General features: G+C 42.9%; 1 protein-coding gene across 6 annotated transcripts; it reads left to right on the top strand.

Annotated features, from left to right (window-relative positions):
- The first annotated feature begins 24,007 nt into the window (after positions 1 to 24,007).
- LOC137545811 (inhibin beta B chain-like) lies at positions 24,008 to 43,683 on the top strand. Of its 6 annotated transcripts, none has more exons than XM_068267460.1 (3): positions 24,008 to 24,106; positions 37,014 to 37,367; positions 42,466 to 43,683. In XM_068267460.1, the coding sequence occupies exons 2-3, from the start codon at positions 37,022 to 37,024 to the stop codon at positions 43,197 to 43,199; spliced, it is 1,080 nt and encodes a 359-aa protein (XP_068123561.1). In that variant the 5' UTR covers positions 24,008 to 24,106; positions 37,014 to 37,021; the 3' UTR covers positions 43,200 to 43,683. The 6 variants fall into 6 exon arrangements, with proteins under 6 accessions (XP_068123561.1, XP_068123563.1, XP_068123562.1 ...); XM_068267462.1 differs by lacking the exon at positions 24,008 to 24,106 and adding an exon at positions 24,327 to 24,589; XM_068267461.1 differs by lacking the exon at positions 24,008 to 24,106 and adding an exon at positions 24,327 to 24,603.
- The last annotated feature ends 28,406 nt before the right edge of the window (positions 43,684 to 72,089 follow it).

The following is a 72,089-nucleotide window of genomic DNA, read 5'->3' as shown; positions in this document are numbered from 1 at the left end:
TGGTCCCCAAGAAGGACCAGACAACTCGGTTCTGCGTGGACTACAGGAAGTTAAACGCCATCACCACTACAGACGCCTACCCCATGCCTCGCATCGATGAGTTGTTGGATACGCTGGCGTCCGCCAGGTACCTATCAATCATGGATCTGAGCCGGGGGTACTGGCAGATACCACTTGCACCTGACGCGAGGCAGAAGTCGGCCTTCATCACCCCTTTTGGCCTCTTCGAGTTCACGATGATGCCCTTTGGGATGAAGAACGCTCCTGCCACGTTTCAGCGGGCCGTAAACGACCTGCTGGAGGGGCTGCAAGGGTTCGCTGTAGCGTACTTGGATGACATTGCGGTGTTCAGCCCCACCTGGGAGGAACACCTCAAACACCTGTCCCAGGTACTAGAGAGGCTGGCCGCAGCCAATCTGACAGTTAAGCCGAGTAAGTGTCAGATTGGTATGACCGAGGTGCAGTACTTAGGTCACCGGGTGGGGGGTAACACCCTGAAACCTGACATGGGAAAGGTTGACGCCATCCTGGCATGGCCTCGGCCTATCACGAAAAAGCAGGTCCAGGCGTTCCTGGGGACCGCCGGCTACTATAGGAAATTTGTTCCAGCCTATAGTACCTTAGCGAAACCCCTGACCGATGCCACTAGCAAGAAACACCCCAAGGTTGTTAGCTGGACCCCCGCTTGCGAGAACGCCTTCCAAGCCTTGAAGCAGGTACTCGCAAGCGCCCCGGTGCTTCAAGCCCCAGACTTCAGTCGTCGGTTTGTTGTACAAACCGATGCCTCTGACTACGGTCTCGGCGCAGTCCTCAGCCAGGTGGATGGAAAAGGAGATGAACACCCTATCCTCTACCTGAGCCGGAAGCTCCTGCCCCGAGAGGTAGCCTACTCCACAACTGAAAAGGAGTGCCTAGCGATCGTGTGGGCCCTACAGAAACTACAATCGTATCTGTACGGCCGCTCCTTCACGATCATTACCGACCATAATCCCCTGAGTTGGCTGAACCGCACTGCTGGGACCAATGGCAAGCTCTTACGTTGGAGCCTGTCATTACAGCAGTATGACTTCACGATTCAACACAAGGCAGGCAGCCGACACCAGAACGCCGACGGGCTATCCCGTTGCAACGGGGAACTAGATCAGATCTCGCAGGTTAGCGGCAACGACACACATCTTGCTGATGAATGTCTATCTGCCTTCTCCCCAGGGAGGGCTGTCACGGACGGTTGCGGGGCCGCAGGCGCGTCCTGTAACCGCCCATGAAGAAAAAGCGATCGCACTCGATTCCCTGCATCGATTGCGCTTCAAATCGATACAATCTGGGTTGAGTGTGTAGGGGCAGCTGAAGTCCTTTTCTTAGCAGAGAGAGCACCATCCTAAAGGCTGGATGGCTCTTTTGATATGCTAATGAGCCTGGGCCCAGAGAGCCCCTGGCTTCAAGCTGTGCGGATGGCCCATCCATCAGGTATAAGGTGACACCTAGCTGATCTCATGTAGATGTTAATTAACCAAGGGGTGATCAGGATGCCTAGGTGCAGCCAGGCAGGCTACAAATCTCCGGGAGGTCTTGACACCTTGCTCACTGGTAAAGATCAAAGGGAAGTTAGCAGCTAGAACACATCCTGAATAAACCTGAGTCTCATAGCATAATCCATAACTTCCCAGATCTGTCATATTTCTGGGGTTCCTGAGATGGCAGCTTCGCCAAACGTGGGGGAAGTGTAGCATGAGCCCCGGTGCTGGTTCTGAGGAAGTTTCAGAACATTCTGAGGTAAGGACTGCCAGTTAGGCAGTTTGAAAATGCCCTGATGATACCACAGGGGTCCCACCCCTCATGTCTGGTATCAGGGCGCTGGGTAAATCGAGACAGACCTGAAAATAATAAATCTGCCCTGACCTGTACGGTTCGGTGAGATAGAGCCCATATATGGGTAGATATGATTTCTAGCCCCCAGGATAAGGGGAGGGCTCATCTCATCTTCTAAGGGGGTGTATGGCTCCCCGCCCTCACTCCCTCCTACTGAAGCAGGGGCATAAGAATGGCTGAGGACCCAAACTCAGTGTCCTCCACACTGAAACATCTTGAACTCATCAGATGCCAGCTTGAGGATATGCTGGCATCCACCTGGTCTGAACTCTGAACTCAAATTGAAACCCAGAACTCTGTTTTCCCACAAAAAGGACATCTTTCCCGGAACTAAGTATTTTTCTCCCTTCTTTTATTTTTTATACTGGCTATTACTGTCTTAATAATTGTGATTTTAATAATTGTCTGTATATATTAATTATTTATATTGCGTGAATAAACGACTTTCTCCAAGTCATTCACTGTCCGCTACCCTGCTTATCAGCACACACACAGAACTGATCCCGGGTCTCTGAAGATACGCTACTGTTTGTTTGTTGTTGGCTAGACAGAATACCGTGTGTTTAACCATTGTATTCGCAGGACTAGTCAGTCAGTTAGTGGGCTCCACGGTCCCATGGTAACCGCGGTGGTGGCAGTTTACTTTGAACCAGTAGGTGACGTTGTAATTACCCGTGTCTCACAGGCTCCCTTCTGAGTTGTCTGCGGCTAATTCTTAACGGTTCCTGCGCATTGACTGCGACCAGAGTTCGCACGATCTGTGCGCTGGCACCGTTTAGAAGGCTAAGTGCGGTCAGCCACTAGGGCTCCTGTGACACCCTTCTTAAAAAAAACCCTTCCATGGATCCAGATGCAATGAGCAGCTACAGACCTCCAACCCCCCCCCCCCCCTCTTCTTAGGTAAAGTTATTGAAAAGGCTGTCTATCTGCAACTTGAAGTCAGGCTCTCAGCAAACAACATCCTGGACCCTCTACAATCTGGCTTTAATAAACACCACAGCTGTGAAACAGTCCTCATCCGAGTCTGCAATGATCTGCTCATTGCAAGGGACAGAGGGGAATGCTCCATCCTAATCCTGTTGGATCTCTCAGCGGCTTTTGATATAGCTGACCATGAAATCCTGCTCAACAGACTGCAGGAGTACTGTGGTATCAATGGCTTAGTCCTCCACTGGTTCAGATCATTCTTGACTGACAGAACACAGAGAGTGTCCCTAGGACCTATCATGTCCAACCCTGCACTAAAATTTGGAGTGCCACAAGGATTAATCCTATCCCCTCTGCTGTTTGCAATCCACATTTTACCATGTACCTCGGTACAATTATCCAACAACATGGCCTGACATACCACTGCTATGCCGATCACATGCAGCTATACCTGCCCTTCAAATCTGGTGGAACAGACCCTACTCCAAAAATAAATTCTTGCTTAGCTCATTAGCTGAGCTAATGGCGTGGATGAATTACAACTGGTTGAAACTAAATGCTGACAAAACTGAGCTCCAACTTTGTGCGCAGCCTTGGTGTGCTAATCGATAGGGAATTTAGTTTCAGAAGCCAAATTTTGGCCGTAGTCAAATCTTCCTACTTTCATCTGAAGAACACTGCAAAAATTAAACATCTGATTCCCCCAGAGGATCTTCCAAACCTAGTTCACGCCTTCATCACATTACGGCTGGACTACTGCAATGCCCTTTATGCTGGCCTCCCGAACAAGGACCTGCACTGCCTGCAATTAGTGCAGAATGCCGCTGCCAGATTGCTAACAAACCAGCCTCGCCACTGTCACATTACACCAATCCTTCGCTCACTAGCTGGCTACCAGTAAAATGGAGAATACTCTTCAAGACATTCAAATCACTGCACAATTTGGGCACTAGATACATGAAGGACTTGCTGAAGCTGCACCACACCTCTCACAACCTCATATCAGCAGGTTCCATAAACGTGGTCACTCTCAGAGTGCACCTCAAAACCTTTGGAGACAGAGCTTTCTGTCATGCTGCCCCTACTCTATGGAACTCCCTACCATACCCAGTAAAGACAGCCCCTTCCCTGGAGTTATTCAAATCCAGACTAATCTAAATTGCCTGGAGCTTGCTCATTACAGAAGTTGGCTGTCAGCACCTGTACCACTGGCTTCTGCAACAGCAGACTGCCCTGCATTATTGATTGATTACTCTGATCAGGATAAATAATCAATTCTTTAGGGCACTCTGGTATTACAGCAGCCAGTGCACATGACTACTTATGACATGCAACCTCTGAAGCACTAAACACATCCTGCCACCTCTCCCTGCTAATGTCCCAGCTGCAGCACAGTAATCATTATCTCTATTCACCCTGCTGCTCTGCACATTCACTCACTGTAGGCTGTGTGTAGAGAGCGAGGAGAGACATTGCTCATTGGACAGGAAGGGGGAGGGTGCTACATCTAGTGCATGAAGTAGTACAGTCCCCTGAACAGCCTGCTATTTTCCCGAATGTTGCCCAAACTAAGAAAAAAGGTCCCAGGTGGAAGAACACAGTGACTGAGCACCACAGCGGTACCCCTAGCCATGGCTACACTCGGTGCTCTGAGCACCTGCAGCCTTATGGTAGGTATGCCACTGCACTGTGCTTGGAACTAAAGAAGCCGCTCTGTCACCTGACCTGCATTGGGACACGTGACATGCCAACTTGGCTGCAGAAGCTGCTAGGAGCCCGCTAGGAGCAAGAGGAAGGCTGCTGCACGTCACTGGAGGCTTAGTTAGTATTTTAAATGCAGTGAACACCCACAAAACCCTGGAAACCGGTGGACTCTTCAGTTCTGGATTACGGGGACTCTGGTGTATTGGGTTGAATTTATCAGACTCTTGACTTTAACAAGGGCCCCAGTCTCTGAGCTAGCTACACAGCCCCACAGTAGGATAGAATCTCCATCAAATGTGACACTAGGTAGCAGGTGCTTTTCTTGAAATGTGTACTTCCTCCACCATGCAAAGCGCTTTTTGTTATGACCAAATAGCTCAATCATTGTCTCATCAGCCCAAAGCACTTGTTCCAAAATGAATCTGGCTTGTTTAAATTAGCTTCTGCATACAACTAGCAACTCTGCTTGTGGCGTAAGTGCTGACGGGGCTTCTTTCTCGTCACCTTGCCATACAGATGCGCTGAATTGAAGAATGATGTACAGATAGACCATCTGCTGAATGGTGTTCTTGCGGGTCTTTGGAGATTGTGCTCCTGTTGCCAAAAGCATTCTATGCATGCACAGTCTTAACTAAATGCGCAGGCGCAGAATGCTCCCAGTCACAGGAGTGCAATTAAGGAGGTGCACAGCAGAGACTGCGCATGTGTAGAAGACTTCTAGTTAAAGAAATTGTAGCTATAACCTTTTCACCTCCCCTAGCACGAGTATCTACCTCCCTGTATTTACACAAATATAAACAAATACAAACACTTGGTTCTGTTTCTATTTTTAGAACACACTCACTCTGTATCTCGATCTTGTGGCCAAAAAGTAAAACCACATCCAAATACCCTATTATACACCTTCCCATAGAAAAATGAAATATATTTTCATTATTTTTAAAAACCCTTCGAGGTGAAATGGACATGTGACATAGGTAGGACCAACTTTTGGGGGGACTATACAGCTTTTGTTAGCTGTAAATTTTGATCAATGGATATGTAATGCCTGGTACACTTCATGCAATTTCCTCTCAGATTGATGGGTTGAATAGATCATTTCTGACTGGTCCAATCTGATTTTCGATCCTTTTTCTGGTCAATTTTCTGATTACTCCTGTAGAAATTTGATCAGGAAAACTATCGGAAATCAGATTGGACCTGTCAGAAATGATGGATTTGACCCATCAATCTGGCGACAAATTGCATTGTGCATACCAGGCATAAGACAATAATTAGCTTGATAAACAATATTTACAGTTCAGCCATCTAATTATAACTAGTTAGTACCCTTGCTCTTTCCAAAAATAACTCCAAACACAAAGCTGCCATGACTTTATTTACACAACCTTTGATACAATAAACAAAAATCAGTTACATTTCAATGGAAGTACAAAGTTCACAATGATGCTATATTTAATTTTAACTGTTTATAATTCTTGCTCTGAGCATTACGAGGCTAATTTATAAATGGGTGAAGAAATGATCCAATATTTATGAAGGGTTCACTTTTTTGTTGGCAAAAAGCATGCAATTTCTTGCCTTCATAATTTCACATTTGTGATTTTTCTGTTCTTTTTTTTTTTTTGTACGGCATTTTAACCACTTGAGGACTGCAGTGTTAAACCCCGCCTAAAGACCAGGGCAATTTTCACTAAATTGGCCACTGCAGCTTTAAGGCCAAGCTGCAGGGCCGCACAACACAGCACACAAGTGATTCCCCCACCCCCCCTTTTCTCCCCACTAACAGAGCTCTCTACTGGTGGGGTCTGATCGCCCCCCCTGTGTTTATTTTTGTTTATGTAAATTTTTTTATTTTTTTTAATAAAATGTTCTGTTTATTTATTTATAACCCCCCTGCTCCCTCCCTCCCCCCAGCCAGCCAATGATGCGATTGGTTGTCATAGGCTTCAGCCTATGAGAGCCGATCGCTCTCCTGTGTGGCAGGGGGACAGCCGTGTCACGCGGCTTTCCCCAGTACAGCGCTGCTGCGGATCGCAGCACTGTACTTAGTGAAAAGATGGCGGTTTCGCCGTCTAACAGTCTCCCGAGCGGCGATAGCTGCTCGGAGACTGAAGAGGGGGCGGAGCTGTCCATCTAATCTGACTGAGCTGGAGCTGTTTTGCAAAGAAGAATGGGCAAGGATTTCACTCTCAAGATGTGCAAAGCTGGTAGAGACATACCCTAAAAGTCTGGCAGCTGTAATTGCAGAAAAAGGTGGTTCTACATCTTATATGCCTGTCCACGCGCAAGAATCAGGGTCAACTCATATATTTCAGAACCCTTCGAGATCCACAGGGGAACTAGACAGGGTTGCCCCTTATCCCCATTATTATTCGCATTAGCAATGCATCCTCTCGCTGAATATATTAGGTCATCCTCAGTTATCCGTGGGCTTAAGGTTCACAAACTGGAAGAACGCATTTCATTGTATGCGAATGACGTCCTTTTATATTTGGCAGACCCCGGTCTATCGTTGGTCGAAGTTTTTAAAATGTACAAATTATTCGAAAAGGCATCAGGTCTAAAAGTGAACTGGTCTAAGTTGGTTCTATTCCCACTTGATCCTGCTTCAGTGGGGGCAATAGATTCCTCCTCTCAACTTATGGTGGTTGAGTCCTTTAGATACCTTGGGGTAAATATAACACGGGGGATAGAGGACTACATAAAATTTAATCTTATGCCTCTATTAGCTGCACAGGAGAACAAATTTAAAACTTGGAGTAAGCTTCCACTCAATCTTGTGGGTAAAGCCCACAATAATCAAAATGATTTTTACTCCCAAATTGTTATACGCTTTACAGGCTTCTCCAATCTACATTCCTAAAAGGCTTTTTAATAAAATAGACTCCATGGTAACTGGCTTCCTTTGGGGTAATTCCACTCCACATTTAGCATTATCCACCTTACGCCTTCCAACAGCTTTTGGTGGTCTGGCGCTCCCAAACTTTCGTTTATATTACCTTGCCTCCCAACTAGGAGTCATTCAAAAATGGATGAGTGCTGATAGACTGGACGTATCCATGAACCTGGAAGCTGATATTGCTACCTCATACGAGGCATTATCTAATATAATATGTAGTGGTGTAATTCCAGGTATAGTGGGAACTTCCCTTCTTAACTCTTCATTAAAAATATACACCTCAGCAGAGAAGTTATTTACTAACGCAGAAAATATAATTTCTCCTAGCTCCCCACTATGGTCAAATCCTCGCCTACCTGAACTCATGAAAATGGAAGATAGTCAATTCTGGATTAAATTTGGGATTTAATACACTAATCATATATTTGCTGATGGGGAATTTAAAACTTTTGCTAGATTTAGATCTGAGTTTGGTCTTCCTCGACAGTCGTTGTTCCACTACTTTCAGCTCAAAGATGCTATCAGGTCTCAGATGGGTACTTCTGGGATATGTATTGGGCCTTCCGAGCTGGAACTGCTGGTTCTCAACAAGGACGCCTCTAAACAAATTTCTAGATTTTATCTGGCTCTGTCATTAAAACTAGGCTTTTACGGGTTTGAAATAGCTAAATCTAAATGGCAAACTGAGCACTGTGAATTTAGTGCAGCAGATTGGTCAGAATTAGAAAATTTCTATATGCCTAGTGTGATAAGCGGAAATGATAAACTAATCCAAATTAAGTGGCTTCATCAAATATATTATACTCCACTCAAATGATCAAAAATGGGCCGTGGTATCAGTTCGGAATGCAACAAGTGTGGTCAACCTGACGCGGGGTTCATTCACTGCGTATGGGAATGTGCACCAGTTCAAGGTTTTTGGGGGCAAGTCACTCAGTTACTTGCCCAGATATTGCATAGACCAGTGGATCTCTCCTTTAAAGCCTCGATGCTAAGCATCATAGATAATATTTCTTGTGGCAAACATAAACAATTATTCCTTAGGCTAGCTTTTTTCTATGGGAGGAAATGTCTATTATTCAAATGGAAATCTTCTAATGTACCAACTCTAAATGATTATAAAATGTTAATTAATCAAAATCTACCTTTGTACTGCCTTACTTACCAGACTCGTGGACATCCTACTAAGTTTGATAAGGTATGGTGGTCTTGGGTCGAAAACGCCAATTCTGTAATTCCTAATCTGGACATCACAGTCCATATCTCAGATTTACACCTGTAAATGTATTACATACTCTGGGTGATTTCAATGATCAGGTGATGTACTCAAATTGCATGCTGGTGTTTATTTGGTCTGTACTTAATAATTGGAAAATCGTAGTTGGTATTTTCACTGTATATCTGTCTATAGGGTCCTCTGGGGGTTTGGGACTATGGGTGATAGGATGGGGGAGGGGGTTTGTTGGGATTGTTCGTATTTTTCTTGTATAAAATTTCAATAAAAATCCCCTTTAAAAAAAAAAAAGGTGGTTCTACAAAGTATTGACTCAGGGGGCCGAATAATTACGCACACTCCACTTTGCAGTTATTTATTTGTAAAAAATGTTTGGAATGATGTATGATTTTCGATCCACTTCTCACATGTACACCACTTTGTATTGGTCTTTCACGTGGAATTCCAATAAAATTGATGCATGTTTGTGGCAGTAATGTGACAAAATGGGGAAAACTTCAAGGGGGCCGAATACTTTTGCAACCCACTGTGTGTATATATATATATATATATATATATATATATATACACACACACACACACACACACACACACACACACACAAACATCACTTCCTGGTTAGCCGCCATGTTTTTTTGTTTGTAAACACTGCCTAAAACTGGCGATTCAAAGCCAGGATCACACCAGGGAACTTGCGGAAACGGCAAAGAAGGATCCAGGTGATCACAGTGACTCGATTGGTATGTTTTTTATTGTACAAATCGGACAGTACAGATTACTGTAAAGTACTCTTTAAATATGTATGCCATGAGGGTATATTACTATTATTTTTGCATCGATAGTGTACAATGAGAAAGCAAAAAACACAATAGTGTTACCATACATTGTACTATGAACATAATCTAAATGTTGTAATAACCAGGATGGATAAACAAATATAATGTGTGGGTTTAACTTATGGTTAGCACTGTTCCAAAGCTATAATGGATGTACATTGAAAATAGTGTTTTTAATGTCTTCCCCCTAGTTTTCCTTTAAAATGCATAGAAAATAAGGTGCTTACTAAACAAAAATATCACCCACTTAAAGTCTTATTTGTCCTAAAGAACAAACAAAAAACAATATAAAGATTTAATTTAGGTGTGATAAAGTTATTGGCGAATGATTGGGAGCAGAACTGATATGTGCAAAAATTGCTCGGGGCTGAAGTGGTTAAATACCCAGGAAAATAAATTATGTGGCATTTACAAAGATTCCAAATATTATTTTTTCTCTGTGATTTCATTTTTTAAAATATTTAGACTGACTATTAGGTTATTGAATATCCTAGGAGGACTTTGAAATCAGCAAATATTTTTGTGCATTTGCTTCATCCTGCAAATCAGTTTCAAAGGTCATTTTCAGGCAGAATAGACGGGAGCAAATGCTGTTATTACACAGACCAGGACAGTCAAGTGGAACTTTACTGAATATAACGGCATGCATGATATTGTTTATTTTTTATAATATTGCTTTACAAATTATTTATTTAGTGTTTGTCTGTTGTTTTCTGATTTACATTCAGAAATTCATCTCAGGTTGCAATATCTTTACTGCTGGCAGGTGCATCACTGTGGAATGTTTGGTTACTGTGTGTTCTGTCAGTCAGTAGAAATAATACCTTGTCTCCCACAATGCCCAGAGAGGAGAATTCCATATAGCTAAACAGCCTAGGCTAAACATCACTGAGGGGTTACATGCTAATATACAGAAATATATAGCTTTTGGAAGTTTTTCTGATGCTCAATCTGAAATCAGGATAAATAATGTAAAAGTTGGTCTCCTGGATAATTTTTTTTATATTCTACTGTATGGCAGTGGGGTTCCTCTTTAAGAAAAAAAATGACAACATTAGAAAATTCAATTAAAGGAACCCTGATGTAAGAAAAACATGAAAGGTCCTATTGCTGACTTTCTTTTAAAAATACACTATTTCCCTGGTTGTTCTGCTGATCTTCTGCCTTTAATGATCCTAAATCACTAATCCATAACATGTATGCAGAATAGTTGTTCTAATTCCAGCTATGGTATTCTTGTTTCAGGTCAGTAACTCAAACTACTAAAACCACTGAATAAAGGCAAGCAGAACATTTTTACAAAGGGAAGTAATGACAGCCTTTAAATTATTCTCACCCGTGGTGTAGCTAGATATCACGCAGCCCCATAGCAACATTTCAGTGGGGCCCCTACACCAAGCTACAGTTGAGAAATGTTAACTCTATTGTAATGTGTAGACTAACTTGCAATGTACTGTGCCTGCAGCACAGAGACCCAGAGTTGCAAAGTCAAGGGATAAGGGATAATAATAGGAAACCCATTCAAGTTGGCCTGAACTCTTGCGCAGGATAGAAGGAAAACAGAGAAATGAAGCCTGTATGTATTTAGAGAGTTTAGCCTGTCTTATTCCCCCTCATTTGTGACTAAAATAATCACGAGTGCAATTTGATGTCTCACCTGTGTCAGCTCTGGAGATTCTACAATCGTGGCAGAGAAGTTAATTTGTGAACACAGGATATTAACGCTATGTCTGCTTCCATGAAAGCAGAAAGCAAACACACTGAAGATTTATTGCAGTATTTGTATCAGCTGTAACAGTGAAATGTTTTTCTTTAAAGGTTATTATGCTGTTGCCTTTTTTAGAGCGGGGAGGAAGTTCTGAGATCAGGTTCACGTTAAGTAATTTTTTTCAATGGCTGCCTATAAGCCGTGAATTATCTATATAGTACATATACTTCCAAATTCTAGATTTACTTGATGTAATTACAAAATGCTTTTACTAGTGTTTTAGTTCAAAATGCTTGCAGGACAATGCAGTGCAAAAATACAGTTTCCTGATTAACATACCAGCTGGGCTGAAATTGTTTTGGTCTGTAATTAAAATCAAACTGGGTATTGTATAATTTGAATCAAAAAATCATGGTACCAATCGTATGTTTATGTTTTTCTTAGTTTATATCTCTATGTTCTATCTGTTTTCCCTAGGTATGCTGGGTCTGTCCTCTCTTTATATATGCATAACCAACCAATATTAGATCATGGTTAATTTTATGACTTTAAACACTAAAGGCTTAAACACACCTCAGAAACGATTTTCCCTCTTCAGAGATTTAAAACGATTAAACATCGATCTGGCCTTCTTACAGGAGACTCATTTTTGTAAAAAAGATCAATCTCGACTATATGATAGACTCTTCTCAGAGGTGTGTTTAGCCTCAGGCCCCAAGAAAAAAGCAGGGGTAGCTATAGTCTATAGAAAGACTTTCCCTTTACAAATTTCTAAAACCATCTCTGACCCTAAAGGTCATTACCTGATCATTATAGGTACCCTTTTAAATAAGCCTATCACTCTGGCCAATGTTTATGTTCCTAATCAAGACCAAATCTCGTTTCTAACAGCCTTCCTCAAAAAGCTATCCAAAGTATCCATAGGTACCCTGATAATAGGAGGAGATTTTAATGTGGCATTTTCAGATATTAAAGATAGATACACCCCCCCTAGTAGGGCTAAGAAATTCCCCCATAGCCGCAACTCCCGTAAATTTAGAATCCTTCTAAGAAAACACAGATTATTAGATCTATGGAGAATCTCAAACCCCACCTCCACAGAGTACACTTTTTTCTCCCCTCCTCATGCATCCCACTCCCGCCTTGACTATCTACTGGCTACAGCCTCTACCCTATCTCAATTGAGAGGAGCTGAAATACATCCAATCGCATGGTCAGACCACCAAGCAGTAGTAGCAGACATTGACATATTTTTCTGCCCACATAAGCCACACTTCTGGAGACTAAACGAAAGCTTGTTACAGGACAAAGACCTCTTATCTAAACTTACAGAAGAACTGCAGTTCTATTTTAATACTAATCAAGGCTCTGTCACATCCTTTGGAACTATTTGGGAGGCTCACAAAGCGTTCATTAGAGGGTTTTTTATCTCAGAAGCCACTAAACGTAAAAAAAGAACGTCATCTAAACTTTTAACCCTTCACTCAAAACTTAAACATGCGCAAACTGTATATAGAAATGACCCCTCCCAATCGCATTACTCAACTATACAGACCATTAAACATGAAATACAAAAGATCCATTCTATACAGTTAGAGAAAAACCTGAGATGGACCAGACAACTCTTTTTTGAACGGGGCAATAAACCACATACCATCCTCGCACGTAAACTAAACCCAAATTCATCCCAACAACATATATATTCTATTAAAGACCCTCAGGGGACCACACACTACCATCCTCAAAAAATTGCCCAAATCTTTACAAATTTTTACCAACAACTTTATAATCTCCCTCAGACCCTCTCTCCATCTGCACACCTATCTAAGATAAATGAGTTCCTAGACCAACTAACTTTACCAAAATTAACGGAAGACAACATTAAACTACTGAACTGTCCGATAACAGAGGAAGAAATTCTAGAAGTGATTAAACTCTTACCCCACTCCAAAGCTCCTGGACCAGATGGTCTCTCATATTCCTACTATAAGAAACTTAGATTTATCCTCTCTCCCTATCTCACTCTTCTTGCCAACGCCTTAATGAATAACGAACAAGCTCCAAATTCATTTTTAAACTCCTTTATCACAATGATACCCAAAGAAGGAAAGGACCCGCAACTCCCACAAAGTTTTCGCCCAATCTCTCTCCTAAATGCAGATCTCAAAATCATCACAAAAGTCCTAGCCAATCGCTTGAACCCTATTCTAACATCTCTGATTAACAATGACCAGGTAGGCTTCATAATGGGTCGCCAAGCTGGTGATAACACTAGAAAAGCGATCAACCTCATAGAACTGATGAATAGATCTAATCAACCTTCTCTGCTCCTGAGCTTGGACGCAGAGAAGGCTTTTGATAGACTCTCTTGGCCTTTTCTGTTCAGAGTCCTCGAACACCAGGGATTTGCGGGCCCTTTCCTATCCATCCTACATTTTCTCTACTCCTCCCCATCCACCTCAGTTAAACTTCCGTTCGCATCTCCAACTCCCATCCCAATTCTCAATGGCACGCGTCAGGGGTGTCCTCTTTCTCCTCTTCTATTTGCCCTTAGTATTGAACCCCTGGCATGTGCCATTAGACAAAACCCAGACATAGTAGGAATTAAACAAAGATCTCAAGAATACAAAATCTCGCTTTTTGCGGACGACATCCTCCTCACCCTAACCCAGCCCCTCACCTCGCTCCCCATACTACACTCACTATTAAAAGAATTTGAATCCATCTCAGGTTTTAAACTCAACCAAGAAAAGACGGAAGCCCTCCCCATTAAAATCCCACAAACTCTACTCATTACTCTTCAACAATCTTTTCACTACAATTGGAAAAAAACCTCTATTAAATACTTAGGTATTCACCTAACTCATACCTATTCCACATTATATAAAGCAAATTTCCCATCCTTAATTCAATCCATATTGCAGGATCTCCACAAATGGACAGCCTACAAAATATCCTGGATAGGACGGATCTACTCTCTCAAGATGAATATACTACCTCGCATATTATATTTATTTGAGACTTTGCCAATCCGAGTACCACCCATACAATTTAAAATACTACAGCGTGCTTTTCTAAAATTTATCTGGAATAACTCTCGTCCCAGAGTCAGTGCCTCAATCTTAATGACATCCCGGGAACAAGGAGGACTGGGACTACCTAACATAAAATTATACTACCAGGCAGCCCATCTCAGACAACTACCAGAATGGTCTGACTTAAAAATACGTACTAAATGGGGTCTCATCGAAGCAATGAGTATATATCCTATTTCTCTGCCAGCTCTGATCTGGCCTCGGACCCCCCCTAGTATCCCCACGACTCAACTTCTTCCCACTATGAAATTTACCTTGCAAATTTGGAGGTCCACAGCACAATCAGCTAACCTCAGATCCCAGATCTCTCCATTATACCCCATCCTGGGTAACCCGGCTTTCGTCCCCGGGATGTCAGAGGAATTTATGGGCAGGTGGTACAGTCTCAAATACACCAATATTAGTGAGTGGATAGATCTGTCCTCGGGAAAAATCCTTACTAAAGAATCCTTAGGAGATAAGATCCAGTTCACCCCTAAATCCCTCATGGAATACAATCAAATCTATCATCTCTTAAGGACTCTACTGACAAGAACAAAACCCCCATACACATACACTCCCTTTGAACGCTTATGTGACATCAGAGGACACCAAAAGGGTCTTATTTCCTCAATTTACCTACTACTTCTCGACAAATCTGGCTCCACTAAACCTAATCATGCATATATGACCAAATGGGAACGAGCCTTGAGCCAAACCATAAGTCTAGAAGATTGGAGCTCTATATGGGAAAATGCTAAACACACGTCCATGTGTACACACGTAAAGGAGAATATTTACAAAATACTTTTCCGATGGTATAGAACTCCTGACATACTATCTAAAATGTATCCTGAAGTCACTGATAGATGCTGGAGGGGATGCAACCAAATAGGTACTATAGAACATATCTTTTGGTACTGCGCTAAAGTACAACCCCTATGGGCTAACATCCAAACGATGATTTTGAACATAACAGGAGCGTTGGTTCCCATGGACCCCATATATATGTTGCTGGGCAAACCTATCCCCAAAACTAAAAAAACGTCTATGAGACTAATCACGCACATATTGACAGCCACTAGACTCTCCCTAGCCTCTTATTGGCGCAACCCATCTGCCCCCAAGATTTCTGAAATTTATGCTAAAATTAATTGGACCAAACTGATGGAATCTTTAACGGCTGTTCTCAGAGATACAGAACCCAGGCACAGTAAGATATGGGATCCATGGGAAACCTATTTCCTGAACTATGACCCCCCTTGAACAAATAGAATATCTTGTCAACTATAGGCTCACCATCTGCGTTTCAAGAAGGCGACAACATTTCTGATACTATCCTAACCACTCAGAAGAACCTGAGCTATACGTTACTTATTGGGACCTGTTGCTGTTGCTCTAACTCTTGCTTACTACAGCACACTAGGCTATTTGAGGACAGACCTGATTTATTATTGTTTTTCTTTCTCTATGTTTCATACCTTCTTCTTTTCATTTATCCAACAACTCTTCTTATCCCACAGTCCCTCTTATCATTCTTTTCTAGTTTTCTCACCTTCACCGTTATAATATAAGTGGTTAATTGAACAGTTTGCCAATAACCTGAAAATAAGATGTTAACCATACCATATGTTATGCTGTGTAACCTATTATCATATCTGTCGAGATTAGTATATAAGTATACACAGATTGTTCAAATATGGATGCTTTTTCAGATGCTATTGGTATGCAACTTTATTTTCAAAAATCAATAAAATTTGTGTTGAAAAAAAAAAAAAATCATGGTACCATACTATTTAAGTACCATGTCACACAGGCAATCCCCTCATTAGCCACACACTGCTAGCAGGGAATATCCCAAGTGCAGATTAAGGTAAAATGCACAGCATTACATACCATGGAGAAGGTTGCTGCTCCATCAATAGCTACGGGATGTTAGCAGCATTTTACCTTACAAAAGAAGAAAATAACTGCATTCGCCACAAAAAGTACTGTGATGCCACAAAAAAATTACTGTGATTCCACAAATAGGAATGTTAGGAATGTTTGTGCTGATGCCCACTGATAATGCTTTGATTGTAGAGGAAGAGGAATACCCCATGGACCAGAACCATAGCCCTAAAACAGAACCCAGTTGACCTTTTGAAACAAGAGCTTATAGTACATGAACACGACAGCTGTCAAACTAAAACTATATTAGTGTCAATACTTTTTCTTAAATGTCAAAGAATTTGCCTGATTAGTCAAGTAATAATTTAATCAAAACTGAAAAATGACTGACCAGGCACGCGGGAAATTTTTCATATAAAGTACATGGACAGCACGGTGGCATAGAGGACAGCACTATTCACTTGCAATCCTGTATCCCTAGTTCAAATCAAACCAGCACACTATCTGCACAATGTTTGTATGTCCTCTCCGTGTCTGGGCAGGATTCCTCCAGGCACTCTGAGTCGCGCTCCCCCCCCCCAAAAAAAAAAACCAACATACAAATAAGTGAATTGGCTTCCTTCTAATTTGGCCCTAGACTACTATTAGTACTTTAAGCTATCAACAGAATCTGGCTAAGTGGGAATTCCTAGGTCCACCTAGTTCAAACACACTGTAAGGATCTGACTATGGTCTGAGTGCCTTCACGTAAGTGTTAGCAATGGCAGACAACCAGCAACTGACAAGCAACAGAATATATAGTTGCTGGACTCTGCTGCCCCGCCCGAGCCATTCAGCCAATCATGAGTTCTGCAGCAATCAGCTGATCTTCCTGATCAGCTGACACTTCCCCTGCTGGTATAAAGGTCCTGAGTTCAGGCCCACGCGCGCGTAGCTCTCCATCTGCCTATGTGCACTAACAGACCCAGCCACACCAAGCGCACGCTGCTGCATGCAAACCGCCGCGTTGGACGCGGAAACAGCCGCTTTGCTGTCAGGACATGCGGCGGCTTTTCCGCATTCCACCATACTACCAGACGCGTGTCTATGCATGCAAACCGCCGCGTTGGACGCGGAGTCAGCCGCCTTGCTCTTGGCACATGCGGCGGCTTTTCCGCGTTTTCTCACAGTACCCCCCCCCCCCCCCCCCTGAGGAGTGGACTCTGGACATCTCCTTCCTGGCTTTCCAGGATGTAAGTTAGAGAATTTCCTCTTAATCTCATACTCAGGCCGGCCATCAATCAACCCAGGGAGGGAGGGAGTGGAATCCACATGCAGCGCTGAACTGGGCAGGGATACAGAAAATGATTTCTTGTCAGCCTGTTTTTTCGGTGGTAGAATGGTTTTGGGCCCAAAACCCCTGTCTAATGCGTCTGCTTTGGGGCTTTTGCTATCAGATTTATGCATGAGAGGTAACCGTGAGGAACCGGAACCATTAAAAATATCTGTACACTGTCCTGCCTTTCCTGCGACCTGTATCTTGGTTTTATCCACCTCACCATTCTTCAAACAGTGCTCATGACAATGGGCTGACCAGTTCAGTAGCTGTCCTGAAACCCAGTCAATCCGCGGAGAGTGAAGTTGCAACCAGGGCATACCGAGAACAACAGCAGAGCCTTTCATTGGCAGGACCAGGAACTGTAAACTCTCTTCATGCAATGCCCCTAAACAACATGACAGTAGGGACGTCTGGGAAAGAAACTGGGCACTGCGCAATGGAGAGTCATCCACTGCAGTGACCGAAATCTGCCCGTCGGGTGCAGATAACGGCATCCCCAGACTTTTAGCAAAATCATAATCTATGAGGTTCGCTGATGAACCCGAGTCCACCATGGCTTCTGCGGACTTGGTCCGACCTTCCCACGTAACCGAACAAGGAAGGATCAGCCGACCATCGTTCAGGGATGAACCCTGTTCACCTATGGTTTTGACCAATCCTAGGCGATAGCATTTGTATGGCCTAGTGGAACCATGTAAGGCGTTCCTCTTTGGGCTCCTGCGACTCTTTTCCCCCAGACTCAACCTTGTGTACCCAATCTGCATAGGTTCGTCTGGAGGTGAGGGAGACCGAGAAGAGTCGTGTAAGATAGACCTTCTGGCCACTCTACCACGAACCTGTCTCTGGTGGCGCAAACGGCGATCTATCTGTATGGCCAAAGAGATTGCCTCATCCAATGATTCGGGCTCAGGATGGCCTATCATTACCTCATGAATAGTATCTGACAATCCGGCCAAAAAACAGTCTAGGAGGGCGAATGCGTCCCATCTAGCCGAGACTGCCCACCTCCTGAACTCCGCAGCATAATTCTCCACCGGACCTTTGCCCTGACGCAGAAGCCTGAGCTTCCGTTCAGAAGTCGAGGCGATGTCTGGGTCATCGTAAATCATAGCCATAGCCTTAAAAAATTCATCGACCGAGGTCAGGGCCTGATGCCCAATAGGAAGACCATATGCCCAGGTCTGGGAATCCCCTGACAACAGAGTCTTAATGAACGTAATTCTCTGTGCCTCGGTTCCAGACGAATTAGGCCTTAACTCAAAGTATGATAACACTCTATTTCTAACGTTCCGAAAGTCAGATCTGTCGCCAGAAAATTTTTCAGGCACGGACATACGGATGTCCGTAACTAGAGGAGATCGCACTGAGTTCACAGCTGATTGAAGTTCCTGAATAGCTCCAAATATCTGACATATCTGGGTCTGGTGGTTCAAAACTGCCGCGGAAAGTTGGTTCACGGCGGTGGTCAGGATTTCAACATGGCTATACAGTGCGTCCATTTGGGTTCGGTCTGCCATTCTGTAACGATCGGTGTCAGCAACCAGAGAGAGAATCTGATCCTTGGCGATCCGCAGTATCCCCAAGAATACAGATATACCCGATTATTGAGGATCTGCGGAATCGTCAATAATCAGATATGTCTAACCTCTAGACACCTGAGAGAGTGTAAGTGTTTGGTGCAACAGTAACAACTCTGAGTAAAGAACACCAGAGGAGCTGGCGGCCTATACTCCTGAGGAATTCACCCCTGACCGTGGGTGATATTCCTGTAGCCTGTGGACCCCTGAGCGAGGGACCAAGGCTGGGTTGCAGGAAGCCCTGCTGCTAATATGTAAGGTTCTGCCCTGAACTGGGCTAACGTAACACAGTAATAGCAAAATCCTAGTCAGGGGTGTGAGGTCCGTAGTCACAACACCCTGGAACTAGTCTGGAGCATAACATAAATGATAATACAATTCCCTAGTCTTGGGTGTGAGTTCCGTGATCATCAACACCCTGTAACTAGTCTGGTGTATAACATAAATGATAATACAATTCCCTAGTCTTGGGTGTGAGTTCCGTGATCATCAACACCCTGGAACTGGTCTAACAAATAATACAATTCAATTAGTACTTTAAGCTATCAACAGAATCTGGCTAAGTGTGAATTCCTAGGTCCACCTAGTTCAAACACACTGTAAGGATCTGACTATGGTCTGAGTGCCTTCACGTAAGTGTTAGCAATGGCAGACAACCAGCAACTGACGAGCAGCAGAATATATAGTTGCTGGACTCTGCCGCCCCGCCCGAGCCATTCAACCAATCATGAGTCCTGCAGGAATCAGCTGATCTTCCTGATCAGCTGACACTTCCCCTGCTGGTATAAAGGTCCTGAGTTCAGGCCCACGCGCGCGTAGCTCTCCATCTGCCTGCCTATGTGCACTAACAGACCCAGCCACACCAAGCACACGCTGCTGCATGCAAACCGGCGCGCTGGGCGCGGAAACAGCCGCTTTGCTGTCAGGACATGCGGCAGCTTTTCCGCATTCCACCATACTACCAGACGCGTGTCTATGCGTGCAAACCGTCGCGTTGGACGCGGAGTCAGCCACCTTGCTCTTGGCACATGCGGCGGCTTTTCCGTGTTTTCTCACAATTTTCTTTGCTGCTAAACTTCTAGTAATTATTCATAGTACACAACCAATTCATTATATCATATTTCTTTTTCGCTTCAGTGTCTCTTTAAAATCGCACAAAAACAATCAATTTGGTTGCAACTGAATAACTTTATTTTTTTTATTGAAAAATAAATGCTTACTTTTAATTTCATGCCAGCAACGCAATTTAGAAAAGATATGAGGAGGAAAGAAATTCCAGAAAATGGTCTCTAATGATAAAGGGGAAAAAAACCTGGTGGAACATCTCACAGCCGATTAGGTTAAAGGGAACCTAAACTTAGAGGTATATGGATGTTTCCTTTTAAACAATACTAGTTGCCCGGCTGTCCTGCTGATCTCTTTGGCTCTAGCAGTGGCTGATTCACACACCTGAAACAAGCATGCAGCTAATCCAGTCTGAATTTAGTCAGAACACCTGATGCTTGTTGAGGGGTCGTGGCTAAAAGTATTAGAAACACAGGAGCAGCAGGAGTCAGGCAACTGGTATTATTTTAAAAGGAAAAATCCATATCCTCAGTTAAGTTTACTTTTAACTGGCAGCAGGTCAGTAACATGACTGGGTATAAAAAGTACTTTCCCAGAGGGACTGAGTCTCCAGAGGTTAAAGCAGTATAAAACACTGACATAATATTCAATAACAAACAAACACAGAACATTTATATCGCGCTTTTCTCCTGGCAGACTCAAAGTGCCAGAGCTGCAGCCACTAGGACGCGCTCTATAGGCTGTAGCAGTGTTAGGGAGACTTGCCCAAGGTATCCTACTGAATAGGAGCTGGCTTACTGAACAGGCAGAGCTGAGATAAAAACATGTTTTCCTACTTTTTATATCCCATACAGTTATCATATTTGCTTTTGTGAATAAGTATTATTATTCATTTAGAAATTACAAGTTCCCAAAGTACCGTATAGGACACTGCACGTGAGCAAGCGCCAGTTCTAGCGTGAAACGGCTGTAGTGCCGTCCTGTTCACCCCCTGGTCACCCTTCCCAGCTCACCAAGACACCCTCCACCACCCAGGTTTGATGCATCTTTACTACTTGTCAAACTGTTGTATTCGTGGCTGTATGCTGTCTACTGAATAAAGGGTCTTAAAGAGACAGGTGCACAGTTATCTCCTTGTGTGCTGTATATATATTTTTGCTCTGAGAGCTAACATTGCATTTTATTCATAACTGGATTATTCATATTGTAATGTACCCATAAATGCTTTCTAAGTATCTGTCTGTGTTCTGGAGTGTCTGAATTACCAGAGAATGTTTACATTCCTCACTTGATACAATTAAGTAAACACAAGATAATGTTATCTCCAGTTCCCATGCCTCCAGCTATTCCTGCAGGGAGCCTAACTAAGTCCTGTGTTTAACTAGTTGAATGCTGTTCTATAAAAAAAAATGGTGGTAGTATATAATATGCTGCAAATAATCTTTTAGAGCAAAGAAGAAATGCTGGGTTTCATACCACTTTAAGATGGGGAGGGATACTACATGCGCACACTGAAAAAGGGTGTCCAGAAATTCGGGCCCTGGGTGAAGCCGCTAATAACATATAGGCAATATAACTATTCTACTGGCTAGTACCGATAGTGAAATATTGGTAATTTTACTGATATTCTACCACTTTACCTAACCTACATCTCAAACTAACCCTCCCACTTACCTACTCCTAATACTAACCTACCCACCAACTACTCCTAAAGAGGAACTTTAACCAAGGATCATCATGGGGACTCTGTATGGCTGATATTGTGATGAATCCCCTCCCACAGTGGGATGTCATCACCATGGTCCAGAGAATTTCCTATCTGTGAACCGCTGTCTGTGAACCGCTGTCTGTGAACCTCGTTTTTATTGTGGGAAATAATGGCTTTTTCCAACTGCCAAGCAAGCAATGTCTCCCTCTGCGCATAGAATGCTCAGTAACAAACATTCCGTACAGATCACCTGGCAGAATTAAAGATATCACCACCAGTAATACATTTCAGAATGTAAATCAGGGAGAGGAAAGATTTTACAATGGGCGGACACTGTCTGAATAATTTATAAGTGAATATTGTAAAAATTTTGTAAGATTTAAATTGCGCTTTTCTCCTAGTGGACTCAAAGCGCCAGAACTGTGCAGTCACTAGAATGCACTCTGTAGGCAGTAGCAGAGTTAGGGAGTCTTGCCCAAGGTCTCCTACTGGTCACTACAATTCTGTAGTGGAATCCAATGTATGCATGCTGGGAAACACTGTAATAATTGCATGGGAAGATGCGGGATTGTAAAAATAATAGTATGGAATTCTGGTATTTAGATGTAGATGAATGTTGAGGAAACTGTAATAAATATGAGCATAGTGTTTGATGAAAACATTTGACCTAATCTGTATGAAATCAGTGAGCCAATGGCATTTGCAGACTCTGTTATATTTAGAAAATCATAGATTATTAGGGTATAATCAAGGCAACTGAGGTGGAGGAAGATGTAGTAGAAACAGAATGATGAACAGATAAACATAGATGATAGAGTAGATTAGATGATAGATAGATAGATAGATAGATAGATACTGTAGATAGATAGATAGATAGATAGATAGATAGATAGATAGATAGATAGATAGATAGATAGATAGATAGATAGATAGATAGATAGATAGATGGATAGGCCAATATGCAATTAACTTTTTCACCTGAGTTTTCTCCTAGGTGATATTTTAAAACTTGCCATTAAATGCCTTTTAAATCACCAGCAAGCAAGAAAATACTTAAAATACTTTTGACAGTACTTTTCTACCTACTTTTATGGTACTTTTTCAATAGCAAAGTGCTGAAACGTTATTCTAAATAAGTAGATGAAAAATGATCTCTTATGCTGGGGGTACACGGTTCGTTTTGAGCCATGTATCGAGCCGCACGATAGATTGCGACGCGTCCCGCTCGTCCCCGCACACGGCTGGATCGATTCCCGCTCGTCCCCACGGGCAGTTCTTTATCTTCTCTTCGTTTCTGACCATTGTCCTGCCTGCGGTTTCAAGCGGGAAATAGATCTGCGCGGGGTATCAGACAGGTCGGAAATTATCAGCGCTGCCATCAGCGCTCAATTACACGGTTCAAAACGAACCGTGTATCCCCAGCATAAGGGGAAAACTCAGGAGAAAAAGGCAATTGCATATGGGCCAAGGACCGACTACAAGCAAAGTGCTGAAACGTTATTCTAAATAAGTAGATGAAAAATGATCTCTTATGCTGGGGGTACACGGTTCGTTTTGAGCCATGTATCGAGCCGCACGATAGATTGCGGCGCGTCCCGCTCGTCCCCGCACACGGCTGGATCGATTCCCGCTCGTCCCCACGGGCAGTTCTTTATCTTCTCTTCGTTTCTGACCATTGTCCTGCCTGCGGTTTCAAGCGGGAAATAGATCTGCGCGGGGTATCAGACAGGTCGGAAATTATCAGCGCTGCCATCAGCGCTCAATTACACGGTTCAAAACGAACCGTGTATCCCCAGCATAAGGGGAAAACTCAGGAGAAAAAGGCAATTGCATATGGGCCAAGGACCGACTACAAGCATAGCAAATAGATTTGTTTTAACAAAACAGTATTAATAGAAATATGGAAAGGTATATTAGTTTAAATGTAATTTTGCAATGAATTATACATGCATGCAACAAAGCATTCTTGCCTCAGTCAAATCAAAATTTAAATCTGTAACAGTGGAGAGTGTAAGTACTGGTAGCCTATCAACTGACACTATACTGAAGGCAAGCACAGTGCGTTGCAGAGCATACAGAGAGTTAACCGTGCAGCTCTCAGTCTTCTGAGGTCACTGCTGTGCGGACGTTTACTCAGAAGCTGTTATTTATTTTAGTTTTATTTGGTGAAAAAAAAAATAGAAAAATAAAGGAAACTTTGCACTTTTGATTTCTGCCAGTTTAAAAGAACACCGCTACTGGACAGGAAGAGGAGAGGAGCACACCTCAATAGCAGCCACCTATAGAGCCCTCCGGTGAATAGTTTTATCCACTTTGCTTTTAGGCTATTTGTGTGTTTGCATGTCTTACTTGCTATGCTAAGTATTTGTGGGGGGGATCTTGCATTTGAATTTAGCCTGTAAAGCTTATGCACATTTCCTGGGTCTCTTACTGGGTGCCTTAGATGCCCATCCCATGGTCGCCATAATTATCCTCTCCCAGTACTTTCCACAGTTAGTAGTCTGCAGCCTAGTGATTGAGGAGTGGAGAGGGCAATGACGACAGTGTGGCAATATTATACGGTGTGGCACCTCCTCAAAGTGTCTTTTCCGCTTTGCCTCTTTCCCTCTGCCATTGAGAGTGGCACATATAAAAGGTGCCACCTGGAGTGTTGCCCTACATCTCTCTCTTCCACCTTTAAACACTACCCATCAGCAAATCATCTTCAAACCAGCACACCGGGAGCTGCTTCATCCTGAATGCCTCTCAAGTGAAATGAGCCAGAAACGGACAGTTATGTAAGACAGAAGTGGTATGTGGGGACGGGGTACATGTTTTGTTTTTACTGGGAATTGGCAGTATAAGAGAACTGGGGAGGGCTAAGGGGTGTGAATAATTGCCAGTGTGGGATATTGGTGCAGGGAGGCCTAACACTGGCCCCATATGGATTCATCTATTTGAGCCGCCATTGGGCAATCTTTCCATCAGCTAAGTAGTGTAAAGGTCAGCTGGACTGAATATAACTTCAACAGATTGTTTAAGTACACCGTATACATGTTAATGAGATTGCTATTCTGCCAGCTATAAACACGAGGCCAGTGTTGGGGAAGAAGTCATTTGGATATTTCGTTTATGTAAAGTATGGTGTCCAGAGGATTATAGGAAGTCTTTCAGTGTAGAATGAGGGGGGGGGGGGGGGGGGGGCGGGGAGCATTTTTGAGTCTAAAGCTCTGATTCTGATTTTACTAACTTTATCCTGTGTTGTCTCCCAGGACATCTCTTTTCTTCTTATTTACAAAATGTATATTTTTGTAGCACCTAGAAAGTGAAAAACTATTAAAGGACAACTGTATCAAGGGAGATATGGAGGATGCCATATTTACCTCCTTTTAAACAATACCAGTTGCCTGGCAGCCCTGCTGATCCTCTGCCTCTAATACATTTCGCCATAGACCCTGAACAAGCATGCAGCAGATCGTGAGTTTCTGACAAATATTGTCAGATCTGACAAGATTAGCTGCATGCTTGTTTCTGGTGTTATTCATAAACTACTGCAGTCAAATAGACCAGCAGGGCTGCCAGGCAACTGGTATTGTTTAAAATGAAATACATACGGCAGCCTTTATATTCCTCTCATTACAGTTGTCCTTTAAAAACTATGTAAGAAAATTGATATCAAATTTCCTTTAATTTGGCTATCTTACTTTATGTACTTTTTTGCTTGCTGTTTCCTGAAAAAAAGTATTTTATTGATAAGGATTGAAAACATCTCCTGTATGAATGCTCAGGAGAAATGCATATTCATACACTTTATTGTCATTGGCCTCAATTCTGGTAGGGTTTTCAAGCAAATTACTGCATGTACGGTAATTTACCGCATGCGGTGACATTTAGCAATTCTGGGAGATTTTAATAATGTTATAACGCTTGCAGTAAAATTTAGTAATGAATTACCTCATGCGGTAAATTATGCGGTAATTCATGCGGTAATGTGCATGTGCATTAATTTTACTGAAAATCACTATTCTTATAGAAATTAGGGGGCATGTCAGCACATAATTTACCAATCAGTTTAAGACCTGCCTGTACCTGGCAGTAAAGTCATTTTTTATGCATTTTCGCAGTTTTTAGTGGAGTTCCTATTCAGGCTGTGTAATAGAGAAAAATAGTAGAAATAAAACTCTAAATACAGTATTTACTTTTTTTCAGAGGATGCCTATAAATATACTTTCCATGGGTTTCTACATACCGTACATACCCAAATATAAGTCGACCTCGTGTATAAGTCGACACCAATATTTGACCCTCTTAAAATGGAATTTGTTGATTTCTCAAGTGTAAGTCGGCCCACTATACAACTCCCACACAGATACTAGTCGTTCATTTCTTAAATATATTTTGTGATAATGTATCCTTTAAGGAGATTACTGTACATTATTTATATGTTATTTTTATATGTATGAGGCAAGATACCTGGAGCAAATGACCCTGCATGATCTCCATGCATCTTCCCCACACTGTGCTGCTGTTAATGTGTTAATACATAACATTAACAGCAGCACAGTGTTGGAAATATGCTTGTAGATGATAAGCGTTAATTGTTCCAGGTATCTTGCCTGAGATCTGGCTGGGATGGATACCTGCTGGCTGTAGGGTCAATAACGCTGCTTTCTCCCTGGCGCTGCACAGTGACGGTATAATCACTGTATCAGCAGCGCTGACACTTCAGGAGGGAGCAGCAATTAGATAGGCTGGGCATGGAACAGTGATGCGGCTGGCGAGGGGTGGAGCTTAAATCGCCTGTGTTTTGTCAAGAAAAGCTGCTTGCATTAGGGACAGCTGGGGAGGACAGTGAACAGTGGCTGGAACGGACGAATTTAGAGCGGCTCCTACCCCCACAGCAGTTGTAGGAGCCACTCGAAATCCCTCTGTTCCAGTGAACGATCACTGTCCTCACCTGCCTGTCCCTGATGCAAGAAGCTTTTCTTGACACTGGCGATTTAATCCCCCTCCCCCCCCCTCCATGTCCAGCCCCTCTAATTGCCGCTCCCCTCGAAGTGTCAGTGCTGTTTATACAGCAAGTGCTGGGGAGAAAGCTGTGTTAGTCATCTTAGCCAGCAGGTACTATAAGGCACAGTGAGCAGCTCCTACCCCCGCAGCCGTCGGAGCATCACGTGCTGAGCGGAGGTCGGCATTCTCAGCTGCTACCTGAGGGCATAAGTAATGAGCGGGGGTTAGGGCCTATTTCCACTACAAGCAGATTGGATGCAGAAAAACTGACTCCAATGAATCAGTTTTTCTGCATCCAATCTGCATGCAGTGGAAACAGGCTCTTAGTCCATTCTCCTGCTTGCAGGGGGAGCGGCATTGTGGCATCTAGCAATCTTTGAAGAACAGAGGGACACAATCTGGCTGGCTGGTAGCACTAGGGGGGCAGAATGCAGCAGATGCAGAGCAGAGGGGTGGCTTGATACTCGGCTACAAATCAGAAATTTAGGTCTGATGCGAGTATAAGTCGACCCCCCTACTTTACAAAAGTAGATCAGACCTAAACTTCTCGACTTATAGTCGAGTATATACAGTAATCAAATACATACCCCCCCTCAAAAAAAAAAAAAACATCTTCCAAAGGCTATCCTAACTTATGGAAGACAATTAAAGACTACTATTATTTATTTACCGCATGTATGCCGCTGAAATACCTCACTTTATACCACACTTTATGCATTTACCGCACATTTTCCCGCATGTTCGGAAATGCTGACAAATCTTTCAGAATCGCTAAAAAAAGGAGGAAAATACAGCATGAGGAATTTTACCGACAAAAAAATATTTATTACACATAGCTACCAGAATTGAGGTTATTGTCTAACAGAACAAAATGACTTTTCATGACAGCCCCCAAGGTGCATAGAAGGAACATAGTGACAGTAACAAAAGTAGAAATATAGGAGTTATACCATCATGACATATTTCAAATATTTAAAAATGTTGAACACAGTGTTAAGTGGTTAGCATCATCATTTGTAGTGCTGCAGCCATTAATGAATGCTATATGGCACATTACCATTATGGCTTATTGCACATGATCAATAAAAAAATATCTTAGACAAAATTCAAAGTTTAGAAAGTTTATGGCAGATAGGAAAATTGAAGGGCCTGAGTATGAAATTCAGGATGTGATCACAAACGGTTGCTTGCTTGTAGTATGTGCACTTTATAGCTGTGATCCTAATAATTTCTCAGCTTATTTCCTTATGACTCATTCAAATAGTTAATTAATCAAATAACCTTACTACAGGCTTGCTTCACAGATAAATCTGTAGATCTCCGGTCTAGTGCTGTCCTGTCAGTTTTGCATCAGTTTTCTATCAGTTTTACCTGACAGGATTGGAACTGTACACCTTTTATGTGTGAACACACCCATAGAAAACTGATACAAAACTGACAGGACTGGACCGGAAATGTATAGCGTTATGTGTGAACCAAACTATAGAAAACTCATACAAAACAAATGCCAACTGTTAAAACTGTCAGGACAGGACTAGGCACCTTTTATGTGTGAACCCAGCCTTAAGCCTGGAGCCCACTACAAATCGCAAATTGCTATCACTAGCTTTTTTAATGAGCGTTTTGTAAGCGATTTCTTGTGCGTTTTTCTGGTGATTTTGTTAGTGATTTTAAAATGTGTAAGCTTTTTGCCAGCGATTGTGTAGCGATTTGCGATTAACAATTTTAATTCTGATTTTTCCTTTCAATGTATCATAATTTTATTTGCAATTTGCATTAATTATGTGTAGCGATTCATGAGCGATTACATCAGCTAACGCTACCAAAACGCTGCATGTCCTGCGATAGTGATTTTGCTAATCACAATCGTTCCATTGGAATTTGGCCCATCTATTAACATTAGCTGAGAGTTTAGGGAAATCGCTAGCGTTTTGAATCGCTCCCTAAATGCTCAAAAAATCGCTCTAGTGGGTTCCAGCCCTTCGGCTTGGATCGCATGATAAATATGCAAACTGGCTATCATTCTATTTTTTGGCAAAATGTACATTTTTTTACTTTAATGTGCCTTTAAAGTGAACCTGTTGTGAGAGGGATATGGAGGCCATATACCATGTTTACTTCTTTTTAAGCAATGCTGAATACCTGGCTGTTCTGCTTATCTTACTGTCTTCAGTAGTGTCTGAACCACATACTTGAAACATGCAGCTGATCAGCATACTTATTTTGGGTCTGTGGCTCAAAGTATTAGACAAGAAAGGAACAGCAAATCAGCCAGGCAATTGGCATTGATCAAAAGGTAGCAATTGTGGTAGCCTGCATTTCCCTATCACTACAGGTTAACCATAATCAGGAATCACTTACTAAGCATTGACTGATCTAGAAAAAATCTTCCTGTTCTTCACAAATAAATTATAGTTTTCTCTGTACTGGCATTTGATAGTAAAGTAGAAAAATGTCACATCAGTGAAAACATAAATTTTGCCTGAAAGTGTAATTGTCGGGCATAAAATTAAATTAAATTAAAAAATTAATTATTTATTTGTATGTAGAAAATGCCTCAATATTATAGGGCAGCGTCAAATAGGGTTATACTAAATCTAGAAATAGCAATACTAATGTAATTACAAAAACACTAATATATATCCTCACCATGAACATACCAACATGATTATATATGGTAAAGTGAAAAATGAGAATTGGCTCTTGGGTGCATGATAAGGATAGAAACTTTATTCATATATATCACAAATCTCAGACTACATCGAAAATGCAAATATCCCATAAATACTATACAACCCCATAAAATGACTCCTCACAAACCCTCCAACAACATAGGGGCTGCAGTCCCCTATGAAGGAAATGGAACCTGCACCATAGAACTTGTTGGAAAACAAGTAAGAGACCAAACAGTCCAACCTGACATATGATGAACAGTTGATAGCCAGTAAATACAAGCAGAGCTCATGGGCAATGTTCCTGGAGCATATATTGAGCACAAGGGAACAGATTGAAAGGCAGCATCCACAAAGGCACACAAAATAGCTTGAAGCAAATGGATGACATCTGATGACATGTAGCGTTGATGACCAGCAAAGCAGACTGATAACATGCACCCAGCATATGTAACAAACAGTCCCCCAATCGCAGGGTAGGAGCAGGTGAAGCAAAGCGGTGCAGTAAATCTTCACAGATGTAAGCACATGTAGCAAAGCAAAGATAAGTCCCCCATTCGCAGGGCATGTGCAAACAGTCGGGCATATGTGGAATGATGTCCTCTCATATTTACCAGATTTGAATGGCAAAGTCCATGATGCAGTGATGAAGGCTGGGTATCCCCTGTGCTGGCAACAAGATGACCCGAGTATCAGAGTGCTGGATGTCAGGAGGTCAAAAGAAGGTGCAGGTTCCAAAGCAATGGAGGTGTGGAGGAGAAACGCGCTGTCAGGAGGAGCCTGACATGTTTCGCCGCATCTAGCGGCCTTTTCAAAGGCAGACAGCGTGGATACTGTATGGACGCCATGACGGCGTCCATAAATGCTGAGTGCGGCCGCGCGGCCTATCCTTATCATGCACCCAAGAGCCAATTCTCATTTTTCACTTAATTATTTATTTGTATCTGGTATACAATTAATAATGAAGCTAACCAGGCAATCCAAAAGGTAAAATCACTCTGTTTTCTTATCTATAAAACATCATTCCCCAGTTTTCCTGGCACCTATTTGTTACATCTGCCACACAAAGGAAGTTGCAGGTCATGTTGGGTTGTCTTTTTTTGCTCCTTTACTTTCCCCTCAGACTTAACTAATGCAGCCTGATTGGCTGGAGCCTCTTTCCCTCCTGTTTTCTCCTCCCACACCTCTGTTCCTCTCTGATTGGCCAATATTTAATATAATTTAATATGCTCAAACAATGCACTTTCTATTACAGAGCTGGGTGGGAGTGCCTGAAAACTGGGACGAGGGCGGGAATTGCATACACATTCAGGCAGAGGAGAGTAAGGGAGGAAATTACATCAGGATTGCCTTCAAAATAGACACAGTTAAGATGGAGAATCCTAAGAAGGATTTTCTCTTTTTTCACTATAAAAAAATCACTAAAATCAAAACGTGGACAGTGCAATACATATGTTATGTAAGTAGAGCAAGTATTTATCAACTTATATATGTGAAGTTTTTTTTCTGAGATAGGATTGCTGACAGCTCCTTTTTAAAGTGATCCTGAGCTGAAGCTCAGGATCAAAATCGCATACATACCCTAAGTCGCGCGAGCCCGATGCGCATGCACTGTACCACGTCAAGGCGCACTGGCTCCGCCCTACGCAGTTTCGTCCAATAGGATTCATCAGGGGCTGATAAGTCTTATTGGGCGAAACGGCTTAGGGCGGAGCCAGTGCACATTGACGTCATTACACTTGAGGAATAGAGCGCTTGTGTAGTTTGCATGCTCCTGGGAAGGTTCACTGGCAGGACGCCACGGTGTTTAAACTTACAGTGCCCCAGAGATCTAACGTGCTGTGCACCTTACCTTTTATGGATCCTTGTGAATGCTTGCTGGAATAAACTTTTATTGGTGGAATCGTTCCTGGGTTATCCTTACTGGCTGGATGACAGCCTAAGCGCTAGATCTGGTGTTTGAGGTGGCAACTATCTAATGAGCCCCTGTCTAATTGATTAAGGATTCTGATGTTATGGTCACTGTGTGCAGCTGACCTTTTATCAGTATAGAACTACATTGCACACAGGTATTCATCTTTATTTATTTTTTTCACCTCGTAAGTAAGTACTTTAAGTTAAAAGTGAATTGGATCAGACCCATTGTCTGCACTCAGAATGGACCACGGCGTCGGGATCTCACTAGTGAAGTTAGGAAGGGGAGGAAAAGTGCCCCTATAGATTACTCCCCTCTGGAGGGGGAAGTCTCTGGATCTTAGAAAGGCTTCTCCTGTCTTTCTCCACCAGACCATTTCAGTGCTGGAACCCCCGAACAGCACCTTGTCAATGCTTGCCAACAACTTGTGCATGCACACTAGCACAACCCGCTTGGGTTTTGGCAGAAAAAGCTGAGCCCGAGCGAGTCCGAGCCACTGCACAGACACAGCGTGGCCGCAATTTGGGGGGGTCCCATCGCTGCATCGGTCTGGCTGAGGAGGACGGGTGAAGCTTTTGAGGATCCAGAGGCTTCCCCCTTTCTGAGGTATTTAAAGTGCCTGTAGCAACCCCTCACAGGTTTGCGCTAAAGTGGTCTGAAACTCAGCATTTCTTCTTTGCACTAAAATTCCTTACAGCCTTAAACCTAGTAACACAAATAGGCAGAACAGCAATCAAAGAGTTAAACACAGCACTTTGCTCTGCACTGGAAAGCTCCTTCAGCTTAACCTCTTTGGCGGTAACCCTGAGCTAGGGTCGGGGCAGAAAATAGCAGCTCAGAACGGTAATCCCGACCTCTGCTCGGGGTAGCTGCCGGAGGCTCTATGCAGAGCAATGCGCGCAGGGGAAGCGTTTCTACATACCTCCCAGGGATCCCGACGTCTGAGGCCATTCTTCTTCCGTCCTCTGGGGCTCTGCTTCCTCCTGGTGAGATCTCCAGCTGTCATCATGACGACAGCCGGCAATCTCACTTTAGAGTTGCAGTGCCACCCGGAGGAGGGAGGCATAACTGCAGCGCGGTAGCCCAGGGAGGTGAGTGATTGCTGGGCTGTGCAGATCTCCCTGGCAGCATGATTGTTTCCAGGTTTTAGGGTCTGAAAGGGTGCAAATATATTGTCCCGCTTTTAGACCCTAAAATCCAGAAAGAATCATATCGCCAAGGGGTTAAAAGATACCCGAGGTGACATGTGACATGATGAGATAGAAATGGGTATATACAGTCCCTAGCACACAAATAACTATTCTGTGTTCCTTTTTTCTTTCTCTGCCTGAAAGAGTTAAATATCAGGTATGTAAGTGGCTGACACAAAATGACTACAGTATGACCCTTACTGATAAGAAATTTCAACTATAAAATATAGCAGAAAAATGGCTTCTGAGATCAAGAAAGAGATAAAAAGGGTCAATAGATTATAGATTTTAGCTCTGGCACACTTCAATGAATGTGTCATTGAACAAAAACAATAAAACAGTTAAAACTTAAAAAGTAGATTTAAACATTAAATAAAACTGTGGAATATCTTAAAAAGTCATTTTTAGGAGAAGGAAAATAGATACATTCGTTTATTTCATTTGTTTATTTTCGCCTCTGGTGTCCTTTAACCATTTCAGCCGCCCGGACGTGATCCTCACGTCCATCTGGCTGCTCTGATGCAGAGGCCACTTCGGCACGCTCCCGCTCGCGTTTGCGGGTGCGCCTCTGTGTCCCCGTGCTGTCCCCCGGTAGCCCTGGGTTCAGTGAACGGGAACATGGTTCCCGTTCACCAATCTAAGTTGCAGGCAGAAAAACCAACGGTTTCTTATGAGAGACCACAGTTTTTCTAAAAAAAATATTTCCCCCGTCCTCCTTGTGCTTCCGGTAAGCGAGAAGCACAAGTAGAAAAAAAACCTCAAGGTAGCCATCTTGTGGGCAAATAGTAAAACTACATCTACATAAATTTTTCATGCCAATTTACACATATTTTAACCACTTCCGGGTTCCGGGTGGTTTTGCTGATCGGTGCTGCGTGGGCTCTCCAGCCCGCAGCACCGATCAGATAGCAGCCAGGCCGATCAGACTTCCCCCCTTTTTTCCCCACTAGGGGGATGTCCTGCTGGGGGGGTCTGATCGCCGCCGGCTGCTTGCGCTTGCGGGGGGGGGGGGCTCTTCAAAGCCCCCTCCGCAGCGCTTCCTGGCCTCCTTCCCCTTCCCTCCCTCTCCCTCCCCCTGTGAGTGGCGCAGGACGGATTTCCGTCCTGTGCCTGATGGGATAGGCTTTAGCCTATCAGATGCCGGCGATCCTCGGCCAATCAGAGGCCGGGGATCGTCGATCTCATATATATGCAAACACCGGGGAAGATCTTCCCCGTGTGTTTACATTTACCCTGCATGCCACGATCGGAGGCTCGCAGGGTGTTCACGGAGACACCCTCCGTGAACTGACATGAAACGGCCGCTCGTATGGAAACCACTTCAGGATTCAGGGGCGTACTTAAGCGTACGCAGAATCCTGAAGTGGTTAACATTAAAATTTAACTGTTTATTTCCCAACACCAAAAACATTACCCAAATAAATGTTTTAATGGAAAAAAATGACAATAAAAAAAAACAAACAAACATAAATAGTTACCTAAGGGTCTGAACCTTTTAAATATGCATGTGAAGGGGGTATACTAAGAACAATTTTTAAATTATAAGCTTGTAAATAGTGATGGACGCAAAACTGAAAAAATGCACCTTTATTTCCAAATAAAATATTGGCGCCATACATTGTAATAGGGACAAAATTTAAATGGTGTAATAACCGAGACAAACGGGCAAATAAAATACATAGGTTTTAATTATGGTAGCATGTATTATTTTAAAGCTATAATGGCCGAAAACTGAGAAATAAATGATTTTTTTTTTTAATGTTTTCTTAATATTCCTGTTAAAATGCATTTATAAAAAAATAATTCTTAGCAAAATGTACCACCTAAAGAAAGCCTAATTAGTGGCGGAAAATACAAGATAAAGATCAATAAATTGTGATAAGTAGTGATAAAGTTATTAGCGAATGAATGGGAGGTGAAAATTGCTCTGATGCATAAGGTGAAAAATCCCTGCGGGCTGAAATGGTTAAGTTCCGCAACCACAGAGGAGATAACATTATCTTTTGTTTACATTCCGATGTTGTTACATTGTGTGTAACAACTGAAAACAAGCTCTCTCTGCTTCAAGCATGCACTGAGTTCAGAGGAGCTCACTAGAATATTTTAATATATAATTAAAAGCAGCTTGAATAACATGAAATGGCAGCTTTCAGAGCAGATAAACTGTACTTTGGGAACTTGTAATTTGTAAATGGACAAGATTACCTGTGCACAAAAGCAAATATAACTGTATTGGTAATAAAAAGTAGGAAAACACATTTTTATTGAATGTTATGTCAGAATTTCAGACCACTTTAACCCTCCTGGCAGTATGAAAAATTCCGCCAGGAGGCAGCGCAGCAGTTTTTTTTTGTTTGTTTTTTTTAAAATCATGTAGCGAGCCCAGGGCTCGCTACATGATAGCCGCCCGCTTCGATCGCCTTCGGCGTCATTGGGAGTCCCGATCCACCCCTCGGCGCTGCCTGGCACTGATTGGCCAGGCAGCGCACGGGGTCTTGGGGGGGGGGGGGGGGGGGCGCGCGCCGCGACGGCTAGCGGCGATCGGGCGCGGGGCGGTGCCGATCAGTGTGCTGGCGCAGCTAGCAAGGTGCTAGCTGCGTCCAGCAAAAAAAAAAGTAAGCAAATCGGCCAAGCAGGGCCGGAGAAAACCTCCTGCGCGGCTTACCCCGAACCGCCAGGAAGGTTAAAGAAAGGCCATTGACATGCTGTAACATGCCATAGTCAGTCAAACACTTTCAGTATATCAACACATGCATTGACTGCAATAGCAATATATTACTTATTTTCAGTCAGTCTTATGTCAGTCTTAAAAAGTGATGAGTAGCACAATGCTTCGCAGACATCGTAGCACAGAAATCGTTGCTTGGCATATTCAGTCATTCTATAATTTATTTAATGTATACTCAAGAGCTATCACACTGGTTGTTACCCAGTTCTACTATATTTCAGCTGGTCATTAATTTCATGTTGTTTTTTTCTGTTCCGCATTCCTCAGGGACCATCCATGCTTATGGAATTAATGGCCTGTTAAGTTGGATTTCCTGGGCTGATCCTTGTTCTGCAGCAAGAGGTCTTCATCCTCTTTCCATAGTGAATAGTTGAACTGAGATCTGCTGTCTGACGTAATGGATGTCTAGATTACTAATAGCAGTTTTTTTTTAATTCTATGGACATTTGCAGCTATTTAAATTATTATTGCCAAAAATTCTAAGACTCACCTCCCCCCCCCCCACCCCTACCCTCTGTGTCTAACCTTAACCCTTTCCCAACAGCCACTCCTTAACTCTAACTCTGACATCAACCTTGCCCGTAACATTTTAACTAAACCTAGTCTTGACATAAACATTTGAGGTGAGGAGTAACATACTTTTGGTACCAGCATTGTGTTCAGTTATATGGATGCTATATATATTACCTACATTTCCTTTCTTGGGTCCAGGATGCTCTTTTCATTGGTTTTGGTAGTACTCTGCATTTCAGTCAACTAATGCTAACCAAAACAAAATCACCTTTCTGATACTTGATCTTAACCTCAACCTTAATTCTTTTCTCTCACACGTTAGTGGTGACAGGCCCTGAGGAAGAGAACGCTTGTCCCACATAACAAATAGGACATTTATCACATGCTCTCTGTTTCACTGTACTTAATGCCTAATATGCAAGATATTTTGGGGTAACATGGTCTGTGATTGGTAACTTTTTTTTTGCGTTTGCCTACCCACTCCTAATGTCCATTACAGCTTGACGGCTCCAATTTTTACAGTAGCCTTGTAAAAGTGGCATTCACAGTTCTCTATTTGCTTTTTTGTACACCATTGGCCATTCCCCAGAGCAAAATCAGATGTCCCCCATGGTGCAGTTTTGACCACAATAATATTACTATTTGATTTGTTGGGTTGATGGTTTTAATTGCTTTAACAAAAAATTGGAGAGGGGGGATTGTGATTTTTGTGGAGATTTTTTATCTTTGTGCAATAATAAAGTTGACTTACATACAGTATATTGGATGAGATGAGCTTGGCTATCATTTGGCAATGGCACTCAAAGAGATCCAGAAGGGGAAATTGCCATGTAGCAAGGAAATATTTGTAGAAGTGTTTGAAACTACTTTGACAAATGCCCTTGGGGATACTCATCAAATGTCTTCTGAACAATAGTACGGCCTCTGAACAGTTCTTCAGTGGTGCTCCCATACAAGTCCATTACAGTGCTTGAGCCCAAAACGGCTACATAATATGCATATGGCATCCACTAGACATGATGCCATTTGATTGTATTATCTTTACCCAGCTTTACCTGATGTTGTCCTGGAAGTGGGGACATGTTTATGCTACAGTAAACCTAGCTTAAAAGCAATGCATAGGTGGCTTCAGTATTGCAATCTTTCACTGTCCTGTACTAAAAGCTCTTTACCTTTTTGTTTTTTTATCTACAGATAGCATCATGACTGTTGAAATAGTTCTGCCTCTTCTGCTGGTTGTTGCTCAGGTATCACTGGCAGAATCATCCTGCTCATCATGCAGAGTTTTCAACCAACCCATGGAAGCTCAGACTGAGAAGGAGATACTCATTGAAGTGGCTAAACAAGACATCCTAAAGAAACTTCATTTGCATCGCCGACCAAACATCTCCCACGCTCTGCCAAGGGAAAATCTGGAGCAGGCGTTGCAGTGGTTCAGAATTAAGTTGGATAAGGATCAGTCAGCATATTTTCAAGAAGAGACTGATGGGGTAGACCAAGAACTGGACCAAGGTCAAAGCCATGAAATTATAAGCTTTGCTGAAATTGGTATGTATCAGGCTTCTTTAACAAATCTGATTCCAATCCAATTCCTATCCAATTCAAATCCAATTCTGATATGATTTTCACTTGTTGCTAGGAACACAAGAAGGAAAATGCAGAAAAAAACACAGCATACCCTACTTTTTAACCACTTCAGCCTAACTGAACTCCAGCGGGCCCCCCGTGCGCGCCCCCGCTGCTGGCCGTTAGCCCAGCGATCAATGAAAGGGATTATAAATCCCTTTCACTGATCGGACCCCCACGGAGAAAAGCGGCTTTTCTGAGATCAAAAAGTTCCCCGTCTTCATACTTCTTTTTGGGAGTGAGATCGATCGCTCCCATGACTTTTTGACTGTGGCCATCTTGTGGCCAAATAGCAAACTACACCAAAAAACACTTAGAATTGAATAAATACAATTTAAAACTTTTAAAATCCCCTGTTTACCTCCCACACCAAAAAATACCCACATACAAGTTTTAATAAAAAATAAAATAAAAAATTACAATAATATAAAAAAAAAACCATAAATAGTTACCTAAGGGTCTGAACTTTTTAAATATTCATGTCAAAGGAGTATATCAAAATGATTTATTAAATTATGGGCTTCTAAATAGTGATGGACGCAAATTGAAAAAATGCACCTTTATTTCCAAATTAAATATCGGCGCCATACATTGTGATAGGGACATAATTTAAATGGTGTAATAAGCGGAACAAATTGGTAAATAAAGTACATAGGTTTTAATTATGGTAGCATGTATTAATTTCAAACTATAATGGCCAAAAGCTGAGCAATAATTATTTTTTTCCATTTCTTTCTTAATATTCCTGTTAAAATGGATTTAGAATAAATTAATTCTCAGCAAAATGTATCACCCACAGAAAGCCTGAATGGAGGCGGAAAAAACAAGATATAGATCAATTCATTGTGATGAGTAGTGCTAAAGTTATTGGCAAATGAATGGGAGGTGAAAGTTGCTCAGATGCACAACATCTCAACCCTGTAGGCTGAAGTGGTTAAAATTACATTGGAATCTGAATCACATTGGAATTGCTTGTAGTGTAAAAGAGCCCTTAAACTGGTTTATGAGCACTGGTTAGTATAACAACAAAGTTTCATGCAGGTACTGGATGATTGCCATCTAATCCAGTTGTGCATGGACACTTTAAAGCAGCATGGACAGCCATACTATGCCAGGAAAAAAACACGTATAAAATTAGATAACTGCTTGTTCTACTTACATAACCGATGTATTATGCTGTCCACGTTTTAATTTCAGTTAATTCTATATAAAGAAAGTCGAAGCAATGTATTTAGTGCTCTTTCAGTTTATTAAAGACACTTAGACATATTGCACAAAGCAAATGTAGCAATGTTTCGGAGGAGAACCTCCTTAGTCAAGCTATGTCAGTGTCTCAAAGGGAAAAACAATTTCATGGCCTTTATATATACACATGACATGGGAATTAACCGATTACATCGTGTAGTCGCCAGTGGCGATCAATCCCCTTGCATTCCACCCAGCGGACCTTATGGGGAACTTCATCTAAAAATACACTCCGTGTCCACCTCCATAGATGTCTATCTAACACTGCCGCTCTCTCTAACACAGCGGCAGTGTTAGATAGACATCTATGGAGGTGGACACAGAGTATATTTTTAGATGAAGTTCCCCATAAGGTCCGCTGGGTGGAATGCAAGGGGATTGGTCGCCACTGGCGATTACACGATGTGATTGGTTAATTCCCATGTCATGTGTATATATAAAGGCCATGAAATAGTTTTTTCCTTTGAGACACTGACATAGCTTGACAAAGGAGGTTCTCCTCCGAAACATTGCTACATTTGCTTTGTGCAATATGTCTAAGGCTCGGTTCACATTGAGCCTACGTTCCGCTCCGATGAGCGGAACGCAGCAGCGAAAGCAATGCTTTCCCGGTGGGAAAGTTCATATTGCTACGTTCCGCTCCGTTCCACTCCCTGCGTTCCGCTCGTCGGAGCGGATGTTCCCGACCTGCACGATCGCTTGACACAGCAGAACGCAGCGGAGCGCAGCGCAGGAGCGGATGCGTTGGGTTCATAAGCTCAATGTAAACTGGCCCTAAGTGTCTTAAATAAACTGAAAGAGCATTAAATACATTTAAATACATTGATGGTGCCAGCTTCTACTTTCTTCAAGTGATTTGTTGGGACTCTGGTGCTGTGAGACCATTACAGCCGGGCACATCAGATTCATCTACAGATAGGAGTGCAGTCTGCTACAGTTGATTGAGTGAATTTTATATTGTAAATAAAGAAGAATTCTGTTTCAGGGATTTTTCATCTTGGATTCCCTCTAACTCAAGCCAATCCTGATGTCATTTCCTCCACTTTTTTTCCCTGAGAATCTGCAGTGTCATAGCTAGCTTGCTTTGTAAACACATCACTGAACTGCCCTCAGCCAATCCGTGAGGACCAGGAATGTGGGAGGTGTGATGACAAACTTCATTTTCATTGGTAATGTACCAAATAGAGCCAGTCTGACAGAGAGAAGATTTATAACAGCAGAAACTTTTTTGATTAGATTGGGATGCTTGCAATGGTTGCATGGTTGCATAACAGACACAGAGCAATGGGTAAATGGAATTTGATTTTGTGTCTAACAATCCCTCTTTAACCACCCTGACATAATATTCAATAAAAACATGTTTTCCTACTTTTTATATGCCATACGGTTAGCATATTTGCTTTTGTGCATAAGTTTTATTATTCATTTAGAAATTATACATTCCTAAAATACACTAATTTTACTCTGAGAGCTGACTTTGCATTTTATTTATAACTGCTTTATTCATCCCCTAACTTAATCAGAAAGCACCAGAAAGCATTTATGCTTGTCTCACTGTCTTTGTGAGACCCCATGGTGCGAGAGAAGGCTTTGTTTACATCCCGACTTGATACAATTAAACACTAGATAACATTATGTAAAGTTTCGGAAGCGCCCAGCTCTACTGGAAGGGAAGCTTCTAAAGCCTGTGTTAATCATTTGAATGCAGTTCTAGTTAAACCAAAAATGCTGGTTGTATATACAGTAATATGCTGTAAATAATCTATTAGAGCAAAGTAGAAATGCTGGGTTTCATTCCGCTTTAATGACAAGCTGACTTATAAAAACGTCCTGCTAGAACAAATTAATGGCTCCAGGACGTTTTTATAAGTAAGACTGTGCTGCTGCAGCTGTGCGCGTGCACGTGCGTGCGTGTATGTGCGTGCGCACATGCATCCCCGTGCATGGGCACATGAAAATAGTGAACAAAAAAAAAAACACCAAAGAAAAAATGCACTTTTATTTCCAAATACTATATTGTCACCATACTTTGTACTAGGGACATACAGTAATTAAAATCTTGTGATAACCGGGACAAATAGGCAGATAAAATGTGTGGGTTTTATGCACAGTAGCAGTGTTTATATTAAAACTATAGGGGATGAAATTGGATAAATAGTGTATTTTTTTCCCCTTGTTTTTCCCTTTAAAATGGTGAAAATCGCTCTTGTCCGTCTGGGAGCAAAAGGAGGATCTAGTTTAGAAATACACTGAACGGGGAAGGGGATTGTATGGCGTGGAAGGAAGTACAGCATGTTAGGAAGAATGTATAAGTTTTAAGGGAAATGGGGATTTATAGCAAAGTGGGACCTGGCTCAGTGAGAAGATGTACAGGATGGTGGAGACAGGGAATAGTGGAGTGCAGTGTGATTAAACTATTTTAGTTCCTGGACGTAGAAACTACATCCAGGAACCATGCGCGCTCCCGCAACCGATCGCGCGCATGCATGCACGCTCCCGGCCGCGGCTCGTTAGCCAGGCAATCAGTGAATCAGGCTATGGTGCCCGACCACTGATTCCTCTCCCCCGCTGAAAAAGCAACAGCTTCTCTCGGAAGCTGCGCTTTTTCTGGCTGTAGCGTCCCCCATGCGTCTCTCTAAGCGTATGTTACGCTTAGAGTGACGTCATGTAAACAAACTCATGGCCGCCATCTTGTGGCCAAAAAGTAAAACTACAACTAAAAGTAAAAAAAATAAAACTTAAACACACATTTACATTACAAATATATTGTTTACATCCCACCCTCCCAAAACTACCCAAATAAAATGTTTAATATAAAAAAAACAAAAAACATTACAATAAAAAAAAAAAAAAACATGTAAATATTTACCTAAGGGTCTAAACTTTTTAAATATCAATGTAAAGATGAAATATTTCTATATTTTTTTTATTTTAAACTTGTAAATAGTGATAGATGCAAAACGGAAAAAATGCACCTTTATTTCCAAATAAAATATTGTCGCCATACATTGTGATAGGGACATAATTTTAATGGTGTAATAACCGGGACATATGGGCAAATACAATACGTGATTTTTAATTATGCAGGCATGTATTATTTTAAAATGATAATGGCTGAAACCTGAGAAATAATGATTTTTTTTCTGTTTTTTTCTTATTCTTCCTGTTAAAATGCATTTACAGTAAAGTGGCTCTTAGCAAAATGTACCCCCCAAAGAAAGCCTAATTGGTGGCGGAAAAAACAAGATATAGATCAGTTCATTGTGATAAGTAGTGATAAAGTTATAGGCTAATGAATGGGAGGTGAACATTTCTCAAGTGAAAACGACGGAACGCGAATGGGTTAAGGTTCAGTGATATATAATGTAAGTGAGCCCTGAGGGTATATCCTGTGAGTGAGGGTGTTGCTGGGGTTGTCTGGAAGCAATTGGACAAGTAACGTAAGTAATGCACAGGGGGTGGGTGGAGAGAATGAATAACGTAATAGGGTAAGATAAAGGTGGGGGAATAAAATTCAGCCACAGAACCCCGTAAATTGTGTTAACACCACTGCTTTGTGTACTGTCCTCCCAGTACTTCTTCCCATTTATTAAAAACCTGATAGAATAGACTGCTATATTTATTTTGATATTAGGACCCATTGTACAAATTCATGACTTGACTTATAACTTCTGCTTATTCAATCAAGGACCTCTTCTGTGAAGCTTAATGTTGTAATGTACTTAGTTATTTAGCTTGGTGGTGGTATCATAATCTATGATTGTTTTCTGCTCAGATAACATCCAAGATGTCCACCCCATTCTACGTTTCCAGCTCTCTGCTGAAAAGCATGAAGAGATCTACCAGGGGCATTTGTGGCTCTATCTCAAAGCAACATCCCGCAACAAGGTTACAATTTCAGTGACAAGTAAACGCTTGCTGAATGACTTGTCGGCCGAAGAAGACATAATTCAGGTGAAAGCTGTCCAAGGAGGATGGTGTAGAGTAACTCTGCCCATGCTCACGGGCAAAACCATTTCCGAAGGAGAAGAAAACATATACTTGGAAGTAACCTGTGAGGACTGCCAGCATCCACTCAAAATGAATAACATGAGTCATTTTCACCGCGCTTTCCTGGCTTTAAAATTACGCAACAAGCAACAGGAATCTCGCACCCGGAGACACATTACTGAGTGCACTGGTGACACGGACATTTGTTGTGTCAAAAGGTTTTATATTTCTTTCAAAGATATAGGCTGGGGTGACTGGATCATTAGTCCAAAGGGCTACTACATGAACTTGTGTGAAGGCAGGTGTCCCGTCCACTTGGCCAGAGCACCAGGGATCTCCGCCTCTAGCCATACAGCTGTTGTCAGCCTCATAAAGGCAAACAACATGTATACTAATCTCAGTCTTTGCTGTGTACCAACCAAGCGAAGTAGTCTGTCTTTTCTGTATTTCGATATGAATAATACAATTGTTAAGGCAGACATTCCTGATATGATAGTTCAAAGCTGCGGCTGCACTTAATGAATTCTCTCACTTCCTCAGTTTGTGTCTTCTCAGGAGAACTTGTCATTCACACTTTTAAAAATATCTAGATGCATGCCGAATCTGTCTCTTCTCATTTGTGCTTGGGAGGGGTAAACAAGAACATTGAACCTGCTCTTTATTCACGAGTCTAACAACAAAATATTTTACATAGAATTCTTTAATAATTATTGTTTAAGGGAAACAGTACAAATGTTTTGCCCGTAATTCCAGCCTGTAGAATACAGATAGCACTTGTTATCCTGGCAGTGAAGTACAAGGCCTTTATCTCACTTGCTTGTACAATTTTTATTAAAGGACATCCAAGGTGAACATAAAGAATATTTTCTATCCTTCTTCTCCTAATAATGTCGTTTTTAGATATCCCACAGTTTTATTTTATATTTCAATCTAGTTTTTAAGTTTTTACTGTTTCATTGTCTCTTCTCAATAACACCTTCATTAAAGAATGCTAGAGCGCAAATCTATGAATTATTGACCCTTTTTATGTCTTTCCAGCTCCAGGAAGCCATTTGCTGGCAGGAAAGTATTTCATGACTGTAATTACTTATCAGTGAGAGTTATGCTACAGTCTGACTCAGTCCCGACCCGGATAGAAACTGTCACTTGCATACCTGATGTTTAACTCTTTCAGGCTGAGAAAGAAAAAGGAACACAGCCTAGCTATTTGTGTGCTTGGCACTATGCATACACAAATCTATCTCATCATGTCCCATGTCACCCCGGTTGTCCTTTAAGTTGCAGGCTTATTGCATCATTTGATACCTATAAAAAGACTTTACTTTTTACGGTCAATTGAAATTCCTTTGTATATCAAGGGAGATTTGTGAATTATAAATAAAAAAAATAACCAAAGGTGGAAAACCACTGCTCTGTAAATAGGATTTTGATTGGCTTTGCTACTAAAATTGAAGTTGTTAGAAACCAACAGTATATTAAGTTTAGGGAAAAGAAACCCCCTTAACGTTAAACTATAGCCAAATGCTTAAAATAAAAAATGAAAATGCTGTATGTGTGAGTTACCGTAAATTGGATTACCAAATAAAATTCAGTAAAACCTTGGATTGCAAGTAACTTGGTTTAAGAGCAGTTTGCAAGACAAGGAAAAAAATGTCATGAAATTTTGACTTGATAAGCAAGCGACGTCTTGATATACAAACACAGAGGTCCCCTTTCACACTGGCGTGTTTTCAGTGCGTTGCTCAATTTTAATGCAGGCTGACGCTAAAGCAATGAAAGTCTATGGGACATTTCATTCTGGATGCAGTGTGATGCGATGTGCTGGAAGCATCCAATTTTTTTCGATAGGTCAACAGCGCGTCACGAGCCAGCTTCTGCGGTGATGAACATTGGCCAGAAGTCATGTAAGTCAATGGTGACACAGATATTTTAAACTGCTTGGCGTTAGCGGTGCGCATGCGCAGATGACAATTTTATCTGGCTCTGAGATGAAACATACAGCTTGCAATACATATTTCCGCTGCAGGAAGTGAGCAGTATAGAGCCTCATTTAAAGGGATACTGTAGGGGGGACGGGGGAAAATGAGCTGAACTTACCCGGGGCTTCTAATGGTCCCCCGCAGACATCCTGTGTTGGCGCAGCCACTCACCAATGCTCCGGCCCCGCCTCCAGTTCACTTCTGGAATTTCTGACTTTAAAGTCAGAAAACCACTGCGCCTGCACGCCCGTGTCCTCGCTCCCGCTGATGTCACCAGGAGTGTATTGTGCAGACACAGACCATACTGGGCCTGCGCTGTGCGCTCTTGATGACATCAGCGGGATCGAGGACACGGCAACGCAGGCTCAGTGGTTTTCAGACTTTAAAGTCTGAAATTCCAGAAGTTTTCGTCCCAAATCAATCGTTCCCGTCGATTCCCGTTGATCCGTCCGTGCGGAAGATTTTGCTTAATCGCCGGCGGGTCGGGAGTGCGTTGATAGCGGCGTTCGAATGCCCGACGACCGACGCAATACAGTGGCAATATATTGCTTGCTCCAGCTGGCGCGAGTCCCCGCTGTCACTGCTGTCTTCTTCTCCGCTGGGTTCCAGGTTACGGACCAGCTGGCTTCACTTCCTGTCCCGGCAGGAAGTTTAAACAGTAGAGCGCCCTCTACTGTTTAAACTTCCCCGGACAGAAAGAAGTGAAGACAGCCGGAACCCGGAGCCCAGCGGAGAAGAAGACAGCGGCGGCAGCACCACCACAGATTTGATCGGTTTAATGCTGAAATCTGTTTGCAGTAAGGGCAGCCATACGATCCCTCTCTGATCAGATTTGATCAGAGAGGGATCTATCTGTTGGTCGATCTGATCGACCAGTGTATGGCCACCTTTAGCTATTTGTTCTACCTGGTGGAACTGAGCCCTGTTTTCTGAACAGCCAAGAAACAATGAGAGACATCTTTAGATAAGGGTTTACTGCAGGAAAGTTCAAAGGTTCATTAGCTCTGTTTTGTTTTACAGCTTAAAATACAAGGGCCCATATGCAATTCACTTTTTGTCCTGAGTTTTCTCCTAGGTGATATTTTTAAACTTGTCAATAAAATGCCTTTTTAAGCCATCGGCAAGCAAACAAATGTTCTAAATAATTTTGATAGTACCTTTTCATCTATTTTTGGCACTTTTTCCATTGCAAAGTGCTAAAAAGTTTTTTTTAACCACTTAATGACAAACTGACTTATAAAAACGTCCTGCTAGAGCCTCTTAATGGCCCCCGCACATGCCATGCATTCCCGTGCGCGTGAAAATAGTGAAAAAAAAACGACCAAAGAAAAAATACACCTTTATTTCCAAATACTATATTGTCACCATACTTTGTACTAGGGACATAATTTAAATCTTGTGATAACCAGAGTAAAATGTGTGGGTTTTATGCACAGTAGCAGTGTTTATATTAAAACTATAGGGGATGAAATTGGAGAAATAGTTTATTTTTTCATTTTTTCCTTGTTTTTCCCTTTAAAATGCATAGAAAATAAAGTCATTTTTGAAAACAAATATCAACCCCAAAATGCACAATTGGTGCTGAAAAAAACAAGATATAGGTCATTTCATTGTGATTAGTAGTGATTAAGCTATTGGCAAATGAAAGGGATGAGCACTGAAAGGCAGTGACGTAGCTAATGAGCTATGGGCCCCAGTGCAAGTTTTACATGGGGCCCCCCCATGCACTCTATACATAACTATTGATACGACGCACCAAAACCTGCCAAGGACAACCACAGTGTCAGAGGTGCAAGAAGAGCAAGGGGCCAGTCTGTTAATGATTACTACTACTACAAACCATTTATAGAAATGATTATTACCAGCACAGGACCAATAGAGCGCTAATACTGTGGCTGAGGGAGTGCCCTTCAGGGCCCCTCTGGCAAAAGAGCCCCGATGCGGTCGAAACCTCTGCACCCCCTATTGCTACACCACTGCTGAAAGGTAAAAATCGCTCTTATCCGTTAGGGTAAAAACGCCTTTGGGGTGAAGTGGTTAAATCAAAGATGAAAAATTATCTCGTAGGAGAAAACTCAGGAGAAAAAGTGAATTGCATATGGGCCAAAGTATGGTTTCTAAACTGCAAATATGACAAAATGATGCAATTTTATAAATAAAACTACATAACTGAAAAAAAAAATCGGAATTTTTTCTTTGCTAATAATGTTCTATTAATTATCCGTACTACACATTAGTGTTGGGCGAACACCTGGATGTTCGGGTTCGGGCCGAACAGGCCGAACATGGGCCAGATGTTCGGCATGTTCGGCCCGAACGCCGAACTCAATGGAAGTCAATGGGACCCCCGAACATGCCCATTTTGGGGGCCCTATGGGGTCGCAGGCATAAGGGGGGAGCATTCCCCCGATCGCGGGGGGGGGGTCGGAAATTCCCCCCACCCCCTCCGCTAGCGCTCCCCCCTCTGCCCGCTTCCCCATAAAAAAAAGTTTAAGGCAAGTTAAATAGTACTTGGTGGCTGGCACTGGCAGTGGAGTGAGGAGGAGGAGGAGTCCGAGTAGCAGAGTGACGCGTTGAGGCCGGGCAGCGGGCGGTTCAGCGGTAGTACCCTTGTGGTACTTCCGCCCTTTCTCTGACCTCACGTCCTCTACGTGATGAGGCATACGAGGGTACGCATGACGCGTACCCTCGTATGCAGAGGACGTGAGGTCAGAGAAAGGGCGGAAGTACCACAAGGGTACTACCGCTGAACCGCCCGCTGCCCGGCCTCAACGCGTCACTCTGCTACTCGGACTCCTCCTCCTCCTCACTCCACTGCCAGTGCCAGCCACCAACTACTATTTAACTTGCCTTAAACTTTTGTATGGGGAAGCGGGCAGAGGGGGGAGCGCTAGCGGAGGGGGTGGGGGGAATTTCCGCCCCCCCCCGCGATCGGGGCATGCTCCCCCCTTATGCCTGCGACCCCATAGGGGGGCCGTATTGCGGCATGTTCGGGCGAACAGGGCCCTATTCGGCCGAACAGGGGCCCTGTTCGGCCCTGTTCGGCGGCCATTCAGTAGTTCGGGGCGAACCTGAACTTAAAAGGCCGAACACCATCAGGTGTTCGGCCGAACTCGAACATCACCGGAACAGGGTGATGTTCTGCAGAACCCGAACAGTGGCGAACACTGTTCGCCCAACACTACTACACATACAATTCATTATTATCATTATTATTATTTTTATTGATTTATATAAGCCAGCATCTTCCATGGGGCTGTACAACAGCATACAGGGTATAACAATACAAAATACAGTGGGATGCGAAACTTTGGGCAACCTTGTTAATCATCATGATTTTCCTGTATAAATCGTTGGTTGTTATGATAGAAAATGTCAGTTAAATATATTATATAGGAGACACACACAGTGATATTTGAGAAGTGAAATGAAGTTTATTGGATTTACAGAAAGTGCGCAATAATTGTTTACATAAAATTATGCAGGTGCATAAATTTGGGCGCTGCATGGAAATGAGCCCTTAGAGCTGCAGCAACAAGAACCAAGCTCTCCATCAAAAAAACTTGACACTTCCGTGTTTCTATTAATAGAACATGGTTAGTTTAGCACCACCTTGTGGCCAAAAAGTAAAAATACACCCAAATACACCTATATACACTTTACATAGAAAAATTATTTTTTTTAGTTTTATTATTTTTTAGCTCCTTCCACCCCTGCCCCATAGTTACCAAAATAAAAGCCTTGCTAAAAAATACATAAATAGTTACCTTAGGTACTCCAAGGTTACCTTTTTGTACTTAAAGCTGACAGTAAGGGATGGAGAATTACAATGTCAGGGATATAGAAAACCTACTGCCACTAATTCTTTTCTTCATGCTAAAACCTTTCACCCTCAATATGTGGTAAGAGCGATCCCTTTTGGTCAGTATTTGAGACTTAGGAGGAACAACACAGTGGAGTCGGATTTTGAACAACAGGCCGATGAACTCACTAATCGTTTCATAAACAGAGGATGCGATACGATTTTGCTGGAGAGAACCAGGGATAAAGCAAAACAATGAAATAGATTGGATTTACTTTCCTCTGGTAAGAAAGGGCATGAAAATAAGAGCAGGATAACTTTTACATTTAATTATACACCAATGGCTGATAAAATTAGGAAAATTGTGTTTACACACTGGTCAATAATATGAAGAGATCCCACCCTAGGGCTCCTGGTGCGTGGGCCCCCTCAAGTGGCTTTCAGAAGGGCCCCCACTTTAGGGAGTATGTTGACTCACAGTAAATTTGTTTCCCAAAAACAGAACACGTGGCTGAATAGAACCACACCAAGAGGTAATTTCCGATGTGGACGTTGTAAATATTGTTCCCATATGCTCACACAGAAATGTATACAAGTGGGAAAGGAACACCTCCAAGTTAAGAGCTTTATTACGTGCCAAACGTTTGTCCATGCAAACGTTTTTATATAGGACAAACTACCCGATCTGTAAAAACCAGGTGAACTTGTGGGATTGATAAAGTCTGGAAAGGGCTGCACTCCTCTCCGGACACATGTGAAGGAAGAGCACGGAGGTAAAATAGGCGGCCTGAATTTTTCAGGTTTGAAAAAGGTTGAAGTCCCTAGGATGGGAGGAAATAGAGAAAAAATGCTATTGAGAAGGGAGACAGGCTAATATTACAAACAGAAGCCATGGGACCGTTGGGCCTCAATGATAAAAGTAAACTAGCGTGCATGCTCGTCCCCTGAAGTATTGTGATGGCATTGTGAGTAATTACTGTGTCCTTGTAATCTACTTAGTTACCATACAGTACTAGTTATAGTTTGTTGTCTGTACTATGGTTCACCAAATCTTACTAAGGGTGGCCACTAATGATCCAATCTTTTTCATCCAATCTTACCATTTCTATGTACCGTATATACTCGCAAGCAAGCCGAATTTTTTACCCCCCAAAAGTGGCCCAAAAGTTGGGGGGTCGGCTTGCTTGCGAGTCATGTCTCTCCCCCCCGCTGCCAGTATGGGTAGGTAGTGCCACTCCCCGCTCCCCCCGCGGCCGCCGCTGCTATTACCTTAGCCGGTGCCGCTTCCTCTATACATATCACCACTACAGGAAGCCGTTCTCTATGGTTTCCTCCCTCATCACAGCGGCCGCCGCGGGGCGCGCTGCTGTGAATTAGTTACCGTACGAGCAGGACGAGGATAGAGGAAGCGACCGCCGGCTAAGGTAATAGCAGCGGCGGCCGCGGGTTGAGCGGGGAGGGGCACTATCTACCCTCCCACCCACCTACCCATACTGGGCACTATGTTAGCTATACTGGGGCACTATACTAGCTATACTGGGGCACTATACTAGCTATACTGGGGCGCTACCTACCTATACTGGGCACTATACTAGCCATACTGGGGCACTATACTAGCTATACTGGGGCGCTACCTACCCATACTGGGCACTATACTAGCTATACGGGACACTATACTAGCTATACTGGACACTTTACTAGCTATACTGGGGGACTACCTACCCATACTGGGCACTTTAATAGCTATACTGGGCACTTTACTAGCTATACTGGGTCGCTACCTACCCATACTGGGCACTATACTAGCTATACTGGGCACTTTACTAGCTATACTGGGGGAATACCTACCCATACTGGGCACTTTACTAGCTATACTGGGAACTATACTAACTATACTGGGACACACTGGGGGGATCACGCTGCCAGCATTTCCTACCCCCGGCTTATATGGGGTCAATAATTTTTTCCTGGTTTTTGATTGGATGAAAAATATTGGATCATTAGTAGCTACCATAAAGGTGGCTAATTTCTAGCGAAAAATCGTTTGAGCGATCAGAAATTCTGATCGGAGGTGAAATTGTTAACTACACCATCAACGAACCAATCTTTGCTTCCTATCTATCACACCCAACAAGAAAATCCAAATTTTGGTTCGACGAAAATCTAATCGAACGACTGATTTTATAATCGTATGTAATTGATTGTGCCCATCAACGGAAATTATTTACAACCAATCCGATCAGAATTTCTGATCGCTCAAACGATTTTTCGCTAGAAATTGGACCGTTAGTGGCCACCTTTAGTCCTATGTTTCATTTATATCAGTGAGCTGCTCCTTATAACACACTTAATGCTGGTCCCTTGCTTGACAGCTTGCAAGGTTTAGCTGCATGATTGACAGGCTTCATTCATCTCTGTGGCACTGTGCATTTCAATAATATCGATTACTGCAATCGCATACACTGTATCTGAATGACTATACTATTCATCCATAAAAATCAACACAGTAATATATAGAGAAAAAAAAACCTCTGTACTTTGAAGAGTTCCAGAAGAAGATATCACTTTTATTCAGAGCGTTCATCCTAAAATCCACAAACAGTTCAACATAAAACAGCCGTATAAATGACAAGTTTACATCCATACGAATTATAAGCTTACATGCATGAATTACATGTTTAGTCTGGGAGGATAAGGAGATGCAGAGTCTGTTTTATGGATTAGGATGATCATGTCCTATGGATGTATTCTGAGTGCCAAGCAAATAATCTACTAGTACATCTATTACTATTGCTGTGGATAAAGACTTGTAGCACCAGAGTACCCACAAGACATGTTATAACACAAGGAAGTTCAGTTTTGACTGCTATTAAAGAGGGACATGCCAAAAGATAGTAGTAGGGGAAATACATTACAAAGTGAAAAGGTAAGAAATAGATCAAGAAATGATTGCAACTTACCATGTAATTTGTTCATGTTGTTTGTTTTACCAGAAGCCTGCAAGTTATCATCTCATCTTTACTTCTTGCAGACATGAAAAAAAAGGGACAGCACAGACTGCCTTATCTATGAACACACCCGCTAACAATGTGATAGACTAAAAAGATATATGCACAGAGGGAAATACTGCTTGCTTGGCAACATCCTGATATCTCCCACAATGCAACAAGGTTCACAGACAGGAATTTGTCATGGCCTTGGTCCTAGAATAATACTGTGGGAGGTGTTTCACCTCAATATCAGCCACACAAATGTCCCTGATGATGTATTTGACAAAAAAAAATTAAAGATTTCCCATGGGGCATCGGCTAATTATTGTGATGTTCAGTCCTGGGTTAAAGTACCTTAAGTTGTTCACTGCTACACATTTTCTAAAAGGCTGGCTGCTATAAGATGTGTATTTGATGCAAGAAGGGACATCTTTTAACATCCCTGAAATGTTTTTTGTTAAAAAAGAAAGAAAGAAAACAAAGCAATACCCTCACAAACTTTTTAACTCTTTGTCCCCATGCAAGCTGGTATTCCCAAAGTATTTGGAGTCCATGATTCCCCTCGGTAATTCCAGACCACGTTTTCTATAATATCATGAGATGCTCTTGCAAATCACCATTGTGCTGATGTTATGCAGCTGCTGCATTTGATTAGTTCATTTCTAAGCTGCATACATTTGCATAATATTAGCATAAAACATAAAATGTATTAGCATCTCATCATTCATTGGGTCATGTGACATGGCCCTAACTACTATTTTGATATTTAGCCCCTAGCTCTAGGCGATGGGGTGGAGTGGTGCTCCTACCTACAGAGTTCTATGAATGCATGTTTGCACCATCTCAGTTTCTCATGGTATCATTCTCAGTTTCTATGCAACACTGCACATAGGTATGTATACAGGGAGTGCAGAATTATTAGGCAAATGAGTATTTTGACCACATCATTCTCTATGCATGTTGTCTTACTCCAAGCTGTATAGGCTCGAAAGCCTACTACCGATTAAGCATATTAGGTGATGTGCATCTCTGTAATGAGAAGGGGTGTGGTCTAATGACATCAACACCCTATTTCAGGTGTGCATAATTATTAGGCAACTTCCTTTCCTTTGGCAACATGGGTCAAAAAAAGGACTTGACAGGCTCAGAAAAGTCAAAAATAGTGAGATATCTTGCAGAGGGATGCAGCACTCTTAAAATTGCAAAGCTTCTGAAGCATGATCATCGAACAATCAAGCATTTCATTCAAAATAGTCAACAGGGTCGCAAGAAGCGTGTGGAAAAACCAAGGCGCAAAATAACTGCCCATGAACTGAGAAAAGTCAAGCTGGCAGCTGCCAAGATGCCACTTGCCACCAGTTTGGCCATATTTCAGAGCTGCAACATCACTGGAGTGCCCAAAAGCACAAGGTGTGCAATACTCAGAGACATGGCCAAGGTAAGAAAGGCTGAAAGACGACCACCACTGAACAAGACACACAAGCTGAAACGTCAAGACTGGGCCAAGAAATATCTCAAGACTGATTTTTCTAAGGTTTTATGGACTGATGAAATGAGAGTGAGTCTTGATGGGCCAGATGGATGGGCCCGTGGCTGGATTGGTAAAGGGCAGAGAGCTCCAGTCCGACTCAGACGCCAGCAAGGTGGAGATGGAGTACTGGTTTGGGCTGAAATCATCAAAGATGAGCTTGTGGGGCCTTTTCGGGTTGAGGATGGAGTCAAGCTCAACTCCCAGTCCTACTGCCAGTCTGCATCCTTCAAGAAAAACATGATTTTCATGCAGGACAATGCTCCATCACACGCGTCCAAGTACTCCACAGCGTGGCTGGCAAGAAAGGGTATAAAAGAAGAAAAAATAATGACATGGCCTCCTTGTTCACCAGATATGAACCCCATTGAGAACCTGTGGTCCATCATAAAATGTGAGATTTACAAGGAGGGAAAACAGTACACCTCTCTAAACAGTGTCTGGGAGGCTGTGGTTGCTGCTGCACGCAATGTTGATGGTGAACAGATCAAAACACTGACAGAATCCATGGATGGCAGGCTTTTGAGTGTCCTTGCAAAGAAAGGTGTCTATATTGGTCACTGATTTGTTCTTGTTTTGTTTTTGACTGTCAGAAATGTATATTTGTTAATGTTGAGATGTTATATTGGTTTCACTGGTAAAAATAAATAATTGAAATGGGTATATATTTGTTTTTTGTTAAGTTGCCTAATAATTATGCACAGTAATAGTCACCTGCACACACAGATATCCCCCTAAAATAGCTAAAACTAAAAACAAACTAAAAACTACTTTCAAAAAAATTCAGCTTTGATATTATTGAGTTTTTTGGGTTCATTGAGAACATGGTTGTTGTTCAATAATAAAATTATTCCTCAAAAATACAACTTGCCTAATAATTCTGCACTCCCTGTATAATTGATGACTCCTCAGGCATGTGATGAGTAAAAAAAAATAAAAGTAGACATGCGATCAGAAGCTTTTCAGATATCTAGGAATAGTTGAATTGACATGTTTCTGAATGCAGACAAACTATTTCAATTATTTAAAATACTCCCAATGGTGGTTAGCACCATGTAATGATCCAGTAAAAACGTGTCAGTAAAGAGGAACTGTAGTGAAAGTAACCTAATTAATAACATTTTTACTATATTAATTTATAAATCATTTAGTCTTTGCACATTGTAAAATCTTCCCTCTCCCTGATTTACAATCTGACATGTATCCCAGCCACATCTTTAGTTTTGCCAGGTTATTTCTGTGGAATGTTTATTAAAGCTGGCCAATAATGGTCCAATTTCTAGCGAAAAATCGTTCGAGCGATCAGAAATTCTGATTGGACGAAAAATCGTTCACTACACCATCAACTAACCAATCATTGCTTCCTATCTATCACGACCACCAAGAAAATCCAAATTTTCGTTCGACGAAAATTCATTCAGGCGACATTTTTTTCACTTGTTCATAATCGATTGTGTCCACCAATGGAAATTATTTACAACCAATCCGATCAGAATTTCTGATCGCTCGAACGATTTTTCGCTAGAAATTGGACAGTTAGTGGCCAGCTTTACTGAGAGTTCTATGCACAAAGGGATGTACTGCTTGCTTGTCAGTTGGAAACAGCTGCTATTTCCCACAATGCAACAAGGTTCATATAGAGAATTGCCCTGACATCACACTGTGGGAGGGGTTTTACCACAATATCAGACATACAGATGTCCCTGATGATCAATTTGAGAAAAGGTAAATATTTCTCATGGGAAAGGGGGTATCAGCTACAAATGTATCGGGAGCGTATTGCACCTGCGCCACATGATCTCACTTCCGCCATCATACTTCCAGGCGCACTACACATGTCAAAAAAGGACGCGTGGTGCACTCCAGCGTGGATAGCCAATCGCTTCTGGTTTTGCCGTGGCGGACCAGGCCAATGGAAGATGGCGCAGCGTCTTTTAATGCAGCACTGTCACAGATGGTGGTGAGCTTTCTCTCCGCCATGGAGCAGTGTCTTTAAAGTGACTTTAAAGAAGCGCTTTGCGCTAAACAATTGTTGACACACTACTTGTCCCTGTGTCTGGCTGCAGCCCTAGAAGGGTCATGTATCTATTGATGTAAACTGCTTGTAACATCTAAGATTGAACTGGATTAAATTAAAGCTTCATTGCACTGGTGCTCATATCGTTTTCTCTATTGAACTTATCATTGAATCTGTGTGTATGGAGGCACAGTGAATACAAGTAGCTATATCTGGTTCAGTTCCATTTGAAGTCAGAAGTTGAGTGCGGAAGAGTTTCTCTTTTACTCTCTGATGAAATAGATGCATTATTATAAGCCATGCTAAATCTCCTAAAGGAGATACAAGAGCCTTGTGTTTTTTCTTCTTTGTTAGAAAAACCTCATTCACCTGCTCTTCTCATGTACACCTACTACTTCCTGCTTCCTTTGCATATCATGGCTATAAGTAATTATAATATTAAATGAGCCCTATTCTCAGATTGACAACAGGCCTCAGCTAGTGGCTGATAAAGATATTTTTTGGTGTAGGCGTAAACTCTGGATGTGTTAGTGTTCATGTTTAAGTCAGTTGAATATGGATAGTGGAGGAAACGGCAGAGATATTGCCAGTGCTTGTTCATCTCCAAGGCAACATCAGCGATGAGAATATCTTAAACCACCTGGATACCTTGTACAATGCTTAGGTTTCAACCAGTTTCTGTTTTCAGGTGCATCACTTTGACAGTAATGTAAGACCGTCCACAGTATCTACTGAAAGGACCTACAGATGGTTTTAGGACCTCTCCTGGTGACAAAAGAATGATATATTTGTTAATCTTCTGCGTTGCACTGTCCTAATAATTCCCCCAATGCATTGGTCTGAAACAGAGGCGTCACTAAGGTTGGTGTGACTTGGTGCAGAAACTCATGGTATCACCCTCTCATACCCCATGAACCTCACCAGGTAGTAATATTGCTTATTATACTGGGATGCTAAGATGATCACCATGTGGCCTCTGAACTCTGTAATCAGCTAAGCATGAAGCAGCCAGAAGGGAGAAGAGCAGGAGGAAGAAGTACATCAGGCATTGGCCTTGTCTGTATTTACATTTTGACTGGAGCTTGGGTCACCCCCTCTGCTGGTGACACCTGGTCCCTGCGGTCCCCACCTATCACATCTACCACATCCCCCCTCATCCAGTGACGCCACTTGGTCTGAAGCCGCTGTAGCCAGCTGAGTGCTGTAATCATCTACATGAACTTTGGCACAAATCAATATCCAGCCACTATCTAATTTACTTGGGACTATGAGTGGAAGAAGAGCAGCACTTTACAGCTGGGACCGATCAGCCTGGACTGTGTAAAGGAAGAAGGGAGCATGTGTCTTTCTCACACTTTCAGGATTGTGAATTTTAGCATAAGGGCAGGTTTTCGTTTCCCAGCTCAAGTCATGGTAATCTAGGAATAAAAGTCACTGCAGTGCCTGTGAGATTGATTTTGTGACCGATGAGGATGAACCACATCATTTCAGGGTACCAGCAGTGTATTTAGGGCTTCCTTTACTTACGGAAGAAGTGAGCCCAAATCTATTATCTACACTTTCCAGAACCTTTGTGAACTAGCTTGCAGGCTCTATGCCTTCTATTTGTGAGTGTGTAATGCAAAGATGCTAAAGTGTCGTCATCCCCTTCACCAATTAGAGATGCTCAGTGGCACATTTCTCCCTATCATGTCAAACCTTGCTTGCAGCTTCCTCACGTCAGTCAGTCGAGTGATGATATCCACCGTTAATGTCTCCATTCACTGATGCTGTCTGTGCTGATCCTTCCATTGATGGCTCTGGGAAGTATCAGACTGGGCAAGACTGGTGGCCATCTTGGAAAAGGGCACTGCTGGATCTTCATTGCATTCACAGTAGCATTATTTAATAAGGGACTCAAAGAAGAAATATGAAGAGAAAAGGGGGCAGGAGGGAATTCTCAGAGGGAGATGAATACTTTTCCTTCCGACAAGTTAGGGTTTTTTTGTGGGGCGTTTGCAATTAAATAGTAAAATGACCAATGTGAAGAATGATCTTTTTAACGATCAACTGTGACAACAAGATTAGATTGAGTATGTAATGAATAGAACCAGTGCAACTTATTGGATTAATTAATAGGTTGGTTCAGATAGATCATCTGTTTAAATGTTTCTGTGTATGGCCACTATAATGCTGGGAACACACAATGTAATTTCCCGTCTGATCGGCTGAAATCGGGTGATTATTTTCGACATGTCCAATAGGTTTTTGATCGAGAAAGGGAAAGATTTTGTGAAGTTATCATCGGAAAATCATTCCCTTTATCAATTGGGTGCACTTTGGACATGTACACACGCTTCAACTTCCTGTCCGATCACCTTTCGATGGGATGGGACGTTCCATCCTGTGTTCCCAGCATAAGAGACCCTAGAAGAATGAGCCAGCATGTTGGAGCAGACATATAGGAGTCCTGGTACAAACTAGGATTATGAATACCCATATACAGTAAATAGTTCACAACTAACACTGATAGGTGTTTCATAGGCAGACAGTAATTGTGGACTATCTGTTTCTGAACTTACGTTTTAAAACAATATTGTATAGAAAAGTAAGGGTGTAAGCCGAAAGGAAGCTTACCCGAGCACGAAATGCAATTCTACAGAGACAGACACTCCGATAAATCCCACTTTTTATGCCTTTGGGGTCGAGTCCTGCGTGAACGCGGGGGAACGACGTCCACTTACTTTTTTTTTGAAGAGTGGACGCCATCCCCCCTAGCACCCTGGAGGGGAGCAGCGCAGTGGAGAGGAGCATTGTGCACAGCGTGGGGAAGGGCGGACGTTCCCCCCCCCTTCCCTCACCTTGGGGCTCCTCACCCTGGCTCTCCCCTCCATAAAGATTGCGGCGGTGGCTGGCGGCGGTGACTGGCAGCGGCATCAGTGGGCGGGACTTACCTCCTCCAGTGTGCGTGCCGCTGCTCTGGTCTTCACTAGACCAGACTAGCTGCATGAACAGCGTCCACTTGCCGGAACACTGGAGGAGGTAAGTCCTGCCCACTGATGCCGCTGCCGGTCACCGCCGCCAGCCAGCACCGCAATCTTTATGGAGGGGAGAGCCAGGGAGAGGAGCCCCAAGGTGAGGGAAGGGGGGGGAATGCCCGCTCTTCCCCACGCTGCGCACAATGCTCCTCTCCAGTGCGCTGCTCCCCTCCAGCTGTGGGGACACCTGGCTAAATATACTGGGGACACCTATACACCTGGCTACATATACTGGGGACATATACACCTGGCTACGTATACTAGGGCCACTATACACCTGGCTACATATACTGGGGACATATACACCTGGCTACATATACTGGGGACATATACACCTGGCTACATATACTGGGGCCACTATACACCTGGCTACATATACTGGGGCCACTATACACCTGGCTACATATACTGGGCACATATACCCCTGGCTACATATACTGGGGCCACTATACACCTGGCTACATATACTTGGCACATATACACCTGGCTACATATACTGGGCACATATACACCTGGCTACATATACTGGGGACACTTATACACCTGGCTACATATACTGGGCACATATACACCTGGCTATATTATACTGGGGACACCTATACACCTGGCTACATATACTGGGGACATATACACCTGGCTACATATACTGCAGACACCTATACACCTGGCTATACTGGGGACACCTGAACACCTGGTTCATATACTAGGGACACCTGGCTATACTGGGGACACCTATAGACCTGGCTACCTATTCTGGGGACATCTATACACTTGGCCACCTATTCTGGGAATATCTATACACCTGACCACCTATTCTAAGGACATCTATACACCTGGCTACCTATTCTGGTGACATCTCTACATCTGGCCACCTATTCTGGGAACAACTATACATATAGCTACTTATACTGGGGACATCTATAGACCTGGCTAGCTATATTGGGGGTACCTATTTTGGGAGAACTGCTGTCAAATCTGTATTTTTGGGGAACCGCTGATGCCAGATTACGTGTATTTTGGGGAACCGCTGCCAGATTGTGTATTTTGGGCGACTACTGCTGCCAGATTACATGTATTTTGGGTGTTACGTGTATTTTGGGTGATCCACTACCAGGTTTCACGTATTTTGGGGAACTGCTTCCAGATTATGTGTATGTTGGGGGAACTGCTGCTGCCAGATTGTCTATTTTGGGGGAACCACTATCATATTATCTATATTTTGGAGGAACCTCTGCCAGATTATGTGTATTTTTGGTGAAATGCTGTCAGATTACATCTACTTTTTGGGGATACACTACGGCAGAGCTCAAACTTCCCCTGGCAGACCTTTTATACCACTGCTAAGGCCATGTATATTTGGCCCCACCCAGGACCACGCCCACACTATGCTTAACCACGCCCATTTTTGGGCGATTTTTTTAGGGTGAGTCCACTCACTTCTTTTTCCAGGACTAGACCCCTGTTGTATTTAAAGTAAAGAATCTTCTAGCTGAACTTCAGAGCAATACAGTGAGAGGCGATATCCAAAGTGGAATGCAACCAGACCTACAGCTTTGGCTAAGAATACTCAAAGGACAACTGTAATGAGAAGAATATGGAGGTTGCCATATTTATTTAGTTTTAAACAATACCAATTGCCTGGCTATCCTGCTGATCCTCTGCATCCAATACTTGTAACTGTAGACCCTGAACAAGCATGCAGCAAATCAGGTGTTTCTGACATTATTATCAGGTCTGACAAAATTAGCTGCATGCTTGTTTATGATGTTATTCTGACACTACTGCAGCCAAAGAGATCAGCAAGGCTGCCAGGCAACTGGTATTGTTTAAAAGGAAATAAATATAGCAGCCTCCATATTCCTCTCGTTACAGTTTTCCTTTAAAGTGAACACAAGGTGAGAGTTATACAGCCATATTAATTTCCTTTTAAGCAATACCAGTTGCCTGGTTGTCCTGCTGATCATCTGCCTCTAATACTTTTAGCCATAGTCCCTGAAGAAACATATGCAGATCAGGTGTTTCTGATATTGTCAGTACTGACCAGATTAGCTGCATGCTTGTTTCTGGTGTACTTCAGGCACTACTGCTGCCAGATAGATAAGGAGGGCTGCCAGGCAACTGGTATTGTTCAAAAGGAAAGAAAATATGACACTCTCACCTCGGGTTTACTTTAAGGAGCACCTGATATACTTGACTTCAAAAGTGTCTCTAAGTAAATCTGTAATGTAGTGCAGTGCAGTATGACTAATTGCCACAAGGAGGCAGACAGCTCACAGCTCATATCAAGAAGATCAGAGTTGTTCAATTTTCTGGAAACTCTCATTTCAAAGTAAACTTGGCATTAGAAAAGCAGAGAGCATATTAGTTTCCTGGTTCCTATGTTGGTCATCTGGTCATACCACGATATTTACAAAATCACCCACCTAGAACCATCACACAGAGAGGGTCGGTTTTAGCAACAATGGGGCCCCAGGGCAAAATAAACCTGGGGGCCCTCCAACAGATACCCTGGAACAAAAATCGGCATTAAGGGACCTTTTTTGCAGCTGTTATAGTCAGGGTGTGAAGCCCCAATCCTTCGGAGCTCCACATTCTGGCTATCCCAGCCTGCATGGCGGACAAGGGGTTAAAAAGTTTCAGGAAGGGGGACCCACACTCTAAACATAAAGAAAAAAAATTGGGAAAATAGGAAAAAATGCCAGGGATATTCATACAGCCATATTGCGGCTGTATAGCGATCCCTGGCCAAAGCGATGCGGCTGCGGAGAGGCCTGGAAACCCCGTCAAGGAATTCATTGCTCTTTCTTTTGATGCATGTGAAATTACACTATCGTTAGGTTTGCTACTAAAAGTGACATTTACCGCATTTAAATGTATACTTTTTTCCTTCGAAACTTTAAAATCGATTTTCTCAAAAACTATAAGGTATTTTTGAAAAATAGTTTTTTTCCTCTTATTCCCAATGATCTCCTCAACATATCCTGCACATTTAGGGTTTCTAGCATTTAAGGTGGATTTGCTATTAACCGTTAAAGTTGGCGGGTTTTTAAATGTGTATTCTTTTTCCTTTGAAACTTTAAAATCGATTTTTTTTTAAAAACTATAAGGTCTTTTTGGAAAAAAAATGTTTCCTCTTGTAGCCACTGGGGGCCCCTACAGGCTCTGGGGCCCTGGGGCAATTGCCTCCTTTGCCTCTATGGTAGTGCTGGCCCTGCACACAGATCAGGTGTTTTGACTTAACCACCTTAGCGGTATGGACGAGCTCAGCTCGTCCAGTACCGCCAGAGGGTGCCGCTCAGGCCCTGCTGGGCCGATTTTGTTCAAATAAAGTGCAGCACACGCAGCCGACACTTTGCCAGCCGCGTGTGCTGCCTGATCGCCGCCGCTCTGCGGCGATCCGCCACGAGCAGCGGCGAAAGAGGGTCCACCCAGCCGCCTGAGCCCTGCGCAGCCGGAACAAATAGTTCCGGCCAGCGCTAAGGGCTGGATCGGAGGCGGCTGAAGTCAGGACGTCGGCTGACGTCCATGACGTCACTCCGCTCGTTGCCATGGCGACGAAGTAAGCAAAACACGGAAGGCCGCTCATTGCGGCCTTCCGTGTTACTTTTGGCCGCCGGAGGCGATCAGAAGAACGCCTCCGGAGCGCCATCTAGTGGGCTTTTATGCAGCCAACTTTCAGTTGGCTGCATGAAATAGTTTTTTTTTTATTTAAAAAAAACCCTCCCGCAGCCGCCCTGGCGATCTTAATAGAACGCCAGGGTGGTTAACTCTAATTCTCTTTAGCCGCAGCTGAACTCTGGTCCCCTACTTTTCATGTCCCTTCCTCTCCCTTTATATTGTAAGCCTTTGTGCAGGGTCTTCCTCCTTGTGTCTCCTACCTGTTCATGCACCTCCATAACCGTACACCCATCCTATGGATCTGAGTGAATTCGACTTGCCTAATCTCTATGCTCCCATCCAGTGACTGACTAAGCATTACTTTGTACTTATACTGTGCTGCGTGATCTGGTTTTTCTTGTATTCATGTATTGTATCCTTAACTAATGTCCAGCGCTGCGTAATATGTTAGCGCTGTAGAAATACAATAAATAAATACATAAGTTACATGCTTACTTGTTTCAGGGGAGGGAGTCAACACTGAAAAGGGCGGTATACAACTTTAGGGCTGGTTCAGATGGACGCTTGTGGGTGGTAAATGCGTTGTTTCCAGCGGGCAACGAAGGCAGTTCAACCGCCACTTCCATTTGTATGAATGGAAGCGATTGTTTTTAACGATGGCACCAGTGTTTCCCATCATTTGCGTAAATGCTATGGTAGATCTTGTAGTCTTGTCTCATCCTTTACGATTGGCTACTGAGGTCAAAATTTGGATGTAATGATGAAATGCCAAGAACCGCTACTGAAGGTTGCCAAATGCTTTTCTGCTCAGTAGCAGTAAAGAACGTGGCATGAGTTGCCACCGCTGCTGCCCTGAGACACCTGTGTGAACCAGGCCTTATACAGTACCTGCTAATCTAAGGAGTTACTAAAATGCGACTCCAGCACACAGCTGCATGCTTTTCTAGCACTGTATCAGCGTTAAGTATTGAGATGCTAGGTACACCTAAGCCATTAAATTGGGTTGAGATCTGGGGAATTTAGAGACCAAAGAAAATGTGATTTATCAGACCAGTTCAGCTTCTACCTTTGAGGTATAGTCCTGCTCTGATTCTTATGTGCCCATTGTAGGAATTTTTGACAGTGGACAGGAGTCATCATGAACGCTCTGACTGTTCTGTACAGCAAGTTGCGAGGCACTATGTGTTGGTTCTGACACCTTTGTCTCATGAAGTTTTCCATTGCAAACGTGCGTCCAGGAGCACACACACCAGGCTCAAAGTTTAGCATGTGTGCCAAGATCCTCACCCTTGTACCAAAATGGTCCACTTACAATAGCTCCTTGAAGGCCTATGTGGCCTTTCTCAAGTTGCCAAAAGTGTCATATACAAAAAATCACACACCAACACCAGTTAAATACCCCTAGCTCCACCCCACAGGGCGGATAGCCCTCATGTATGCAGGTGCAAGTGGAGACCAGGCGGACCTGATGGGAGATTGTGCACAAACGAACAAACAAGCATGCTCATTGGAGCATTTTTGTTTGTGCACAATCTCCCATCAGGTCCGCTTGGTCTCCACTCACACCTGCATACCTGAAGGCTACCTGCCCTGTGGGGTGGAGCTAAGGGTATTTAACTGGTGTTGGTGTGTAATTTTTGTATATGACACTTTTGGCAACTTGAGAAAGGCCACATAGGCCAAAACAGCGGGCTGTCGCTGCCTGTCATTTTATGATGCAATAAAGTTAAAGAGCTGATAATACATTTTTTTTGTGTGGTGCCGAATCTTCAAGGAGCTAAGGTTTTCCATTAATTAGTGCTGCATTTCCTCTTCTATGGAATTGTACTAGTTGGACTAGCCTTCTCTTTCTATGTGCATCGGTGGGCACCCATCATACTGTCGCCACTATAGCGAATTAGGTAATACTGAAACAAGTATGTGGTGGAAGTATTAAAAACAAATGAATAAGCAGAGCCATCGCATTACTTACTCAATCAGTGGGCATCCCTTTGCTTGTGTAGTAGCGACGTATATGCCAATCAGCCCATTCACTGGTGGGGGACAACAAAAGTAACTGCCATTTTCCAATCACATTTCTCTCCCTACAAGGATGTGGCAGGAATGTTGGTATGTTCCTGCCTTACACAAGCTCCTGACGCCACTGCCGAAGTTTCTACCTAGTCTACTTTTGTTGTCCCCCACCAAGGCTGATCGGCATCTCTGTCACTAACTACACAAGCGACAGGATGTCCACTGATTGAGGAAGTAATGTGACATCTCTACTTTTTTACCATTTCTTTTTTAATACTTCTACCTCATACTTGTATTTCTGTTAATAAAAAATTACCCAATAGCATAAAGGGCTATTGTGCCCGTTTAAAGTGGACCTGAACTCTTGCACAGGACAGAAGGAAAACATAGAGAAATGCACCCTAAATGTATTTAGAGAGTTTCGCCTGTCTAATTCTCCCCTCAATTGTGTCTTATCACAAGTTGTAATTTGATCTCTCCCCTGTGTCACATGACTGCCATGGCAGATAAGGCAGATAAGCCCATTTGAAAGCACAGGTTGTTAACAATATGTCTGTTTCCATGAAAGCAGGAAGTAGAAGCAGTGCAGATTTATTTCAGGATTTGTGTCAGCTGTAACAAAGAAATGTTTTTTTCTTTAAAGGTTATTATGCTGTTGTGCTTCTTTTAGCTCAGAAAGGAAGGTCTGAGTTCAGGTCCGCATTAACCATTTGTCCTCCATTGGACACTTTTTGCTAGGTGCTACAACTAACGTTTCACACCAATAAAATATACCATATGTACAATTACAACATATATTACTATGTGTGCCAGGTACAGACAATAGAGTATTGGTGAACAGTGCTGACTGATACTCCACTGTAGGGTTTGCAACAGTTATTTCATCAGTTTCTTCAGCGCTTCAGTGCTTTACTTTCCCTAACCAATCTTCTTCTTATGCCTGACGTCTGTCTCTACACGTCAAGTGGTAGTAGCGAAGTGCAAAAAAATTTGGCTATGTTTTTACTGACTTAGAACAGGAAAAAAATTCAGCCTATCAAAGCCTGCAGATGCAGATCAGTCAGCTGGCAAGTGGGTAACCAGTAGCTGAAGGGATTGGTTCAGTTTAATTCTCTCCATGGGTTACTGGAGATTTAAATGTTGGGAGAATTTTGGCTTTTCACTTACAGAAAATGCTGTGTGCACACCTTAGAGCTCAGCATAGTCATATGGAGGGGAGAGTGTCAGGGGGTCCTGCAGTAGGTCTTCTTTTTTAATGCACATACAGTATGAACTTTAAAGTGGAACTCTGAACTAAAATAGAAACTTATATGGTACTTAACCTCTCAAATCCCTTGCAGTGAGGTTGTGCAACACTGTAGAGTGATTCAAGTTGGATGACCTGGTGAAATATGGATTGGGTGGGGAGAGCTGGCATGTACAGTGCTGTAGGTTTGCTGTTTCTTGCCAACACCTCCACTGAAGTCCCATCCCACATATGCTACTACTCTGCCCAGCAACTTTGCCAAACATGCTTTCAAATCTTCTGGATTTGTGCATATGTCAGATATAAGTCACACATAGTTCAAAGGGAGGTACCTTCTGAAAAGTGAGCCATGGGAAGCTGTACTTGGTAACTGAAAAAATAAAAATATAACTTAACGGAGCAATTAACAAAGAAACAGAAGCCTATGTCTAGATACCTGAATCTCCTGTTTAAAGTATACCTTGCCCAAAATACTGTACTTTTTGGAGTGCTTCTGGTACAGGTAAAGAATAGTGATATAACTACTCTGCAAAAAAATAAAAAATAAAAAAAAATTATCTGGACCAGCAGTACATCCCCCAAACACCATGTACTGGCACACAAGAGCAGGAGAGCTCTTGGTTCCAAGCCTAACCAAATATTAAAAGGTGGCACAACTAGCAATCACACCCACGATCTATGTTGAAGCTCATGCCCCAAAGTGGGTAAGATTATAAGATAAGCTTATTGCTCCACTAACCTGGAGAAGTTTAGTGTGCTCAAGTCTTAGAAACGTAATATCCCTGAAGGATGTGTGAAGGAAATATTGGAAATGTGTGTATGATTTCAATCCTCACTGCAATCGCAACCCTCCCCATGACAGAAATACGACATGATCCAGAATAGTTCAGAGACAAATACACCACTGCCTGTTAAAGCTAGCTAAAACAAACAGGGAAGTTTAATCATCTTATTTTGAGAACAGATGTATCCAGGACCCAGTGCAGAAAAGTATACTCTCATTTATTTAGTCCATTTTCAATAAGCTCCCTCTAAACTCCCCTCCCGTCTGTCTTCATTGGGGGTACCGAAGTCTCTAGGGTGACATCCGTTCGGTTCCTCGGCACGACTCTCACTAACAACCTGAAGTGGGGGCTGAACACCTCTAAACTTCAGAAGAAATCGCAGCAGAAGTTGTTCTTCCTGTGCCAACTGAAGAGATTCGGCATGCCCAGGGAACTGCTGACCAGCTTCTATACTGCCACTATAGAATCCATCCTCTGCTCCTCATTGTCTGGTATGCAGGTGCAACGGGCAGCGAAAAACACAAACTGCAGAGAGTCAACTGACTCAGAGAGAATCATCGGGTCTCCTCTCCCACCACTTGATCTCCTCCACTCCGCTAGGATGATGAAGAGGGCCACTGTGATCTCCCGTGACCCCTCCCACCCAGGCAGTCTCTACTTCAAGCTCCTCCCATTGGGCCGATGCTACAGGTCCATACCATGCAAAACCACCAGATGTAAGAACACCTTCTTCCCCCAAGAGGTCCGGCTGCTGAACTCCAACCTCCTCCCGTCAGGCCCGCCTACTGGCATGCTCTAGCGGGGTCTCTCAGTTCTTGCTGCTGCCCGCCCTCGTTCACACTGCCCAAGGTCCGTACGGGGGCCACCATCATCAGTACTATTATTATTAGTAGTAGTAGTAGTATTATGGGACTGCTACCGCTCGGCAGGAAGGAACACTAATCTGTCATATATACCATTGCTGCTGTTCTAAACTGTCTGTGCTGTGTGTCTTGTCTTCCTATACTATGTCTATGCCATGTGTACCACAAATAATTCCGACTATAGCTCTTGCTGTATTTGGCAAAATAAATCTGATTCTGATTCTGAACTATACTCACCCCATCAATGAGCATGGGAACAAGATAGGTCAGAGTTTGAACCAGAGAAATGGTCCCAGTGTCTGGAAACGGGATCAAAAGGAAGTATGCAAACCACTAACTTGGAGGTCTTTATCAAACTCCCACACTGAACTCTACAGATTAAACATAATAGACACATCAAAAACCTCTTTATGCTTTTAGGGGCTGTCAAGTTTTGGGCATCATGCTTCATACTTGGTGGAAATACTCAAGACTAGTAGCTCGTTCATGGCACCGGATTTATCTCCTAAGTAATGGACTGTTCACTCGCCACATCCCTAAAGACCTTTGAATCCTGTTACTGGGTTTAGAACCAGATGCCATACCGTATGCACAGCACAAACTTATTTATTGTGACTGCAGTAAAACATAAAGTAGCCAATTAGAATTTGTCATAGTTATCCTAATCATAACTGATAGATAAAATAAACCACGCACTCACATGTGAGCGTATTAATGCTATCATTACCGATCATAGTGCACATTTCGTAAAAAGGAATTAGACCTGTGGTTTATAAAAGGTCTATTTATAGGCGCCCAACTTTTGTTAGAAACATAGCTCTATGAAGATGAACACTACAGGCATCTAATACGCACATTAATGGAGCAAAAAAAAAATTCTACAGGTGCTCACCGTTATATATAGATAAATTGATCAACATCAATAAATAGAAAAGCAGTATAAATTTATTGAATAACTAGTATCACACTACATAGAAATCTAAAAACAGCATGAGATGGCCATCCCTTCACGCTAACACACACCACACATCCCCTTGAACATACCACTGGCCAGTATGATGGAAAAATAAAAAAGTTGAGCTCACAATAATGGATCAAAAAATGATGTATGGTAGTATTGGACAATCCACACTGAGACCAGCCACAAAAGCATGTATCGTTGGCAGAAGCAAGTAGGTCCAGCAGCAACAGTGTAAACAAGCAAAGGTGCGAAGCAGCACATGCAGACATGCAGAGTTCAATGCTGGAAAACCAGCTATGCTGACACAAATCCCAACAGGACAGTTTTGGCTACATAAGCATGATATCTCACCACTCCACCGGTACAAGGATAGGAGCTTGAGTCGTCCACTGGTGGTAGTCCGGGACGGTGAGCCAGCTGGGGATGCAGTCAAAAATGTAAAGGCACTATTCAGAGGTGAATGGTAGTGTCCAGATGATCTGCTGTTACCTCCTATACATAGGTTACATGCTGCAAAGGCAGGTGGCTGCGGCCACTTGGTATGGAGTCAGTCCCAGTGTGAAGGGCAGCGGGTGCGTGCTGTGGGATGGGACGGCGTCTCATGAGAGCACGTACTACAGGCATCTACTTTAACTTTCTACCTTTTATGTGTATTAGCAGGGGCGAAACTACAGGGGAGCAGACCCTGCAACTGCAGGGGGACGACAGAGTGAGGGGCCCCAACTACTAACCTTCCCTTCCTCCAATAAAATCAGGTTTTCTGTGGCTACCCTTGTTATGGGTGTGAAGATAGTAATGGCCACACTTTTAATTTTATGTCCCTTGCAAGATGGGCCCCCAGGCTGTGACGATCCCCAAGGGTAGACAAGGGAAATAGGTGTAAACATTTGGGGGCTCCGTGATTTGTAGTTTCGCCACTGTGTACTAGTCACTTTTTGTAATATAGTAATGACATCTATATCTCTGCAAATGTGAAAATATGAATATCATTGCTATTAGGCATGAGTTAATGTTATGAGTTATGATGTTATCTTATTGTACTGATGTAGTACTCTGTAGTCCATGTTGGGACTCCATGTTTGTATATTTTATTCAGAAAATGTGGCATTTTTTTGCCTATTAAAAAACGTGTGAAACTTGAGTATACCTGACCTGAGGCAAAACTAACTAAAGTATGTCCATGCTGGATCCACATACCTGTGCATTGTGCATACCTCTCTATCGATCTCCATGAGGCTCCCTGCACACTGCAAATCAGTTTTCTGATTCTGATTCCGTTTCCGATTCCGATTTTCAATTCCGATTTTCCCTGAATACATTCAACAGAAAAACGGATCAAAAAACACAGCATGCAGTAAAGATTAAAAATCGGAATCGGAGGTAAAAACCGATTAAAAAGCGGAATCGGAATCGGAAATGCATGCAGTGTGCAAGAGGCCTAAACATTCCTACAAAAAGATGACTTTTGGCTAAAGTCAAATTTGCAGACAGGAATAGGATGGAGGGGGAGAAGGGGCATTGTGGCGAGCCTGCCTCTTCCTGTCTGAAAATTAGACTTTAGCCAAAAGTAAAACTTTTCAAGGATTGATTACGGGGCAGGAGGAGCAATGAGAGGAACAAAGGTATGTGGATTCAGCATGAACATACCTCTATGCTTTCCTTAGGTATCTTTGGCCTTACATCGGGTATACTGTAAAGAAGACCTGAATTCAGAATTTTCTCTCTGCTCTAAAAGATACTCAACAGCATAATAACCTTTAAACTAAAAACATTTCTTTGTCACAGCTGATACAAATCCTGCTATAAAGCTGCACTATGTTATAGGAATACAGAGGCGCCAAAAGAATAAAAGTATCTAAAAAGTTTAAAAATAGAGGAGGCAGTGGTGGACTTGCCTCTTCCAAGCAGACACAAGATAATATTGATGTAATATCAATAAAGCAGTTTATTGTATACACTTCACAAGATCATACAACGCGTTTCACAGGATTGACCCCGCTTCTTCAGCCACTAAGGACGGAGCATATACAAAAAGGTCTGTAACTCATTAAGCGCCTCCACCAAAGGTGGGCTAGTGATACTTGAATCAGAAACACAGAGGCTCCAAAAGGATAAAACAATGTTCAAACTAAAAATAGGGGAAGAGAAGAGGTACTCACCTCCCCATAGAAGATTCAACAAGATAAACGTTTCAAAAATATTCATTAATAATGTATTCCAATAATTGAGTCACGTTTCGTGAGACACATCCCACTTCCTCAGGCAATGGAACAGAAGCAGCGTTATGTAAGCGAGCGAGGCACCTCCCTGGCAATTAGAGTTGTCGCGAACGGTTCGGCCGCAAACTTATGAGCGCGAACATCGGTGGTTCGCATTCGCAACGAAACGCAAACTTTATGGCGAGTTCGACCCGCCCCTATAGTACATCATTGGGCTAAACTTTGATCCTTTACATCACAGTCAGCAGACACATGTCAGCCAATCAGGCTGCACTCCCTCCTGGAGCCCCCCTTTTCCCCCTTACATTAGGCAGCAGCATCGGCCATCATCTCACTCGGTGTTGCTGCAGTAGTGAGAGAAGGGAGAGGAACCTGCTGCAGCGATAGGGAAAGCTTAGTTAGGCTCTTGTAGCTTGCTCCTAGCTGATATTTGTTGTTGAAAAGCACCACAAAAAGAGCTCTTTTTAGAGCTAATGTTCTTGTGAAGTGTTTTTTTTGTGTGTGTGCCACTGACACTGCATTATACAGCCCTGTGTGTCGTAGCTGGCCCTTGCTAATTGCTATACTGTGCAAGGCCCAGCACATTCAGTGCCTACCTTTTCACTGCACCTGTGTGTGACAGCTGCACATTTGTAATATCAGTCCGACCGTGCATACCTGTTCATGTTCACTGCATCTGCGTGACAGCACGCAGTGTTATATACCAGTCACTGCATACCTGTTCACTGTACCTATGTGTGTGACAGCTGCACATTTGTAATAACAGTCCATGCATACCTGTTCACTGCACCTGCGTGACAGCGCGCAGTTTTATATACTAGTCACTGCATACCTGTTCACTACACATGTGTGACTGCACATTGTTATACCAGCAGTCAATGAATACCTTTCACTGCATCTGTCACTGCACATTGTCTTATACCTGGGAGTCAGTGCATATCTTTCACTTGAATGGATGGCAGACTTGCCCTCCATAACAGATTCTCGTTAAAGGCAAGTGGTGTCATCTCTGGCACACAGCGTTGGGTCAAGGGTCCATCTGACCACAGATGCCTGGTCTGCAAAGCACGGTCAGGGCAGGTACATTACTTATACAGCATATTGGGTCCTTCCTTGGATGTGTGGTGGTAGCCGTTTCTCAGGCTCCCACTCCAGACCGGAATCGAACCCTCATTCCCCGGCCATTAACCGTGGTCACCATGGTGCAGAAAGTACCAAAGAAAGTTGACCACACAGTTGAATAAATGGCAGACTTGCCCTCCATAACAGATTCCCGTTAAAGGATTTCAAATGTACTCATCATTATACAGGGCCTCGAAAGAGTCCTGTATTGTTATTTTTCGTCACTACCTCCTCGATTTGGAACTTGCGTGCCGTGTCTGCTGCCTTCCTTAGATGTGTGGTGGTAGCCGTTTCTCAGGCTCCCACTCCGGACCGGAATCGAACCCCGATTCCCCGGCCGTACCCTTTCTTTAACAATGGTAGAGAAAGAACCATTGGCAGTCTGAGCAGCGATGTACCCCTGGACTACTGGCGGCGCAGGCTTGGCCTGTCGCCAGAGCTGTCACAATTTGCCATCCAACTTCTGACTTGCCCTGCCTCAAGCGTCCTAGAAAAGACCTTCAGTGCAGCTGGAGGCATTGTCAGTGAGAAGAGAAGTCGCCTAGTTCAAAAAAAGTTTTCAGTACCTCACCTTTATTAAAATGAATGAGGCATGGATCCCGCAGGGCTACTGCCTGCCTGAAGACTAAGTCAGTCCCCACACACATCATCTCTGCCTGCACGCCGTGTGACTGCCTGCCCCAAGACTAAGTCAGTCCCCACACAGCATCTCTGCCTGCAGGCCGCTTGACTGCTTTCTCCGCCACCACCAACAGGGCCCACCAGGACTCCAGGTGGATTCCTGAACAAAAAGAATAATAATTTTTCTGGTGCATGTACATGCCTGCCTAATTTTCTCTGGATGCACTGGGGCTGCAACAACAAAACAAAAGGCATGTACATGTGTCAATTCCCCTTCGTGATTGTTACCTTGCCGCGGTGAGGGGGCTTGCAAATCACAATGAAGCAATGACCGCCGGCTATATATGAGTGTGTTGGGGGGCACACCCAAGATAATAAGGTCTTTACTTCATTGTGGACAGATCAAAATCGATCAGCTGGACAGTCACTGTTGTTCTATCATTGAGCTACCTCAGCCCGGCGACCATATGGGCTTGAAAACCGCCATGGCCTGCACTCTCTCCATGGTGCGCACCAATCCAGCACGACCGTCACTACACAAACAGCTGTTTTCGGTGCGTTACACAGTGAGTTTGGTCTGTCAGTGTGAAGCAGTACACTAATTACACTCCCTGATTGATGTATACAC

This window comes from Hyperolius riggenbachi, chromosome 2, assembly GCF_040937935.1.
Source record: "Hyperolius riggenbachi isolate aHypRig1 chromosome 2, aHypRig1.pri, whole genome shotgun sequence".
Taxonomy (NCBI): domain Eukaryota; kingdom Metazoa; phylum Chordata; class Amphibia; order Anura; family Hyperoliidae; genus Hyperolius; species Hyperolius riggenbachi.
The sequence above is the reverse complement of the archived record's forward strand: the minus strand, read 5'-3'. Positions and strand labels throughout refer to the sequence as shown.

Bases quoted from the DNA above. Each gene is read 5' to 3' on its own strand.
- LOC137545811 (XM_068267460.1), top strand. From the start codon at position 37,022: ATGACTGTTGAAATAGTTCTGCCTCTTCTGCTGGTTGTTGCTCAGGTA. The intron at 37,368-42,465 runs GTATGTATCAGG...TTTTCTGCTCAG, and splicing joins TATAAGCTTTGCTGAAATTG to ATAACATCCAAGATGTCCAC.